The following is a 72,089-nucleotide window of genomic DNA, read 5'->3' as shown; positions in this document are numbered from 1 at the left end:
TCAAAGAAGACGATATTTTCGCAATGTGATATCAAAGTATTTTCGGGAAAATGTTTAATATTTTTAAACATGTATCACTTAAAGTAATTTTATTCTGTTTCATGACATTTAACAATCCATTTCTTTGGACCAGAATTTATTCAAATATAAGGCCAGCACGTAATTGAACACTTCGCCATAATAATTGTGTTTTAATGATTATTGAATTACTCGCATTATCGCGTTCCTTTGATGTTTTCGTTGCGATTCAACTGAACCGATAACTGATATGAATACAGTATAGAAATAGTTGTGATGATACTTAATACTACTCATTGAGCAAGTATGGTGATATGATAATATCGGTACAGTTTTTTTGTTATTGTATTGCTATCATATGAAATTTAGGGCTTCCATGCAGTGTGGAGCTCTTGTTTACGAAACATATATATAACCCCGGTTGAAAAGAAATATTGTTTCCATACGATAAAATAGTTAAAGGTCGTGCATTATCGTAAATATCACGACGTTGGGTGAAATCTAGGGAATAGTAATCTCAGTCAAAGAACTCGATTAATATCGGCATACGATAAAATATGGAGTGGAGTCTTGAGAGGGGTCTTGAGTGAGATTTTGGATTGACATTGGAGTGAAAAATTGGAGTGAGATTTGGGTGCCCGGCAAAATCATATGTTTTACTTTGCTTTTTATATCAGATTATATTGACTACATGATGAAAGTCATATAGAAAGAAAGTTGGAACGAGTTGGAAATAGCACAGTTACCGATAATGATGATGATGATGATGATGATGATGATGATGGTGATGATAGTTTTTGCAATGTTATTTGATGATGATGTTTATGCGAAATATGCTGATATCACCTTTGCCAATGTTTGTGTACTGCTGATGATGAAAATGTAGCTAAAAATGTTATTAGCACTGATGATGATGTTGTTTTGTGAAAGGGAGGGAAAAAAGACAAGTAGTTGATTTTTATTGCTGCTGCTGCTGCTGATGATGATGATGATGATAATGATGATTATTTTGAGGCCAGGATGTTTTTGATGATGGTGATAGCGATCGATGAAAATATTTTCAATCTAATGCTGACAATGAAATAAGAATGGAATATATATGATAATGATGATGCTCTATATTGTTACCAGTGGGAATTATTGATGCTTGTGGAGGTGAAATTGTTATAAAACTTTTTTTTTTTTTGAAGTGACGCTTCAATTAAATGTAATAACTGTACATCAGGTTTTGGCTGATTTTTAACCCTAACCCATCTTCACCACTAATATAATCATCAGATTTGAATTTCTCTACCAAAAACAAAAACAAAACAAAAAAAACAAAAAAAAAAAACATCTTGCCATTTTGGAGCATAATACAATAATTAATCTTGTTTATAACATGTATTGAACACACTGGGCGTATCAGTGCAAGTCATGGTATTATATGAAAGCTGCATATATGGGAACTTCTTCACCGATCTAACTACCATGTTTTTTCTAATCATAAAAATTCTTAATAATACATAAAAATTGCTCTTCCTTCGGGAAGAAAACCATTAGAAGGTTTTAAGGTCTTTTTTTCATTTCCCATATGCTTTAGTTGATACATCTGCAAACTGTTTAGCGTGTCTTATGTAATCATTTATGCTTTGACATCGAAGCGACACAGAGACATGAACGACATCATTTTAATCATCATTATCATCATCGTCATCATCACAAACACTACAACAATAATCATTATCTAAACGTTATCAAGATCATCACAACTATCATCATCATCCCCATCATCACCACCAAGAATAACACATAATAATGGTTATTATTACCATCATAATCATCATTTAAGTCATCAACACAATCACCACTGCCTGCATCAACATCATCATCATATGTCATTACATCATCACCATCATCTTAGATTTACTGGTGTTTTTGCTGATGAACAAGATGGAAACACTTTTGATCGGAAGACATGAACACTAATCAATAGTTTTATTGTAAACATAATTATGTAAAACAAATCAGTATTATTCCCATAATCAAAAGTATAACTACCAGTTTCACATTATATTAAATTTGATTTTTCATAACAACAATTACCACAGCAACTTCAACATATACTAATCATTATTGTATTTCGTCTTATGAAATAAATTTTAACAGTAATACAACTGCTCTTAATCTTAATAACTTGTAAACTTTAAATGAAAAACTGTTTAATTTCACTCCAAAATCTCACTCTAAAATAATACTCAAAGATCACTCCAACATCTCACTCCGGACTCCACTCCAATACTCAACTCCATATTTTGTCGTATGCCATGAACATCTACATAGGAAAACCTTGATTGCACCTGATATTAACTATTACTTGTATTGCTCGGCAGAAATCGCATTAAATCCTTAAGGCGTCAGGAGAATAATTTTCTTACTATGTATAGACCTTATGCGAGGTTTAAACATACATATTTGATAAATATGATTGAAAAACTGAAACTTATATTTATTCATTGTGTTGTTTGCATTTTATTGCATTGCTTTTGTATACTGGATTATAGTATTGTGTGTATGTTACTGTTTTCATGTATGTAAAGGAATAAACGGGGTTACCCATATGGGGCCTCAAAAAAAAAAAAAAATGGTTTAAACACGCCATATGATTCATACAGTGTCTCCTGTACAAGGTGAATAGTTACCTACCTTCGTACTTGGGAACTTCGTTGTGAGTTCATTAACAAAACGGTTCATCAAAATATCTACTGCTTTCATTATATCCTGTATTTCTTCATTCTCGAAATCAACACACACTTTCCTTTTTATTTCGCCGCATAGATACTCCATTATTGCTGTGTACGATTCATGAAAATATAAATATACTACATAACTATACTGACGGCATTAAAAACGTCTCATGTATTTATCGGCATGGTATTTTAATACGAAAACGAAATTATGGTCGTAATATTTCAGTGCAAGCTCGTATTAGCATCGGTTATCCTCGGACATACCGACGTAAACACAATAAATAGCTGACTTTCTTTATTATGAAAAACTTCCAAAAGCTACAGCAAAGACCAAGTCACGGCAAAATATTTGCATACATGTTGCAAAGCCATATAAAAATGCGTCGTATTTTATTTCCTTCAGTATATATATGCTTGCGTGCTCATTTCTCAATCAATAAACCACTCGGTTGTATGGCTGTTTGCATTTATTCGGATAATTCGTGTAACTCGATATAACATATTTACAACCACGTAACAGGTTACATACTACCAAATCACATTAAGGTCAGATAAAGCTAATATTTACTTTCTAAATAAACATGGTATGAACAAGCTCATATCAACACTAACTTAGCCATCTTATACGAGTATATACGAACTGCATGTACAGTAAAGCTTTATGTTTGAAAGTAAGTGTTATAAAATTAAACATTTTAAAAGGCGAGCCTTGACAAACCATTTTAGTCACAATCCTTCTAGCATAATGTTGCCGACATGAGTCATTTATCATAAACAGAACAGAGCATATACATTTCAGTCGTTTCTCAAATGCGTTTTATTTTCAGCCATTAAAAGACGAACTTTCTAATTGTCGCATAAAACTGAGACAGAAAAAATAAAAGTACCTTTAAGTGAAAATATTCTACGAAAATTATTGATATTAGATATTTGGTACTATAACAATGCTGTACGCTTCTTTACTTTTCTGACATGTTTTTTGACAGCTGGAATTTTTCCGTAACACAATTTAGAATACGCTGCCAGAAGCTTTTAACATTAAAACCCTGAGATAAGGTATGTATAGATATATGATATACTATATGATATTTTATAAAAGGCCTCACTTGGGGCGTTGAATTCTTCATGTGAGGAAGCCATCCAGCTGGCTTACGGAAGGTCGGTGGTTCTACCAAGATGCCTGCTCGTGATGAAATAATGCACGGAGGGGTACCTGTGGTCTTCCTCCACCATTAAAGCTGGAAAGTCGCCATATGACCTATCATGTGCTGGTGCGACGTTAAATCCAACAAAACATATTGTAAAAGAGACGACATTTGGATCATATTAAATTCATGCTGGACACGATTGAGTCTGCCTTTGCGACCAGTGTAGATCATGATCAGCCTGATCGCTTTTCAGTCAGTATTTTTTTGGTAAGCACCCCTTTTAACAGTTAATGGTACTGTCCAAATTGAAAGACGGATAAGTTCATTATAGAAATTTTCCAGGGTAAAGGACTTAAGCAAAAGACGGCATTGATTTATGACAGTTGATATTGATATAAGATGCTACATGGCTTGAATATTTTGAAAGTTTGGTGTCCATCTGGTGACACATATTAATGAAATGCAAAGCAAAATTCTTATGATTTCATGATTAATTTTGTTGTTCATATCATACGTGTTAATTTCTCTAATTCAGGAGGTAATGGTACAAACACGTTTCTTTCCTTTAAAACCTCTTTGGAACTGGCATCCCTTCTCTTCTTCAAAAAGTCATCATACAGTCTATCGTCTTGTGTCTTCCTAGAGCTCTTACACAGAATGCTAAGACTTTTTACATCATAATATAAATCCTCTAAAGAAACAATGAAAACAGACATTTACGAAAGACATGTATTGCCTTTTCTGGGTCTAAAATGTCTAAACAACTACCAATATCCATATGCACGATAGTAATAGCGAGTGGAGTAAATCTCCGTATCGCGCACATTCATAAATATCCTTGATCATATCTAAAAGGCATATATGCGCTCCTCTCTTTTGTGCTTTACACCTCTTAATATGATTTAGAACTACACACTTTGCCTCATATGATTTAAGATACTCTATGTTGCCGAAATATTGGAAGGCCTTCCTCACAAATTTCAGAATACAAAATGCCAGTTTGTGTTCCTTTGAGGATTCTTTTAAATGTTTTAGCTCTGAGTGACATGTTGAGATTCTCTAATCTAATTTTTTTTTTTTTTAAAAACGTGGAAAATAGGGGAAACGAAAATATATGACGCTTTCTTCAAGTGGCATTGCTGTTCCGTCGGCCTTCCGTTCTATCATTTCATATCCATAACAGGATAAAAGTCAACTTCAATTTGTAACTCATCTTCGGGTGATCTTTCTGGAAATATGAATGGTCTAAATGGATTACATACTTGTCTTTTGATACTTGACCACACGAAAGAAAGGACCGATTCCTGCTTGACATTTCCATATGGTATTGGTACGTCAGTAATCCTTAAATAACCAGTTTTCATATAAACTGTGCAGTACTGACAGCCGTGAAATGCCATCTCTGGAATATTGCATAACTGAAGTGTACATAAATTTCTTTCACACTTTGCTCTAGTACTATTTAATAAGTGTGTTCATAAACGATATCTTCATTGCTGTAAATGAGCCGCACCATGAGAAAACCAACATAGTGCGTTTGCGACCAGCATGGATCCAGACCAGCCTGCGCATCCACGCAGTCTTTTTAGGATCCATACTGTTCGCTAACGGTTCTCTAATTGCAATAGGCTTTGAAACTGAACAACATGGATCCTGACCAGACTGCGCGAATGGGGCAAGTTAGAAGTAGAAGATCGAAATTCTAATTTTTGAAAGGATGACATTGAATTTCGGTTACATTGAATTTCGCACAAACTTGGAAATCGAAATTAAAATTAAAAAAAACAAACATCGAAATTCGAGGCAGAATTGAAATAAGAGTCAACAGGAGGATCGAAATTCAAATATTTTGAGTTGAGCGGCGGTCTAGTGGATACTGTGTCGGCCGCTCAACCCAGGGGTCGTGAATTCGAGCCCCACATGGGTCACGGCCATGACTTCTCATATGATACCTGTACTTGTTTTTCCAGGAAGCGTACTCGAGAGTGGTCACAATAATTCACATAATTTGTGGGGCGATTTTGGTTAAAGTTATACGTTCCCCTTCATGGTTCTTTTATTGCTGCTACAAGTTCTGTAAAACGTTGCAGTTTATATTTCGAAACTTTCGAATTTCATAGGTTGATGTACTCACACCTCACAACGTACAGCACTATTACTATACCTGTCCATTATTAGCCTGTACCTGTCCATTCTTAAAGTATCCATTATTTTAAGAATGGACAGTTACAGGTTAACAATGAACGGGTATAGTGAAATAATCGTGTGTATAGAACGGTATCGGTACAATAACCTACTAACAAAGGTTTACATCACAACCGTGTTTTAAGACAGGTATAAAAGCGTCCGGTGACCGGGCGGCTTGAACGCAGGCTAGGCGCACAGTTACCGCACAGCTAGAGACTTCCTAAAGAAAAACAACATTTGACAGTGTATCTCTTTTATGACTTTTGGTAAATTCATACTTGAAATACATTTTCAGTCTGTAATAAGAGCGGCTCTTTTAATATTTGGGGATGGGGGTGCCCCTAGTGGGCTAAGAAATCACCTGTACATATCAGAGATGCACCTAACTATGCAAATGAAAAATATTTTTTCAAAATTAACAGTAAAAAAATCCAACATTTCATAGCTTTTCTTTACAATTTACCTTGGAGATACCTCTTAAACATCACCCTCTCCATACCCCCCCCCCCCTACCCCCTTTAAGAGGAGGGGTTACCCTCTCTCGTATCCCGCACCTCATAATTAAGTATGATGAGTACAGGGACTTACGACGACATGCAAAGGTTGGCTGTTGTTTATACATAATTTATTTTAGGTCGATTTTGAAGGAAGTTCTACAACTTATATTAATCACTCTCAACACCTCATTCCTGATTGAATCCATCGCCATGAGGGTATGAGAGAAGAGGTCAGTTTCACTTTTAATACTGAGCGCAAAGCAAGGGAGATACTGGTACCATTTTTCACGTCTTTGGCTATTGTTGATGTACCACATAAACAATACCAGCAGAAAAGGTAAACTTAGATACTACGATGGCAAAGAGATGAGATAGATGTTTTATACTAATTAGTGCGCACGTAATTATTAAGCTTCGGAATCCAGTCTGAAAATTTATAACTTTTTACTACCTGCAAATTGACAATATCAGAAACTCGATGCATGCCAATAAACACTTATTAGCGCAAATTAAGTGGGATCTTTAATGTGTAGATATTAAATATCATTTATCCTGACAAAGCACAAATATCATCAAGTCTTCCCAGGCTAGTAATTACTAATACGTGCGCACATATTAGCATGATTAACATAAAAACATCAGCGCACATATTAACTAGTAGGTATGCCCTTTGAACATAGAAAGTTAGGTTTCGCCTACCATTCGATATTTTTTTCTATTAACTGTTTGAAATATGGCTTTGAAACTTTTAACACTTGCTTACCAACATGGTCACACATTGCCATACAGTGCAAGACTTATCCAAATTTTCAAATGCATGTACATTGTTTGTCTTATCTGTTCCTTTTTTTGAGCCTATACTTCTATCAATACATCAAATTATCGAGCGTGCTATCAACAGACAGTTGTTTTTTTATTTGGTGGGTGAGTCGTAGAATATTGATTAATTTGCAATGGCTTCTATGGACTGGTTGGTACATAATAGTTTTTTTTGGCATCATTAATTTTTGATTATCATGCTCTTGGCAAATACCAGTTCTTTAGTCGGGGCCTCCGTGGCCTAGTGGTTAAGGTCGCTGACTTCGAAAAACTTGCCCCTCTTCGATGTGGGTTCAAGCCTCACTCGGGGCGTTAAATTCCTCATGTGTGGAAGCTATCCAGCTGGCTTATGGAAGGTCGGTGGTTCTACCCAGGTGCCCGCTCGTGATGAAATAGTGCACGGAGGGGCACCTGAGGCAATATAACCTATAACTGTGTCGGTACGACGTTCAACCTAACAAAATAAATAAATAAATGAGTTCTTCAGTCATTCTTAAAGAGTTTATTCAAACGTTGTATTTTACGATATTTTACAACCTTGTAATATTTATGTTAATAGAAATCTTAAGTGTAAGGCTTTTCTTTTTAATTAAGAACAATACTGGAGAAATGTTTTAAACCTGTTTTATCTAATGTAGTAACTCCCATTTATAAATTCACTTTAATATCAGTATTTTCGTCTTTTTAACTGATTAGCGATGATGTTTTCCTTGTATCTTTATTTTAAGACACTCATCTATGTTTGTCAATGTAAGTGAATTATGTCTGTGAAATCAGAATAATTATTGTCTCTTATAACTCTACTTAGAGTGACAATGTACTGTTGTATACATTTATATTTAAATTAAGTATGATGTTTTATGTCGTACCATATGTATGTACATTCATGAGACGTTAATAAACAATATATAAAGCATAAAAAGACATCTGCGCATGTATTAATTTAAACGGCACGAATGATTTAATTATCATCTACATGTATTCCTTTTCAAAAATGAAAGATTGCCATGAAAACATTGAAAACATATATAGTTTAAAAGTGTTTTTCATGGGAATATTTTCCATTTTTAAAGGGTTGGTCCTGCAAAACAATTTGGTAACTATGAAAAAAGTCTGCTTCTCCCCAGCGGTTCATACATATAATTATAAAGAAAGTTAATTCTTATATTCAATTGATACTTTGAACTAAATTTTCTCATTATTCAAATTTTAAATGTTACCAAAAGTTTGGAAAATTGTGCGTAAAATATAGACTTTGTTCATTTTCCATATTTAAGTTGCACATCTTTATATAGTGAGTTCTAACTGGGATCTTCCTAACTGCACTGTTAAATACTAACTGGGATCATACTAACTGCACTATTTAAATACTATTGTCATGCTGCATTTTACAGTTTTCGAACAGTATCTTTTCACCTAAAACATGAAGGTCGTTCAAATATGAACTTACGGAAGTACCTTAAATAGTGCAGACAGTGTGAAATAATTAGTATGGACAAATAAATACCAGACAAAAACGGTTTAAGTAGCGTTGTATGAACGTTTATTTATCTATCATGTTATACCGGTAAATATAAATTAAATTAAACATTCGGTACCTGTTGAAGTAAAAATAAAATAACGTTCCAGCGTGTTAGCTAACACGTTCGCACTTGAAGTAAAATAATCCCTATGTGAAGTTGATAGCTATCAAGTGCGCACATGATAAATAAAATATTTCCAATGTCCCCTCTATGCCACCGAGGAGACATGCTTCCAATTTATGTAAATTTGTTTAATTCTGTTTCGCTCTTTAAAAACGTAAAATATGATAGTTGATATTAATAGGAGATGCTACATGGTTGAGTACTTTGCAAGCTCGTCGTCCGTCTGGATGCACGCCTTTTTTAAATCACATTTAAGCTGTGAAATATATTATTGTATTTTTAAAAAAAAAAACTCTTATAATTCCATTTATTGTATTATTTCTTTTGTTGTTTATTTCATACGTATTAAGTTTTCTATCTCAGAATGAAAACTTACAATTATGTCTTCTTCTTCCTTTAAAACCTCTTTCGCACTGGCTTCCCTTCTCTTCTTCAAAAAGTCAGTATATAATTTATCGTCGTGTGTTCTCCCGAACTTTTCATACGGTTTGCCAAGACTCTTTATATCACAATATAAATCCTCTAACGAAAAACGATCCTGTTGATCAAACAAAGAGAAAATATATTTACAAACCTTTGTCTTTTGTTGTGGTTCACAAATATCTAAAACGCTAAGAATACCCGTATTGTAGACATTGCACGATGGTAATACCGGGTGGGGTAAATCTCTATATCGCACACATTCATATATATCCTTGGTCATATCTAAAAGGCATAAATGCGCTCCTCTGTTTGGTGTTTGACAGTTCTTGATATGATTTAGAACTATACACTTTGCCTCATATGATTTAATGTACTCTATGTGGCCGTAAGATTGCAAGGCTTTCCCAATAAACTTCAAAACACAAAATGCCAGTTTGTGTTCCTTTGATGTTTCTTTTAAAGGTTTTAGTTCTGAGTGACACGTTGAGATTCTCCAATCAAAAATATGTGGTAAATAGGGGAAAAGAAAATATGTCTCGCTTTCTTCAAGTGGTACTGCTGTCCCCTCCGCTTTCGGTTCTAGTAATTTCTTATTCAGTTCAATAACAGGATTAAAATCAACTTTAATTTGTAACATATCTACTGCTAATGAATCGGGTGATTCATTCTGTAATTTGAAAGTTCTTAACGGATTACATACTGATCTTTCGATACTTGACCACACGAAAGACAGAACCGATTCCTTCTTGACCTCTGCATTTGAAACTGGTACGTCAGCACTCCTTAAAATACCAGTTTTCGTATAAATTGTGCAGCACTGACAGCCGTGAACGGCAGAAATATTGCTCAACTGCCGAGTACATACATTTTTTTCACACTTTGCTCTTATGCAGTGTAGTAAGGTGTTCATAAACGATCGTTTCAACGCAGTGTTTAAGAAAATGTGTTTATCAGTTACTGATTGAGGATCCGTTACTTTATACATTATTTGCATTCTACCTTCTTCAAAGCTTGGAATGAATTTAAAGTCACCACATCCGGGCCAAGACTTTATGACTACTAAGTAATCAAACTCCAGGTCACATTCATTCATCGCCGATTCTGGTACCCATATTCCAGTATCTTCAGCCATGCTACCACAAAACTCTAGTCGATCGATCTATAAAAATGTACGAAAAAGCATTTTCAGTTTTCATTGCATAATCTTTTAATCCCATAATGAAATTAAAGTGTTACCTGAATACCTCAAATGCAAATAAAGTAATTATATTAATATTATTGCGTGATCATCATTTGAACAACCTTTACCAAACTAGACTACGGTTCATCCTTTCCAGAACGGTCCTCTCTTAAGCGAAAACCTCTCTATATCAAAATTATCAAAACTTTTCTCGGCTGAAATAAACTATCAAATTTACCTCTCCAGAACAACAACCTCTACATAACAGTCAATATTTGTATCTCCTAAAAGGTGTTTCTCTAAAGGACATAGTACAAAGTTACAAAGTATTTCAATGCACTAAAGGCAATGTTAACATACCTGTACAAACGCAAAATACAGCGTTTGATTCTTAAATAAATTGCTCGAGCCAGATTTGTACTAGATGTTGAATAAGTTTTTTTTAAAAGTTATTTTTAAAAAAGAAGACAAATTTAAGAAAAGTAGTATCATTTCTGAGAATTCCCTGTAGACAGTTTGTACACTAATAAGTTAACTTAATATAACAATATACAACAACCTTAGTAGAACCGATCTTCCCGGCGCAAACAAGCTGGACTGTGATTTTTAGTGTCCGAAACAAAAATCAATCTAGCAGATGAAAATATTACTCCTCACCTTTATCTCCGTGGTAAAATCATGCAGAGCTTCAACAAATCGTCTGACCATTATGTCAACAGCCTTTACAATGTCTTGTATCTCCTCATTTTCCAAATTAACACGAATCTTCTCGTCCACTTCTTTGCACAAAGTCTCCATGGTTGCCTAAAGTTACAATTCTTAAATCTGCTTTTAAAATATAACCCGGCGTTTTGTTTGTTATCTGGTGAAAACTTGATAAAACCACATTTGTACAGATAATTATTATTCAACTTTACAATATTACACACTGTATTAGATCAATTGCAAACATCATATGAAACAGACAGAGCTAATACAAAACATAACTGAGCCAATATGAGAAAAACAGGGCCAATACGAAAAAACAGGGCCAATACGGAATTCAAGCATTTTGATTGGTTCAAAAGAGAGGGCCAGTACGGAGAAGCCACTTCCGTTTGATTTTTAAATGACGCCATTTTGTTTTACAACAGAGTTATAGATTACATTTTTTTTCACATTTTGATAAAAAAAAGTCATCCAACATGTTCATTTAATAACCAAGTATGACTGAGCGGGATGTACGTCTTCGGAGATTACAACGGTACTTTCGCTTATTCGGTATTGTGTAAAATGCAAGTGTTTCCTGTCAGAAATTCTAGCAGTTGTCAAGGAAAATAATAAGAAAATATGGAAACTCAGATTAATTAAAAGGATGAGACTTATCTTTAACAGACATTTTGATAGTGTGGACTATTTGTGCAATGATAAATAGCGATTCAAGTGCTGGAAAGTGGATGAATAAATTGGCGAACAAGAGTGTCAGTTGTGAACTGCAAACAATTTCGGATAAGAATTAAACGAGGCATGGGACTATATAATATGTGCTTGATTGGTTGTATTATCTTGATCAACACATATGTGTATAATTTTGTGTCTCGTTGCTTGCAGCCTAAAAGGAAACGACTTTTAAAGCAGTTTTTATCACAGTTCAAATGATATGGTACTCGCTAAAGAAAATAAATAGGAATTCCAAAAAATAAGGTATGTTCTAGTTACTCTTGATTTTGTCGCATTAAAAGTATCTTTCAAAATTATTCTCAAGTACCTACATACAACTCATTCTGTTTTACTGGCGAAAATGATCATGATTTCTAAAATACGTCTAAACTGTAAACAACTTGTCAAAGAATGACACGATTTTTCACCTGAACGTGCATAGCTGTCATAAGGTAACTCACAGAGTTCTTATACTGTTACCGCCAACAGTTGAAAGTTGAATAATAATATTATCATTAATCAAGCGATTTCATATTGGCCTAGTTATTTGTCCTCGGGCAGTCGTATTGGCCCTCGGCCTACGGCCTCGGGCCAATACGACTACCCTTGGACAAATAACAAGGCCAATATGAAATTGCTTGATTAATAACATTATAGGATACAAGTACTTTACATGATAAATCGCAAACAACTTGCATTTTGTGTATGAAATAATTGTCCTGAACACGACCTAGTTTTGAGGTAGATAAAACTCAGAAACAAGGTGTTTTTTTATTATTTATTTTATTTATAATAATAATCAAAAAGAAAATGTAGCCTCTAGTCTACTAACTAAGATTTCTTCTAACCTAGTTCTTGTCAAAGTCCATTGTTTCTTTGTTTACCAACGATAAGAACGTTGTGACGTTCTCACATTGTGACGTTCTCCACTGTCACAAACATTTAAAATAAATGATGGAAAAGTACCGGTCAACATCAAAATGCTTCCGGTGAATTGAAAGAAAGGCAGAGAAATGAATTGTCGACTTATTTTGGGGATATTTTATAACCCTAAAGTACGTCACTTGTATAGTTCTTTGAAAACATGTCCCCAAAGGCAAAATTTGCAGCGTTCGAAGTTGAAATCATCTTCACAAATTTATGTGCTGGTGTAACCAAAAATAAACCCCAGATGTGCGTTTAAAGGTGCCGATTTGACTGTGATTTTTTTCCAAAAACAATTTTACTTACTGATATACTGATTAAAAGATGTGTAGATATATAAATTTACAGGCGATATATTGACTTATATGTGATCTGTTAGTTACTGTGTGTGCTCTACTTCCAGTAGTACTTGGTGAAGTTCTGTAAAACAGCTTCCCTTGAGTAATATCCGTACGCCCCTGTTAGCACTGGTATTACTATTAGCAGGCTTAGCATCATGAAAAATGGAATATATACATTGAAAAAGTAAAATGAGGTACAGTACCTACCGTTAAACTAGTAAAACCAACATGAATAATTCATATTTTCAAGAATTGATGACAACACCTTCGTTGACAGGAAATGGTGTAAAAATATTAAGGGGAAGTCACCACTGTTAGTCAATTTGATTGTAATTACATTGCGCGCTTGTATTAAAACTCTTTCAAATGCGCGAAATTATGAGAGATATACTGAAGTATATTTTACATTTGTGTTTATCATACTGTACATAGTGCTCAATAAAATCAAGCGTAACTATAGTTACATTTCAACACTTATTGGTGGAAGGCGAATCCAATTCTTGGCGATTTAGAATTTCAGTGTCGCCGCTTTGATATGCAGTGGAACTGCCGTCTTTTTATGACGTAGACAACATTGACGTCTACTAGATCCTGTCTACACTACTTTCCGGGTATACCGTTTACAAAAAATTCTTTAAGGAAATGATCAAAAAGTTTCAAATCAAAAATAAAATTTGAAAGAAATATCATCTTTCAAACTAGAATCGTAAGACGATAAATCCATGTACTTTTTAAAACGCTTATATCCATTGCACGCTGAGCATGCGCATTTAGCCCGCTCGGTTTTGCACGCTGGGCATGCGCATCTAACCTTCTCGGTTTGGCACGCTGGGCATGCGCAGGAGAACATTTATTTGAGCGGCAGCGCACGCTGCACGCTGAGCATGCACAATAACTAATTCTCGTTTATACACGCGTTTCTAACCGTGCAATACGTTTCACGTTTCGCCTTCAACACGCGTGTTGCTCGCGCATCACGCAAACTCGGGGAACAAACACGCAGGCGCCACTGTATAACGTGTGTCTCACTTTTGACACTGTTGCTAAAACAACGTAAAATCTGGCACAAACACTGTTATCTTTAAAGGTCCATTACTAAGGGAAAGTGAGTTGGCAATTTTTTTTATAGCCAGTGCATAGACTTCTGCAAGACACTAAATAATGAAGATTGGTAGGTCAAACTTTACAGAAGGTCTTTGGAACTCAAAGAAATGTATGTGTATTATGTTGAAATTTCAATGAATCGACAGAATGACCCCCCAGGTCTTTTTAACTTTCTTCATACTTCATAGAAAAATAATTGTACATATACTGCGATTTATTTCGAATTTCTACATACCAACTTTCATATTCCAATAAAATGAAATAGTTTCTGTGCTTTTTAAAAGAAATTAAAATGTTCACTTTCCTTAGTATTGGACCTTTAAGTATGTCCAAGAATACAGCAAGAAAACAAAACGCTTCACTGAGCAGTTAATTAAAAAATCGATAGCAACTGTCGTTCAACTACACTGAAATATACACAAAATTTAGTGCAAACCTACCTTATTTTCAGTTAGAATATTAGAATCTCCCCTCCTTTTCATGACTGATTATTCACTTCCACGTCACGGCTGAGATATTTTGGTGTTATTGCAATACACAATCGGTTTTAAAATTGTTTCCAAAGCATGTGCTCATAAGATAAATCCTCAATATCAGTGTGAAAATAAGGGATGTGTTTCGTATGATTGCAAAACTGGAGTTGATCTAATTAGTGACAAATGACTGAAACAATAGGAATTTTTACGTGATTTAGATAGGCAAACCTACAGTTAGGTAACAATATATTCTTTTATTGTTTTAATATATGAGTTATAAGCTACAATATAGAAGATCCAGATTTTAGGAAATCAAACTGAAAGGTAGAAATAACAAAATGTTTTAATTAGGTAATGAGTCATCATACACCTGTCAAAATATGTCATTTGTTTTCACGAGCTGTAAAATTATTCATATCTCTTTAGTCTGCATATGCATTGTCTTTTGTAAGTATCTTGGTAAGACATTGTAATGTGTAACTTACTTTACAGTCCATCAAATATTTTTGCTTGAAATTGCTTTGTTGAGCTCAGGCACTGAAGTCACGCAAGAATTTCTATAGAAATATATTTATTGTATGTAGGCCTAATAAAGGTACCAAACCAAATTTGGTTGAATAATAACACAACGAATTTTGGAATAAATGAATATTCTTTGCTTTTTGTCTACCTAATTCACCGGAAATTCAAAATTTGATACCACCTTAAACTAATCAATTATAGTACAACAAATAGTATCGCCTGTTCTCTGAATCTTACCGTTGTATATGATTAGCCTACATTAAGTTATGTCTGATACTTCCGATAGCTATTTCAATTAATTATCCACAAGTTATTAAAAATAAGTATTGTTTAAACCAAAACCTCCATTGCAAGTTGTTTTGACCGCTGATTTCGAATATATTTTTCCCCAATGCTAACATATTTGTCTTCGAGGGCTGTTCGGGTAGCTATGAGAGGAGGTCATCAAGCTTGCTTGTGGGAGGTGGTCATCAAGCTTGCTTGTGGATGACTTGTAATTTTAACCGGGGGTCCGTCCGTTCCTTAAATAATGCCTGAAGGGGCATTTACGGTCTTCCTCCATGTCTAAAGATGGTAACTTACCAAATGGCAGCCTTACATTAACGAATACTGATAAATATACAGCAAAATATATTCGCATAAAATAAAGATGGGCGTTTTGTTTTTTTATTTCTCTCAGTTTATTACACGCGTGCGCCGAATAAATACGTCTACCAACATTATTTACTTGACAATGTCTAAATGTCTGTACAATGTAAATATCCTTATCAGGAAAATCTTACAAAACCTATGTCGGATTGTTCGATTAATTTACAATGTAAGTGGAGAGGGCCCACGCAAACACTATCAAAGTAAAGCATTGCATGTACATATAGCTAAATAAAATCAGTTATCAAGGTAGGTGAATTGGGCAAGTTATTGCGACCCTTTGAGTGTCTTTGTGCGAGGCAGTTTTATATGCATTTCAGTCGTTTAAATACGCTTTTTCGGTCAAATAAAATTAAACTACCAAAATGTCGGATGAAATAATAATATTTAAAACATGCCACAAAAATTACCAAACAAATAAAATGTATATGGAATAAAGTTTCATTGCGAGTAATTATAAGGTACTAGTAAAACATTATCTGTAAAGTACAAATTCTTTTTCCATGGAAAGAAACGGTAAATTAATTATTAGGTTACTTAACATTGTACTGTACAATACGGAGATGTATTTGGAGGAGTACCCAGCTTGAAAAACCATATTTGAGAAGCCGCTAGGCGACTCCAGTATGGTTTTCACAGCTGGGTATGAGTCCAAATATATCTCGCATTGTGCAGTAAAATGTTAAATAACCTGTTTATTCTACATCTATTTTATTATAGTTTAGTTTGAATTAAAAATTATTCACTGAACTTTTCAGTATTTTCTCAGCTGTTTTTCAAGACTCATACTTTTATTACTGACATATTTTTTTGCGTTGTATTTTGTGTCCATATCATTCTGTGATATGTAGTTTGTACTACGCTTTTGAACGTTTATTTTTAGATGAAAAGAGCGCTATAAAAATCTGTTATAATATTAATAATAATAATAATACTATCATACATACATACATTCAGCGCCTACTTCACCCGACTTATATTCGGAACATTTTCAGTAATTTGGTTCCTTGTCCTATAATGGTTCCCATTCAAAATGGCTTCCAATTATTTCGAAGTTCGCAGGGGACCAGTCTACATTTTCAGGTGTTTCGTACTGTTAAACCGTCCAAATAGGAGACAAAATGCAGGACTCTTTTGTACGCACGTGCGTCCAATGCGTACGGTAATATAGTGTACGGTCACCGTCACGTGATGCAAGTAAACGTCACGATTGAATTAATAAAATAGATATTGAATAATATGGAACACATCGGGTTTCTAAATATTAATATGGAACCAATTTGGTATGCCCTGCTATGATATGTAAGGAAGACAATTCCATAGTGCTGCATCTTAGAATTGTAAATGTAATTTCCCTTATATATATATTTTAAAATGTCTGCATCTTCTTGTCTCGCAATTCCAACAAAAAGTTAAATACACATACATCATGACTTTTGTGTTGGTACGTTTCCTAATCTCCTGAAATTTGTTCATGATGAGCATGCATCGTCCCGCAACACCATGTTTATACTTGTTTGGTTTGACTATTCGAAAAATAAGGTGGGCTATTGTAATCGCGCTTGGTATTAGCGTGGGCACTGGCATCAGCATTGTTGCATTCAGGCAGGCTTCTTAACTTCACTTCATCTTCTTAATTAACTACAGCCCTTATATCACCAAACTATTCGTAAGGACTGATCTTAGTAATTTAGGCAGTCATCTTTTGGTTTAGGGTCAAGTATCCTAAAAGTCAAGGTCACCCGGGTCAGAAGTTAAAATGGTGCTGGTAAAGTTTTATACATGTAGTAAGCTTCTTAAGTAATATAGTAATTATATTCTTATCTACTACGCCTATAGCCTTCACACCTGACATAAGGAAAGGGGTAGACATCTTTTGATTAAGGGTCAGATACTTCAAGGATCAAAATCACTGAGGTCAGGTTTTGTAATGGTATCATATCTACGACACGCTTCTTAATACCACATATGTATTTCATATTTTCCTTTTACCCCCTCTGATAACGTACCCTAACCAACACTTCAAGCTCTCCCCCATTACATCCGTTACGGTAGGTCTCCATCCCAAAATATTATTACACTTACGTTTATCCCATGTTGTACATATTGTGTCTTAGATTCTCATATGATGTCTATCTAAAAAGATCTTAACCCAGGGCTTTTTCACTAAGAGTTGGGAGGGGTACATTTTACTCTACTCTTTTTGCGGGGTTGGGGAGCGGGCTGTGGTGAAGAGTGGAGGGTGAAAGGGGAGGGGGTATTGGTCCGATATGAAAGGGAACAAAAATACTGATGTGGTCAGTTTTAGGGGACATCTGCACGATTTAAAAGAAATAATTCTCATGGCCTCTGATAAGATAAGAGAAAACAACCGGATTAGCTAGTGCTTAACATTTTCTTTCATAGGTACATAGAACAGTTCTTGATCTCCGGTTTATTACTTAATGGGTTTAATATAAACTAAAATATCACCAAGATCATTTGAGACACTGTAAATTATGTTTAGTTTGCAATCATTTATAACGATTTTATTTCCATTTTTATGGTGAAATTATTTACTACTGTTTGCAGATCAAATTGCCCCTTCAACTTTTCTTTAATCGATAGAGCTGCACGTAAAAACGGCGAAGCTAAAGCTATTTTTGGAGTAATCCTGACAGGTTAACTCCGCCTCATCCGCAATAAATTATGTGAAACATTTTTTCTTTATTTTGACGTCACACAAAGCGCGCGCTCTGACACTATCTTTGAAGTATCGCCGTACTACTTGCGTACATGTAGAGGGCAATAAGGTGATAATGGATTGTTCTAAAAGTAGAATGTAGAATATTTCAACTACGTTCGAATGAAAACAGCGTTTTTTTGTGTGTTATGACAATTATTAACGACGAAATTTCTTACCACGCAAGGTATACAAGGTTTATTAGAAAGGTATCACTAAACTTCAAGCTACGCAACTCTTGGAGATCTAATTGTCATATCCATAAAAACTGATTCATTTGATATTCAACTTCTGCAGAGAGTCTTCCGTAGCTTACCGTAGCAAAACCAACTCCATTATAGATCTTCGGCGACATATGACCTTTTTGTGTCGATTCGCCGTAAAACCCATTCATTCATTCCTTTATAGATCTAGATCTAGTTTTTTATATTTTATTTTTTTGGTGGGATTTACGTTTGTTTGAATTTACCTACTATTATTTGAAGTCGTTTAAACACTATTTCAGTTATTTAAATTCAGGCAGCTGATAAGCCTTGTCTTCGTTCATGAAAAGAACCAGTTATAGACTCACACAAGTCAAAATAATTCGACGTTTAGTTTGTTTTATATTTGTGACGGTCAATCTAAAAGGACCGGAATAAATGAGGATAAATCACAGTACACCGTCATATAAAGTTATTGGTTTTATCGCTATGCGTAACGTTGTGTTAAGGGGAATTATGATAATTATAACATAGATTAATGAGAAATTGAATCCCCTTTTGATTAGTCTAAATAATGAGACCTCGGGTAGATCGATTCGCAACAAAATCCGCATTTAAACCAAAATCTAGCGTTGACAATTTCTTTTGAGAAAATAACCCGTAAGTTAACTGTTTCCTAGGATCGCGTAAAGAAGTTGCTGACTTTTTTCAACTAAAGAGGCATGGTCGGTTCCGGGAATCGAACTTATGACCTTCAATCAGTGATGAGCTAATCCAACAACTCGACCACGAGTCAGTCGCGTTTTATAATCATTGTGAAAAACTAAACACGAGATCCATTATTTAAAAGAAAAGTCTGCAGCAAGTACTGAAATTTAGGCAGAAAAAGGCCTGTAATGTATGAAATGCTGTCTTTTTTTCACACCCACGCTACCTAAATGTAGTGTACATTGTGGCAAGATTTATTTAAATTTTAAATGAAGGTTAGATGTAGTGCATCTGTTACATTCCGGCTAAACACCCGTTCCAACAGTATTTAAATCAGCATTTATACAATGTAAACCAGTTCATTCAGTGTATTTTTACTCGTATCGGAAAGGCGGAGTTACCTGTAAAGACAAGATCCAAAAATAGCTTCAGCATCGCTGCTTTTGTGACGTAAAGGTAAAAGTATGTCGATTTAAAAAAAGGCGAAAGGGCAATTTGATCTGCAAACAGTAGTAATTTCGTACAATTTTTGTGATTTCAGTCAGAACTGCTACTCATAGGGATTTGAACTTGTGGATCTCAAAGTTTGAACATTTAGCGCATGGGAAATTTGCTTGTTTGTCAAGATTTTATCTTTCATGGACTGACTTAACCAGGAAATTTTATAATTTTAAAAAGTTTCCCCCCCCCCCCACACTCCCCCTCCCACCACCCTCAACATATATCATTTTTGAGTATTTACGAGCAGTGTAACTTGCAAATCCAAACTCTGCATTGTGTTCTATCATGCAACAACTAAAAAAAATGCAATTTGCGAACAAAGGGAAACATTACTGATGCAAAATCATGCCAGTTTATGCTAAGTTGTGTAATTTACACAGGGGTATAGGGTGTAATTGCAGAATGTCCATGTACAAATCTACCTTTATTGCATTTATCCTGTCCTATAAAACAACAGCAGTAACTAATTTGGGTATAATTTATTCCCCTTTAGCATTCCGACCGTATGGTTTGGAAAAAAACCCCAAAAAAAACAGCAATATAACTATTAATAAAATATGACATATAAAGTGAATGTACTATGTACAGATGGCACTGTGACGTTAAATGCCACGTATTTTATTTACACACAGTATGGCAATGGATAATCAGAGAAAAAAACATTGTTCAAGTGTCAGCTGAGTAACTTAAAAGAAATAAGATTCATCAGATATCGGTGTAATGCTTAAATCAAAGGTGTTCACATATAATGCTCCAATCACAAATGTTCACATGAAATGCTCCAATCACAAATGTATACATGTAATGCTCCAATCAAAAATATTCAAATCACAAATGTTCACATATAATGCTCCAATAAAATTGCTCAAATTACAAATGTTCACATGTAATGCTCCAATCAAAAAATGCTCAAATTACAAATGTTCACACGTAATGCTCCAATCACAAAGTGCTCCAATCACAAATGTTCACATGCTATGCTCCAGTCAAAAATGTTAGTATGTAATTCCCCAGTCACATATGTTTACATGTAATGCTCAAATTAAAAACATTAGGGAGCGGTGGTCTAGTGGATAAGGTGTCGGCCTCTCAATCCAGGGGTCGTGGGTTCGAGCCCCACTGGGGCCACAACCATGACCTCCTATGACACCAGTATTGGGTTTTCCAGGAAGCGGACTCGAGAGTGGTTCCAATTAGCTTGAAGCTTTCATCACAGTCGAGCTAAAACAAATAAGTATAAACTAATTTTAAAATCAAAAATTTTCACATTTAATACTCCAGTCAAAGGTGTCCATATGTAATGCTCCAATGACAGGTGTTCATATGTAATGCTCCAATGACAAGTGTTTAAATGTAACAACTATTTCTATGATTTGCTGTTAATGTTCTCCCATCACCTAGTACTACTTACATAATGCTAGTCTATTATGTAATGCTGTTATACTAGATTTTGTTATCTCGCCATACTAATAAATAAAAGCAGGGAAAAACAGAATGTGAGTTCTTAAATGAATATGATTCTATTGTCTTAAAAGGTTGTTTTGATCAAAATGACTATTTAGTAAGGACATGAATTTGTTGATTACTTGACTGATAGGCATTTTATGTGTTTGTTGAGATTTAACATTATGTATTGGCAAAATCGTAAAAGAATGTAGTCTCCTCTAATAACTTTGATTTCACAGAACTGTGCTAATTGTAAACATGCAACATTTCATTACAATTTGCATAATGTCACCCTTGAAAAGAAGATCGAATTCTACTTTGCAAGATATTTCTTATTCCTCAATGTAACACTCTTATAAAACAATTATATTGCTGTAGTTTAACACTGAGAATCTGTTGAAGATATGAAGTTCCAATTATCTTGCACTATTGGTAGTCATTGATTTGTTCATTAGACTTGTGCAGTATTTGTGCTGGTGTAATGAAGAACATCCACAATATGATCCAACTGGTCTGACTTGGATAAGGAGATTGCTGGCGACATTGGGCTTGTACATGCGATCTGAAGTATAAAACACTTCTTCAGTAAGCTTGCTCAGAAACAAATTTTCATAAACTATTACCATGTGAATTTTCATTGAATATTCTTATGAAGATGACAAAGAAATTATTCCAACTCCAATGAAATATATAAGAATGTGATTTATATTTCTTAACATTGCCATATCTTAACAGCTCCCTAACTTATGTTTGCTATATCTTAACCTTGCCATACCTTAACCTTGCTATATATACTTATAATTTCATAACCTTGCCATCTATACTTGCCATACATTAATGTAGCCATACCTTGAAATTGCCATATATTAACCTTGCCATATGTAATTGCAATTCCTTAAACTTACCATATATACTTGCCATACCTTACCATGCCTTAACCTTGCCATACATTAACCTTGCCATATACACTTGCCATACCTTAACCTTGCCATATATAATTGCCATACACATTACGGTTAGCTGTGGCAAGGTTAAGGTCTGGCAAATTTAAGGTATGGCATGGTTAACATATGGCAAGTATATATGGTATTTTACAGTAACTTATCGCTACGAATTTTCTTACCCTTGTAAGCAGACGCATTGCTTCTGTGTGTACTATTGTTGCTGACACTAGTAAATTGTTTATTGACTCTCTGTCCATGGTGAAATGCTGTCCAAAACCCACTACCACTTCTACAGAGGGTTTCGGCCCTCTCTGGTGTATGTATCTCTCCAGTGCATTTTTGTAATAACCGTGTAAGTCAAACACAAGTGTCTCTGCATCCCGCTGCAGCTTTATTATCTCACAGCCGTTGTCCAATGTTGACTTCGAAATGTATACCCTACATCTAAAATAGGAAAACAGTAGTATTCACATTATGACAAGATACATACAATACGGTTATACGATCTAGGATGCTTATTTGGTTCAACGGATTTTGCCAGATTGGATCACATGAGTACCAAATACAAAATTCCAGATGGATCTACTGTTGCACTGATACCCTTTTACTATATACCTACGTAGTACGTCTTTGTTTTTGTTGTTTTGTTATCGAACGAAATCTTTATTGTTTGTTGATGTTAAAATATAGAAATGAGTGCAGTTCTGAAGTGTTTTTTGTGCGCTATTCACAGAACTGTGTCAGGTAATGAATATTAAATGAAAACTGTCCAGCAACATACAATTTAAAAAGTACAGAGTGGACTTTTTTTCTGCCTGTTCATATTTACTTGTGAAATACAAGAAGTGTTTCGACAAAATTTACATAGGTATATAATGAAAATTGATTCTATCAACACAGTCAGGATAATACAATATCTCATACAAAAGTTACTAAGATATTACTTGCAAATGTTAACTCTGTAAAAAATTTGGAAAATTTACATGTATATATTATAAACTATGCTCCACATAATCCAAATGGGTCTCTAGAATCCCAGTCAGCAACTTTAAAATTAGGTGTATACTAATTATTTTCCAGCAAACTGATTTTCTGGACTTTTGCAAGTGCCCCAACTCACACGCACTCTTCTGCATCCACTTTTCCTTTTTCTCTAAATCAGCTGTTTGATAAAAATATATTTTAATCCTAGGTAACTCACCTGCACTTTCTTGTAGCATAGATACTACCGTCCTTCACCTGCACTACAAGACCTCTGTCTGTGGCATTTAATAGATCAAGCGTGAGACGTTGCTGTTGACTGTTAGGTACGTTGCATTGTGGGAGCGTAATCTGTAACGCGTCCCTTGGCCCAAATATCTGTAAAGAGATAAATCATAAACAGGTTGGTATCTAGAACAAAAATAAATAACAAGAGGGCCATGATGGCCCTATATCGCTCACCTGGTTAAATGGTTGCTAGAAAGATTTGCATTTAAGCTTGACCCCAGGGTCATGATTTGAACAAACTTGGTAGAGATCCACTAGGCAATGCTACACAACAAATATCTAAGCTCTAGGCCTTCTAGTTTATTTCTAGACATTTCTGGAAGTTTTTCCTATATATCAAGTAACCCCTGGGGCGGGGCCAATATGACGCCGGGGGTCATGATTTGAACAAATTTTGTAGAGGTCCTCTAGGCAATGCTACATGTCAAATATCTAAGCTCTAGGCCTTCTGGTTTATTTTTAGAAATTACTTTTGAAGATTTTCTGATGTACAATTAAGTTACCGCTGGGGCGGGGTCAATTTTGCCCCTGGGCTCATGATTTGAACAAATTTTGTAGAAGTCAACTAGGCAATGTTATATTTCAAATATCTAAGATCTAGGCCTTCTGGTTTATTTTTAGCAAATTTATGAAGATTTCCCTATGTTCAATCAAGTAACCCCTGGGGCTGGGTCAACTTGACCCTGGGGGTCAAGATTTGAACACATTTTGTAGAGGTCCACTAGGCAATGCAACATGTCAAATATCTAAACTCTGGGCCTTCTGGTTTATTTTTAGAAAATTTTGAAGATTTTTCTATGTACAATCAAGTAACCCCATGGGGCTGGGTCAATTTGACCCCGGGGGTCATGATTTTAACAAATTTTGTAGAAGTGTATTAGGCAATGCTACATGTCAAAATGTCAAATATCTAAGATCTAGGCCTTCTGGTTTATTTTTAGAAAAGTTTTGAAGATTTTCCTATGTACAATAAAGTAACCCCTGGGGCTGGGTCAATTTGACCCGTGGGGGGGGGGCGGGGTCAAGATTTGAACAAATTTTGTAGAGGTCCACTAGGCAATGCTACATGTCAAATATCTAAGCTCTAGGATTCTGGTTTATTTTTAGAAAATTTTGAAAGTTTTTTTTTTATGTTCAATCAAGTAACCCCATGGGGTGGGGTCAATTTGACCCCAGGGGTCATGATTTTAACAAAGTTTGTAGAAGTGTATTAGGCAATGCTATATGCCAAAATGTCAAATATCTAAAATCTAGGCCTTCTGGTTTATTTTTAGAAAAGTTTTGAAGATTTTCCTATGTAAAATCAAGTGACCCCTGGGGCGGGGTCAATTTTGACCTCGGGGAGTCATGATTTGAAAAAATTTTGTAGAGGTCCACTAGGCAATGCTACATGTTAAATATCTAAGCTCTAGGCCTTCTGGTTTATTTCTGGAAAGTTTTTGAAGATTTTCCTATTTAAAATCAAGTGACCCCTGGGGCGGGGTCAATTTTGACCCAGGGGCCATGACTGAACAAATTTTGTAGAGGTCTACTAGGCAATGCTACATGTTAAATATCCAAGCTCTAGGCCTTCTGGTTTATTTTTAAAACATTTTGAAGATTTTCCTATAGAAGTCTATGTAAAATCAAGTGACCCCTGGGGCGGGGTCAATTTTGACCCCGGGGTCATGATTTGAACAACTTTAGTAGTGGTCCACTAGGCAATGCTACATGTCAAATATCTAAGCTCTAGAGCTTCTGGTTTTTGAGAAGAAGATTTTTTAAGATTTTTCCTATGTAAAATCATATGACCCCTCGGGCGGGGTCAATTTTGACCCTGGGGTCATGGTTTGAACAAACTTGGTAGAGGTCCACTAGGCAATACTTCACATCAAATATCTAAGTTCTTTGGCTTCTGGTTTTTAAGAAGAAGATTTTTAATTTTTTCCTTTCGGTTGCCATGGCAACCAGAGTTCTGATGGAATTCAATTCTTTGACCATTTTTGTAGAGCTTCACCCAAGAAACATTCCTGTGAAGTTTGGATAAAATTGGCCTAGTGGTTTATGAGGAGATGTCGTTTAAACTAAAAGTTTACGGACGGACAACGGACGACGGACGCTGGACGAAGTGCGATCACAAAAACTCACCTTGTCACTCCGTCACAGGTGAGCTAAAAAGTAAGTCATTTACCATGTTTTATTCATAACAAAACATCTGAAGATTGTTTTTCAAAACAAAAAACACAGATTTTTCGTATTTCGCCCTGTTAATGCAGAAAGGTACCACAATCTTCTTTAATTATCAGCACTTGATATCATTTTGCATTAATGGGGCAATTTGTTACATTCGTGCACTGTGATGATTCTTGGAGATATTCCTTACAAATCAGGTTCATTCTGCTGTTGGAAATATAAAAGAAGGTAAGATAATTTTGATTTTGATAAGAAATAAACGTTAAAGTTACAGTGCAACCTCTGTAGGGCAACACCCTTTGGGAATTACAAATATTGACTGTTATGTAAAGGTTGTTGTTCCGTAGAGGTAAATTTGATAGTATATTTCAGCTTAGGGAAATTTTGATGATGATGTTATAGAGAGGGTTTTGCTTATGAGAGGGCCGCTCTTGAGAGGTTGTACTGTACTTAGAATCTGCCCCTCTTTATTTTGTGGCCCTACTACAATTTTGAGAGAATGTTTTAAAGTGTCTATATTTAGGTCACAACTGTAATTGTCTCAAATTCATTACTGTACATTTTTATTCATAAAGTTCTTTCGGTTTGTTTATCGCACAAAATTTGAATGTTATAACCCTTGAGGAAAATGTCATTCTGGTGTAACAGAATTATTTTCAATTAAAGATAAACAAAAAATTTTACACAGTACATATTCTTGCTTAAGGTTGCAGTCCTGTAAAGATACTCAACAAGTTCCCTTTAATAACATACTCTAAATTGTTGTGCATTTCAGCTGTGCCATGAGAAAATCAACATAGTGCATTTGTGACCAGCATGACTCCAGACCATCCTACTCATCCATGCTGTTCGCTAACAGTTTCTCTAATTGTGAACAGCATGGATCCAGACCAGACTGTGCAGATGTGCAGGCTGCTCTGGATCCTATGCTGGTCGCAAATGCACTATGTTGGTTTTCTCATAGCGCGGCTCATTTCGGCATTCATCTGAGAGTGTGGAAATAGCTTTTTAAAAATACATGATTTGCCACTTGTCATTAAAGATCTGTAACCTTGATCATAATTGACAACAGTCATAGAATACAGTTAAGTTTGTCTTTAAAGACCATGCACAAATATGTCAAACATTGTCTTTATTTGAGACTGATCTGTTTTCAAGGGTAAAAACAAACGTGTTATGATTACATTAGAAATGAAAGTAATAGTCTTACTTGATCAACGTTTTAAGTCTGAAACCTATACTTTGACTTTGAAATACTAAAAGTACTTTTTTCCCTATATCATGTAAGTATTGCATGGACCTTAATGAAATTTGGCATGTTTACGATATATACAACAACAAAAAGCTATGCAACATTACAACAAAATTAATTCATTAATTTATTATAAACGAAGATACAGCAATTTGAAGTTTTAAAGATTTAAAGTCTAAGTTTAAATTTCAGACTCAAAGATTTGAAATAATGGACCTAGTAGTCTGACTCTTAACCCTTAGCATGCTGGATGAGACTGATTCTGCCTTTGCAACCAGTATAGACCATAACCAGCCGGCACATCTATGAAGTCTGATCATGATCTGCACTGTTAACCATTCAGTCAGTATCTTTTTGGTAAACACTCATTTTACCAATTAATGGTACTGTCCAAATTGAAAGTTGGACAATTTCATTATAGAAATTTAGCAGGATAAGGGTTAAGTCATGTGATTCCTGTTTGTGGGCAGTCTTTAGCATAGGTGTTACTGTGCCAAAGTGTAACTGTACTGAAGTGCGGTTGTATAAAGTATGACTGTATTGAAGTTTCAGTGATATAAAAACATACCTGTTCGTATTCCTCTTGATTTGGTATTACAACTTGTTTGTCGTAGAAAATATGGAATCCATTCGGTTCAGAACAAAGACTCTCATACACCGATGACGTTAAATATTTTATGGTAACATACAGTTTACAATCTGAAAAGTACAACAGTACTTTTATAAACTCCAGGGTATTTTTCTGGCTAATTTGGGAACATAGTTTATACCCCTAATATTGGGAATATTGCAAATGTTTTAAATTGGGAAACATTTAGTCCCATAGGATATAGAAAGGATATGTTTAAGCACTTTTTTCTCATACACTTGTTTTACATTGTACAACCTCTTTAACATACTTCCATTACAAAATTGTCCATAATTTGTTCAATGTTTGTGCAATTTTGATGAAATTTTCTTCATAATGTAGATTGGGAATTTGTGGACTCATTTGGGGGAACATAAATATTTTTTAGCATTGGGAATATAGCCGAAAAATGGCTATAAAAATGGCCAAAAAAACCCTGAACTACTCATAATTTATTCTATTAATCTAATTAACAGTAACTGTTACAATGTCACTGCCATAAATACCACAGGTTATTATGTTGCCATTTTGATAATAATTTCTTTTAACTTTCAGTAATATTCGCATTAGAAGAATGCCTTCAAAAACTGAAAATAAAGTACGAAATATATCTGTTTTGTTTCATAATTCATTAGAAGATTGTAACTTCTACAGAATCATTCTTTATTTACATGTTCAATTTTCAATGCTACCTCTATCTTTAGATTTTCTAACAGCTTTAAGAAAGAGTTTAAGGTGAAGCCCTAGCTGAGCTGAAATTGTTGAACATACAGAATTTGCAACAGCCTCCTTAAAATCAAATGCATGTTTGAACGCTGAATCTCGGAATCTCAAATTCGAAGGGTTCAAGCATTTTACTTCGGGAAAACCGAATTTCAACTCAAAATGATTCCACATGATTTTGAGATTGGACTAGAAGATGTCTTCGAGACTGCCAAAATTTGTAGATAAGGGAATTCAAGATATTGAATTTCGGATGAACTTACTAGTAGATGCTACATAAAAGTGGTTCATATATGTTTGACAATAGAAATCAATTTGACTCATCATCTTAATATGAATACAGTCTAGGCAGCCTATTGATTTTGTTCTGTCCCCGGTCGCATCATGATAAAGACATTGAAAGCATGTTCAGCATTATCAGGGAAACTGGCCATGTTTCTCATACCCTCTTGACAATAGATCCATTCAGGAACGAGGTACCAAGAAATATAAATATATATAGTAGAACATACATGTTTCACAATCAAAGTATGAATATATACTGACATCATAAATTATATCCGGGCTACTTTTTATACATATTCTGTCTCCTCTTACTCTAAGCAATACACTTACCATTAGGATCTAGGGTCCATGTGTTTGGTGGCATGATTAAAGATTTCTGGTTAGGGTAGGACTTTCTACTCTTTGTTATAATTTCTGGATGTGCATCAACTAAAATGTAAAAGAAGTACACACTGAAAATGTGCCATCAATTTACAATGATAACATTATGTGCAAAATATATGATCCTTACAAATGTATGACTCCAACAGAAAATATGTATGTACAGAAAATATCTATATGTAAAGTCTCAGAATGTACATAGTATAATTGTGTATGCTCGATAAAGCTTGGACACAATATGAATATATGTACCATAAAATGTTTAAGGAACCAGTTTATTTATATGCAGAAAATATGTGCACCCAGTTTTATGTATATAGCCTCAGAATGTACACAGTATAAATAATATGTAAGGAAAATGTATACAGAATCAGTTTTCCCACAGAAAATATTGTAAATGCATATTAAATAAAATATATAATTAATATATATTCCCATAACAACAGTATTGAGCATATATGAAATTATTATATTCAAAACATATCTAACCTACTTTTATGCAAAATAAAGGGTAAAATTGAAGGGTAAAATAAATTTTGCTGTTTTTGATCAGTGGCGGAATAAAATACTCAGTACAAAAAGGCAGGCAATTGTTCAAGGTGTTCTAGATCTTGTTTGAAAGTTTTAAAATATGTCAAAACTTCAGTACAACAAGAGAAGAGATAAAAAATATCATAAAATCTACATTTGTAGTCTTTCCCATTAGCTACACAAAAGACATGTTTGGATCTGATTACACGCAATACAATTATCCTTTGCCACAGTTTGTTTTGCTAAATAATAAACATTTGTTACATTTTTGATTCATTCAATCAGAGGATGTCTACGCTTTGTTAATTTCACTTATTCCAAACTGACAAATCTCAATATTAACTTTACTGAAGGGCAATAACTATGTACTAAAGATGTATTGCTCATTTTCCTCTCCTCTGATAGCCTAATTATTATTGTACCAACTGAATTTTCTTTTGTAGAGTCAAAATCACACATTAATTGTCCTTAATGTTTTATTAATTGTCCTTAATGTTTTGGTACAGGACAGACTGAATGGACAAACTGATTGTAATATAGCCAACCTACTGTAATATGCAAGATAGCTGTCAAAAAAATTCAAACCTGTTTCTAGTTCTGGTATATCCATTGGTTCATTAAAATCTTCATGAGGCACCTTTCTTATTTCACTACTGTCAAGTTTCATTAAATCCCCAGATTCCATAGTTAGGTCAGAGGGAAGTCTGCCTTCTTGAAGGGCTGAAAACAGAAACAGTCTGATATGTTAATCTAGCGTGAAAGACATACAAGTTTGTTTTTTTCAAAAATTAAACCTTACCCTGCTAAATTTCTATAAAGAATTTGTCCGTCTTTCAGTTTGGATAGTACCATTAACTGTTAAAAGGGATGTTTATCAAAAAGACACTCAGTACGGATCTTGGTCAGACTGTATAGATGTACAGGATGATCATGATCTACACTTGTCCGAAAGGCAGAATCCATTTTGTCCAGCATGAGAAGGATTATACATCATGTTTCAACTTTTGTGAACTATCTAACTACAGGGTGTAGTCAAAAGTACTTACACAGTCACTGTGCGTTTTCATACTGGTATCAGTTATCTACCTACAGGATATTTACAAAACTACTTACAGATGGTTTCGAACTGGTATAAATCAATAACTGATAATGTGTAATACAAAAATACTTACACATCATGGTTTCTGACTGGTTTGAAATGACTGTCGTTGGTATAGTCGGTTCCTGTATAATAATAAACAAGAAATATCTTTAAAAATGATGGTCGGCGAATTGTAATAAGGAAAGAAGTTTATGAATTTTTCATCTAACATTCATCTTTCATCTAACAATTACAAATTGCAAAACTAAACACCGCACTTTAACAATTTAAATGGTTCTCTTTTAATTTTTCGCAAAGGTTTCGTAGGGTTGCAATTTTGTTTCGTTTATCCTTAGACGAATAATTACAGCAGTAGTTTGATGAAGATTCATGAAGCGGTTCATGAGAAGAGGTCATTAAACGTGTTTATATTTTTAGCTAAATTGGTCCCTATCCTCATTTGTAACAAAATAGCAGGAGACCTTACGATATTGTTACACATCGAGTTTGATAAAAATCCATTACATTTTAGTGGTTAATGCGAAAAAAGGCATATCTACTTTTAGCTATAGTGGTCCCTAATAGGGCCCAAGTTCCTATATACATAAATTTGGAAGAGGACCTTATAATGATGCTCCTGACCAAGTATGACAAAGATCCACCAAGCTGTTCATGAGACGCTGTATAAAGGCATTTCTAGTTTTAGCTCTAGCAGCCCCTAAAAGGGATCAAATGTCCCAGCTGAACAGAGTTGGCTGCGGACCTAATAAAGATGCTACAAATCAAGTTTGATTAGAATACATGAGAAAAAATCAATTAAAGGATTTTTTTTTATTTATTATTTTTATTTATTTCTAAAATAGGCCAACTGATCCCGCTTTAACAAATGCATATTCGCTATTCATAAATCTTTGGACAATGACGTCACACCTATAAAAAAGTGAAGGTCAAGCAAAACATACAATTGTAATTATTTCAATATTTCTGTTTCATAAGCAAAGTTTGACCGTAGTCATATCACATAGATAAAATGTATGCAGTGTACCTTCATTTCAGTGTAATGAGATTCAGTCATTATATAGCATATATATAATAAAACAGATTTCAAATGAGTTCAATATTTGCATACCATACTAAAGAAAAATATTCATATATAATAAATCAGTTAAATAATTTATAACAAATATATCAAAGCAAACAAGTACTCATTTTAATATGCAATCTGAATAAGTCACAAAAGCAAGAAACCTTTTCATATACAGACGACAATTGTAACAAGCCAAATCTTTTAAAAAGCACTTCTCTACATAAAAGACTTTTATCACATCCTTATTCATGTGATATGCAGACCGTATTCAGCTCTTTCTTTAATTTGATATATGTTGGTATTTGAACAGGTTTTTATCATATTTATTAAACTTACTTATCATTTTGAGATATATCAATATGCTTGTTAAATATACTGAGCCAAAGTTAGCTTTAAAACTGTGAACAGCGTCGTTTAGGATAAACGCTTTGCCTACATTTCACTCAGCGTAACACAATCAACAGAGTCAAAGAAATTGACACTCTCGTCCAATCAGGCAGAGTGTTGCATAAATCTTCCATTTTGATAAATTATCTATAATGCGTTATAAAGTAGTTTGATTTGCAAACTGAAGTCACGTGGCATAGGTAACGAAGACGAATTTAGACGGCGTTCGCCGAAAAAAAAACAATATAATCATATACCTATAACATGATACTGTCAAAAAGTTTCCACTTGTAATAAAAAATATCCACTACAATTTGTCTATGCATTTTTGTTGGAAAATTGTAAGCAAATCATGAAAATATATATGCTATTTTAAAGGCTCCGAAAAACAATGTATTTACAACAGATGTAAATAATAAAGAATGATCAAGAATGTAGGACCATACTCTCGCATACACTTTTACCAAAAATGTCTTGAATAAAATGAACACTTTGCTGCATATTCTATGAAAAATTATGTATAAGACTGTGATATTCTTGTATACAAAAAAAATATGCATTTATGTCTCCATACACGACTTACCCCTGTAAATTCTATCTCACTTCCAGGCGAGCTATTTTCAGATTGTCTGTATGCAAGACGTGATCCTAGGCCGTCTCCTATAAATAAAAACAAAACAAAAATACCTTCTTAATCGTTTTGATTCCTATTAGTTAGTCTAGACCTTTTCATTAATTTTAAAGGCTACCCAGTGAATGACCGCGCAAACCAAAATCAAAATATTACGGCCTGCTGAAATTGAAAGCATTATATCCAAATAACAGAAATAATAACTTTTAAATAAAAAATCAGGAGGCACATCCTTTGCCTACCTATGCAATGCAATGTATGCGGTGAAATTTATGGATGCAGTGTTTTATATAAAACAGATTAAATTTCCTTGAACACACCACAGAGAAACCAGGATCTCGTAAAGGACACTGCGGTTATCTGAACACGGATTATGAAAAAAATGCAATCAATGACAATTCGAATCTTGGACCGTCGGTAAACTTCACGACTGGAAACGATACACTTAAAAGTGGAAAATATTGCTTCAGCAACTCAGTTTTTGAATAATCAAGTTACCGTTGTGCAGCTTAATGATTATGTGAATCAATTCATTTTCAAAGTGCATATTTTATACTAAGTCTTTACTACTATACCGAGGATGCGGTTACCACGTTGAAAGCGAGAGTGAATATTTACAAGTTTCTACAATATGATAGACATGGCGACATTCCTGGAAAGAACACTGGCGCCACTCTCATCCGGGCATTAGCTATGTTTCAAGCGTGGACATACATGTAGAAAGAACAACACCTTTGCGTAAATAAATCCTATATCCAACTTGAACGGGGTTTCGGACTGATATAGAACGTGATTCAGAAAAGACGTCCTTGACCACTTGGCCGCGAAAGCCCTCAGAAATATAAAAAGTGCATACTATTCTTAGGTACGAACTGGTAGACCCTGTACGGTTCTTCCGTATTTCCGTCCAGGCGGTTGTACTGTTTCAATTCTTTGATGTCCGGTAATTTGGTGAGTGCACATCGGAACCGCGTTTTCCATGTAGGCCAATCAGCCTGGTCCACACCCTCACGGTACCGTCCCGTGTTGACCGCCCATTCCTTGAAAAACAAGATTGTGTTATGTTATTAAATATTGTTTATTATAAAGCATGGCAGTAGCTTTGACACAACACAGCTAACGTCAAACTGAATGATAATCAAACTCGGGTCACGGTATGTTTTAACTAAAGTTCCATGATACTTTTAATTGTATGTTAAAAATAGATAAAGCAGCTGTCCATTTACATGTCATGCATAATCATATTGTTAGAAAAAGCACTTTTACTAACATTGCACGATCTTATACAGACACGGCCATAAAGGGAGGTAATCTTAAACAACGGATTCAATAATATCTTATTCTATGATAATTATTAATCAGTCCTTTGAGAAATATTTGCGAAAGTAATAACTGAAAAAGGATTTCACAAGACACTGACACAACTATATTCATAGCAGTATTATGGCAGTCACATTATAAGTTAAGGTATTACGAGACTTTAAATTCAACCTACACAATCTAATTAACATATTTCTAACATTTAGACGCTTTATGCCTGTAACAATAAGAAGGCCTGGTGTAACTTTGTGAATGACGGAAGAACAAACACATACCTTAAAAATGATTCCATCATCTTCAGACCATTCTCTATTGCCAACGTTTTTCCATGGTACCTTGAACATTTTCTGCTGCTCGTCTACCCACTCGAGACCCTTTATTTGACCACTGTTTATCTGTGACTCCAACCAAGGGCGCATGCGCTGTCGAGTTTCCGGGGTGTAATTTTTACTCATTTCGAAAGCGTATCTTCCTTGAAACCTTTTAAATAGAAATCCATATGTATAAAGTAAGTAGGCTACAACAAAAGAAAATGAGCCGCACCATGAGAAAACCAACACAGTGCATTTGCGACCAACATGGATTCAGACCAGCCTGCGCATCCGCGCAGTCTGGTCAGGATCCATGTTTTTCGCTTTCAAAGCCTATTGCAATTAGAGAGAAACCATCAGCGAACAGCATAAACGCTGACCAGATTGCGCGGATGCGCTGGCTGGTCTGGATCCATGCTTGTTTTCTCACGGTGCGGCTCAAATGTAAATCTCCAGAACAGATTCTTAATAAACTTGAAAACAAATGCATGCATGTTAGTCACGTGCCAGCATTACGCACATTTTGTTGTCACAACGAACTGCGGAATTGCGGCCTTTTAAATGATATACCAACCTATAGAACCAAGCTAAAATAACAGTTAATAAATTTGCAAACGAAACAAAACTTACAGATCTTAATAAAATCAAAAAATAATCAAGAAAACAAACCTTTCACCTAACTGCACAACAATTAGAATCACGTTAGGTCGTGTGCACTTGAAACAGATTTTACACTTGTTTTGCACAAAACTTGCAAGGTTAACACGGAAGATAAGGGTCTGAATGGGCCTTTACAAACAAACTTGAAAAATCAATAATTGTTTCCTTATATTCCTTACAAGCTGATGCCTATTGGCTCAGAGAAGGAGGAAGCTTGGTAAACTGCAAGTCTTCCAATTTTATACCAGTATAAAATATGCTTTTATGATTTTAATGCAGAACTTAAACGAGGCATAATTGTACATATTTGAAAACATCGTCTTCTGATTTTGTATACTACTGCTAGGACGAACCGAAACTGCTCTTTTTCTGTAGTATGCGCTATTCATTTATGTTATTCAATACTTCTAAATGTCTTAAGAACCTGTCATATATATAAATTTAAAGCAAATTCACTTTGGCTTGAAAATCAAGTATTCAAGTATTCTATATTAGAAATAAAATTGTAAATCTATCTGGAATGCCAGAAGATAATGCACAAGTATTGAACAATTTTATCATAAATTAAATTTATCAAGAAAGAGGAATGCCAGTATTATTTCAACAAATAAATGAAAATGCATGAAACTAAGTAAATTCTTTTCAAAAGACAAAAATTTATAAAATGATAAAAAATGTTACCAATATATCCTACTAATATACCGTATTCCAAGACAATCGTTTTTTATATACTATGACATTTTAATGTAAACCTTTTGGGAATATTTAAGGGTTTCTAAACAAGGCATTTCATGAAATAAAATTTAGTATTAAAATTCCCAAAACCGTAGATTAAGGGTGGGCGGCGTTTATAAGGAATTATTTGAGTCAGTTCATCACACGGTGTGAGAATTCGTCACATTCTGAAATTTAAAATTTCAATGAAAGAAACAGAATACGTTTTTTCCTCGAAATACTGGTTTGTAATGTGAAACTTTTAAAAGCGGTAAATGATTCTTGCGGAAGGATATTAATTTTTAAGGCACTTTTAAACGTAGAAAAGTGTAAAAAGATCTTTAAAAAGAAGAACTCTAAATTTCAACTTTACAAGCCATGAAAGCTGCAGTCTTCCCTCTGTTTAGCACTACAAGTTTCAAGAAGCTGTGTTTTCGTGTTCATTTTACAATGTAAGCCTATAGGAGAGATCGCCCTGACGTCACGCATCAACACCTGTTTATCTGGTGTTGGGCAAAAAAAATAGTTTTACATCGTTTGTGTATGGGATCGGAATTTTAATTTCTAATAACTTTTTCGTTCATATATGGATTTCAAAAATTCAGAAAGTTTTAAAATGCTTACGATTTTCGTATTTTTATATTCAAATAACTTTTGAAAAATGAAAAACCGTTTTGAATGACATATGGTTTTAATACCGGCGTAGCGATGCTCCAAACTTTTAGAAAAAAACACTGTAAGTTAAGCGTTCATAATTAATCGATTTTATTTCGAAATAAAAGTTAAAAGTTAGCAATAAATTGCTGGTTTTATATCCTTCCCATTGATCAAAAAAATTATTAATATCATTTGTGTTTTACGAAAGTTTAAGCCGTTAGAAAAACATCAATGTTCAGAAAAAACATGGACGCTCGGCGTCTGCCCACCCGGTCTTTTGCCTATCAGTTCTAAAAATAGAATGTACAACGGATTTGTATACAAACACGATAATACATCACTCTGTAGTGATTTGTTGGAGTTCATATTAACATTTAGCCTGCTGGCGACAAATAAGCCTGTGTAGCCTGTTGTTGACAAATTAGCTTGTCTTTGCGACCAGCACCGTGCAGGCTGATGATTATGGCATGCAGTGTTCGCTACTCAGTAGGTAAATTTTCAGTGAATACCAATTTAAAAAGAAAGTGGCACTGCCCAACTTGAATTATGGGCCAGTTCATTTTAGAAATTTGGCAGGGTAAAGGTTAAAGAAATTGAAGTATCGCCGACTCGAAATAAATGCTTATGTAGTTCCAGTAATGTTAGTGGAAAGCCTTCAGACACAGTCGATACTCAAATGTCATACGTTCTCAGTTTTTTGTTGTTGTTTTATTTTTCAGGCCAATTTGGGGCCGAAATGGGCCCCAATCCCAATGGTAAAAATATGTTTTTCCCAAATTGAAAGTGAAAATTCCCAAAGTTAAAAAGAAAAGTTTTTTTTTTCTTTTTCTTTTTTTTTTTTACTTTTTCAACCCCAACACTGTACCTATGAAACCTTAAACATTTGAAAAAACAACAGTATGCAAAATAAATGCATTTATAGCCATTTTGTTTTTAAATGTAACATTATATTACAAAAATTATGACTTTAAACAATTCCCGATTTAGAAGTTTTATGCGCATTTTTCCCTATTTGAAAGACCTCGGCCCCATTCCCAAATCAGTGGAAAAAAACAACACAGGACTTCTCAGAATCTTGTGTATGCAAGGTGTAAGCGACACTTACTGAACGAATGTTACTTACTACAGGAGGAGCGGAGGCTTGAACCTCCGATCCATGGTTTAATACCCAAAATGTGTTACTTTCAAGTAGACTCAAATTATGAAACCTTGCATGAGGTCCATTTTCTCTGTATCAATCGAGTGAAAAGGTTAAGGCTTAAAACCTGCCTTTTTGTTGGTAGAATTTTCTTGAGTATTGATGATCATAATACTGTAACATTCAAATTCTACCCGGTAGAAAAGAGTTTGACAAGAAAAAGAAAAAATATCAAGTTTAAATATGTCAAACTGAGACACCATATACTTTTGATTTAAAGGACACAAAGCACTGCAGTTTTATAATGTTTGTTTGTTTGTCTGTCTGTTTGTTTGTTTACGTGTCGTTTTTCAACAGTATTCCAGGTATATAACGGCGGGCAAGAGTCAGTTTAGAACATCCCAGCAGTATGAAGTTCCTGTTGCGTCAGGATGTCCCACAAGTTGGAGTCTTATCCCCTACACTCTTCTTGCTTTTCATCAATGATCTGGTGTCTGAACTACCGAAAGGAGTTAAGGCTGCTCTCTACGCTGACGATCTGGTGTTATGGTGCAAGGAAAAACATGCCACTACAGCCGCATACAGAATGCAAGAAGCCATCAACAAGATTTCGGCTTGGGCTAAAGATTGGTGTGTATCGGTCAATACAGAGAAATCGTCCACCACACTATTCTTCCTGTCGTCAAAGCAGAGGGCGGGTAAAATCAAGATGGGAAATACTTCGCTGATTGAAGCAGACGAGGCGAAAAAAATTGGAGTGACCTTTGACAAACGGCTAACCTGAAAGCCCCACATTAGCCAAGCAGAAGGGAAGGCCCGTAGGAAGCTTTCCATGATGCGCAAACATACTGGAACAACATGGGGAGCAAATGAGCAAATACTCAAGACAGTATATCAGGGAACAGTGAGACCCCATTTAGAGTATAGCTCAACTGCCTGGTCCACTACTGCCAAAACTAACCAACAGGCTTTAGACAAGGTTCAGAACTAAGCATTGCGGATCAAGACAGGTGCTACAAAGTCTACACCAATCTCCTTTATGGAGAAGCTAACAGGCACACGTACAACCGTTATAAGACAGAAGACATGCAAAGGTTCTGCTTCAAGCAGAGAAATTCAGGTCTTTTCAAGACCATCCCATGAAAGCCAAGGCAAAGAAACTCAACCGAGAGTTCAAAACTGAGCTGAACATACCAACGACTCCCCTAGGTAGTGAAGACATTATAAACCCACTAGCGAATGATCTGTCCTCAGTGACTATGAGACTTGCTGTTCCTCGTCTTGACCGCGGGAAGCAAGAGGATGAAGGCCTTCGGAAGAGCCTCACACTTGCTATGATCAATGAAGACTATCCTCCGGAATCATGGACGCATGTCTATACAGACGGATCAGCCACATGCGCCGTCAAAGATGGAGGAGCAGGAGTTTTCATTCAATACCCATCTGGCAAGAGAGAAACACTACATGCAGCCACAGGAAAACACTGCAGCAATTACAAGGCAGAGACTGAAGCACTCATGAAGGCCGTCTCAATGGTTGAAGACTCGGCAGAAGAAAGCTTCTCAGTCGTCTTTCTCACAGATGCACTGTCTGTCATGGAGGCTCTGATCAACAATAAAGCTCCGCAGCTAGCCAGGACAATGCAGAGCCTGAGTATAACCTGCAAAGTAGCACTTCAGTGGATTCCATCCCATTGTGGACTTGCAGCCAATGAAGAGGCAGAGACAAACTGGCTAAGCTAGGAGCTCAGTCAGAGCAACCAACAGAACCTGTGAGTTACAAGGAGAAAGCCACCATCATCAAGGCACTAACGAGACCAAGGATGGAGGAAGATGCTTTTCATCTCCTTGATCGGTCTGAACAAGTGATGATGGTCAGGCTCCGACAACAACAAGCTCAATGCTCACAGGTACAAGAAATACAGATTGGCCCCATCGCCAACTTGTCCATGTGGTGAAGAAGATCAGACTGCGGATCATATACTTCAGAGATGTAAAAGGCATTACCAGGAGCGAGCTGCGACTTGGCCGGCCGATAAATACCTCAATCCACCAGAAACTGTATGCATTGAGGATCTGCGGCAAACTACAAGTTTCATCGAGGCTACTGGTCTGACAGTGTAGTTGCGAACGACAAGAAGAAGAAGAACGGCGAGCAGTTAACCTAACCAGTGTTCCTGGATTCTGTACCAGTACAAACCTGTTCTCCGCAAATAACCGCAATTTCCCCACCTAATTAAATAGATCGACTTTCAAAGCTGAAAAGAACAACAACATATGCGATGTTGTGTGAAGGGAGAATAACTGACATTGCCAACATTTTCGTTGCAACTGAACTAAAGTAAGAAAATTGGGAAACGTTGCAATACAGTTATAGTGAGATGCGAGAAAACTGGGATATATTGCAACAGAGTTATAGTGAGAAAACTGGGAAATATTGCAACAGAGTTATAGTGAGACAACTGGGAAACGTTGAAATAGAGTTATAGTGAGAAAGCTGGGAATTATTGCAACAGAGTCATAGTGAGAAAACTTGGAAACGTTGCAATAGAGTTATAGTGAGAAAACTTGGAAACGTTGCAGTAGAGTTATAGTGAGAAAGCTGGGAAACGTTGCAAAAGAGTTAAAGTGAGAAAACTTGGAAACGTTGCAGTAGAGTTATAGTGAAAAAGCTAGGAAACGTTGCAATAGAGTTATAGTGAGAAAACTGGGAATCATTGCAATAGAGTTATGGTGAGAAAACCTGGAAACGTTGCAATAGAGTTATAGTGAGAAAGCTGGGAAACGTTGCAAAAGAATTATATTAAGAAAGCTGGGAAACTTTGCAGTAGAATTATCGTAAGAAAGCTGGGAATCATTGCAATAGTGTTATGGTGAGAAAACCTGGAAACGTTGCAACAGAGTTATAGTGAGAAAGCTGTGAAACTTTGCAACAGAGTTATAGTGAGAAAACTTGGAACGTTGCAATAGAGTTATAGTGAGAAAACTTGGAAACGTAGGCAATAGAGTTATAGTGAGAAAGCTGGGAAACGTTGCAATAGAATTATAGTGAGAAAACTGGGAAACGTTGCAACAGAGTTATAGTGAGAAAACTGGGAAACGTTGCAATAGAGTTATAGAGAGAAAACTGGGAAAAAATGCAAACAGAGTTATAGTGAGAAAACTGGGAAACCTTGGAACAGAGTTATAGTGAGAAAACTGGGAAAACGTTTTAAGTTAGTGTGAAAAAAATCGACTAACGTTACAAATGAGTTATATTTGGTGAGAAAATTGGAAACTGTGTACTGGTATGAAATACACCTTGAGAGATAAAAATACGTCCTTACAAGTTTATCGTTATATTACGAACCTGAGAAGGACTTGGTTCGAGATACAAGGATGTTATTATAGCAACGGCACCTCCCTAGTAGACAAATAGATTAGCTTATATAAATAATTCTTGTTAACTTTTCTCATAGACACCATTTCGTCTAGGCTTTTCAACTTTTGATATATAGATCTATAGTGTTCAAATTTGCCTATCAGCTAGATCTATGAGACCGTAGGAAAAAAAAGTATCTTACCTCCGCTGATTTTCGTTTGACATGTGATTATTATAACCTATTACTAATATATGCTACACATAAATCAAGTACATGTAGGATCTTTACACTATCTATAGTTATTACTATGATTACATATGTATAAAATAAGATATATACACGTTACAAACGTATTATAAATACACGCTTTTTCTTGGGACAGTCCAGTTCCTTGATATATTTGCTGCGCTTCTAAGTTTAATAGGCCTATAACTAGTCACTGCCATGTAAAAGACTGCTTAAAGTGTGTTTATATATAATACAGCTCTACAAAATGAGTTCGCGCTTGCACGCATGTAGTGTAAATATTCGGGAAACCTGGCATGTGTTATTATGTAACTAACGTGTTCAATACTACTTTCGATTTCACATTTTAACATATTTTGTTGTGTCCGAACTGCTCAGTTAAAACGTTATCAGAAATCAAATACTTTAAATAGGGCAAAATAAAATGCATTCGATATTTGAGATTATTACATACCTAAAATTATTTTCCATTGGGTTTCAATGGACAACAGTCGTGCAATATTTTCCATATCATGGGAACGCTTTCATATCGGACGTGGAATGCATTCTTAACGTTGTAATGGATAGAATCGCGTGACGTCCATGGCGTCCACGAGCACGTTGCGACAAGTTGACGTCATGTTCGCGGAAAATATTCCCGCGCGTCAGTTTCATTTGTTTATTACATTTTCGGAGAAACTCTTTTCATATTTTCCTGTCTTTCGTTATAGAACGATAATTTAGACATAAAAAATAATTATTTGATAGTGGGTAGGAAATAAAAAGGTTATCAACTTTTATGTAAATATATGCACTCGTTCCTTCGCGGATAATATTGCGCTCCTAAAGTCGCGCAATATTACCGCTGCAGAACTCGTGCATATATCCACATACAAAGTTAATAACCTATATTAAATAAACATGTAAACAAAATAAGTCACTGATAATACACTAATGTAGTTACGTTTACTTACTAAGTTACTCACGGCAGGTGATAAATCCTTCCCTTAAAATCAAGTTAATATCTCATGTACGTGCAATTGCAAGTCCATAATGCAAAATATATGAAGAACTGTTGCCTTTAAATTCAAGAAATCATGATTAAAATCAAGACTTTGCAGAATTTGAAGGAGTGTTTGTCTTTACAATTGAATTGTTTGACCGTGAACTACATCCTGTTCGTAGAATACAGTACATATAAACCGAAACCAACTGAGTGGGGATTTCCGATTTCTCACGAAAATGGCTATTTTTAGAAATATGTACGTTATTACAATATTCCCCTAACATACCCATCTCTACTAGCAAATACTAAAACCATATTCACTTAATATCATTTATTAATTAATAAATTGCGAGCAAGCTTTGGACACTGCTGTGTGCACAATTATTACATATCATATCATACATATCATCGATATCCTCATCAAACATCCTGACAAAATATTTTATTCAATACTATCCGAACAAACATTTTACTTCTAAATTGAAATATAATACTGTGTACTCAATCACAAGTATTAATGCTCATAATAATGATAACCATCCTAAATGATCTGGTAAAAATGAACAAATTAAAAAATAATGTCTGTCCTACAGCACACATGTAATGCCCACCGCTGAATGACAATTATTCTAGCGTGGTCACCTATCTAACCTGCACTAGTCACATGACTAACAAAACAAGTAGAGACTGACCAATCGGGGGAAATTATTTTCCAACTAATTCATTGCATTCAAATGTTGGAAAATTCATTTCCCTTAACCTACCCATCTCTACTAGTAAATACTAAAACCATATTCACTTAATATCATTTATTAATTAATAAATTGGACACTGCTGAATATAAAGAACGGGATAATCTAGGAATTTGTACATTTAAACCAGACCACTGAACATCAAAATGTCTGTCATACTAAGATAAATTAAAGACCCAAGGATTTTGACACAAGAAGCCTTTCATTAATAGAGTCCTTAATGTAACCATCTTTGGCATTTTCACTTCTCCATCTACCAAGTCTTTTGAACAATCTATCTTTAACTCCATTATCGGCGGCAGAAGTTGCACCTCTAGAACGCAAGGAGTGAAAACCATACTTTGAAATATCCTCAACATGAGGCGAAAAAGCTTCTATAAATAATTCCCTCAATGTTGTATAAGATAAATGTGAATCAAAATTTCTTAAATGATACAAATTGTCCTTAAATACAACTCTGCAAAAAATAAAATGGTCAGTATCTCCAGGAATGTTAATCCATGACAAATATTTTTCTAAATTAACAACTGGACATAATTCAGTACCTGTCCTGGCTATAACATCCCAAGCCCCATTTCTATATTGATCAGTTTTGCTAGATTCTATGAAAATACTTAGATGTGAACTGTCATCACAATGTCAGACTTTTTAATACTTAATAACTCTGAACTTCTTAAAAATCCTGCATAAGCTATTAGACATGCTATAATAGTTCTCTGATTCTTAAGATTACCAAACTGAAATAAACGTTTATACATATCATGTAGCATCTTAATAGTTACTGGTTCTTTTTTCACAGTAGATTTAGACAATTTCCTCTTTGCTGCTTCTAGCACATTTTTCACCAAAGTTGAATCTGTTGGTGACTTTAAACCATATAATTCATGTACATATATTTAGCACTATAAAATGTTTTTAAAACTGGACTTGGTGAATTAGCACTTTGCACAATAGAACACAAATATAATGAAAACACAAAAGTTTTTGCCGGCAAGATGTCATCTTCTCCTACGGAATTACTTGACGCCCAAAGTCTCCATCTCTGAAAAGCGTTTATGTAAGATTTTGTGGTAGAGTTCCCTCGGGCTGAAGCCAGTAGTTCCGGGATCAAGGGCACCTTCTCGGACAACACTTGAGGCAGTTCATCAATCTCATCTGAGAAGCACTGAAAAAACATATGTAAAAAAAATATAACTAATTAATATAACAATCAATGAAATAAAAAGCATGATTTTTAAACCAATCTCTAATCTTATAATAATTATATTCTATTGACTTATCAGCCAAGACAAGCATCATGCAATCTTTGTCAGCAATTTTAATGGCAGCCATGCCATATCAAGACTTTTTATGTTATAGCACAGTTATTATTAATTATTATTATTATTTTTTTTAAAGCAATTTCTCTAAATCTCACATATTCTAATGGCTTGTCAGCCATGACGAGCATCATGCAACATTCGTCAGCAATTATAACGGCAACCACGCCATATCAAGACTGTATACATAACACAGTTTAATCTTTCATTTACTATCAGTAAATCTGACATTAGTCTAATACAAATACAACTTCTAAAATACAACAACAAGAGGCCAGTAAGGTGCTGATTTCCACAATGGTACTACTAAAATTCCACTTGCTTTATCATGTGACATTTTACAAAAAAACCTAGAAATCAAATTTACTGGCGGAACAAATAACCCAAATTTGCCTTTCCAATTTTTTACATCTCCCCGTGATTGTAATGGAGTGCCCTGATCGCTAATAGCAAGAGGCCCGCCAGGTGTAACTGGAGAACGTTTAACCTTAGCTTCCTTCTGTGACGCCGCCTGTTTTCTCTTTCGGAAAGCTCGATTTTCCGCTTTATTGATTCGAGACTCATCTTCGCTGTCACTTGCGGTTGGGTTCGCTTCATATAACTTAACAGTATTCCAACCTCCTTCCGAGGTGTCAGCTATACGAATCAGTTTATTCCTCTTTTTCAGTTTATCGCAACACTCTTTGGTAAGTTCTTCAGCATAAGTTAACTTATTGTTAGAAATTGCCCATGCAACTTGTGTACAATCCTGCTCAATATCGGAATTAAAATTGTACTGCGCCTTATTTCCTTCACGCTTCCAAGAAAGTTCTTTCTCTTTCAACTTGTTAACTTCCGATTTCACTGAATTATTATTATGAACGACCCCCCCCCCCCCCCCCCCCCCCCCACGCCCCGGTCATTATTCTATAGAAAATGCGACTCCTTTCCTGTAAAATATTGACTCCCCTAATAAAAAACTGACTCCCTTTGAAAACTCTATAGAATAACGACCTCCCGGTCATTATTCTATAGAAAAACTGACCCCTCCAAGTAAAATACTGACTCCCTAAAGATGACTCCCTTCGAATCTCATAGAATAACGACCCCGGTTATTATTCTATAGAAAAGGTGACTCCTTCCATGTAAAATACTCACTGCCGAAATTACTACATTCGAACTCTCATACAATATCGATTCCCGGACATTATTCTTTTTAAAAATGTTACTCTTTCCGTGTAAAACACCGGCTTCTAAAAAGACTTTCGACGATAATATCTATTAAAATGTGATCCCCACCAAACCTAACGGACAATTTTACTAGATCTGCCAATAGTTAACATTTTGATTGTACTACTACTACTGGTGCCGCTACTTCTATTGCTATTACTACATGTACTTCTTCTTCTACTACTACTACTACTACTTCTACTACTACTACTACTACAACTGCTACTACTGATACTACTATACCTGCTTTGACTAATACGTCTTGTACATCTACCTCTTCTTCTCCTGCTGCTGTTGTTGCTGTCACTTATTCCTCTGCTGCTGCTGCTGCAACTGCCACTACCAATGCCACTACTACTACTACTACTACTACTACTACTTTCTGTTGTTGCCGCTACCGTACTTTACTGCCACTGCTAAGTATTGCAACTTCTATTAATACTAAGTTCTATGCTAGCAGTTTCTTGTGCAGTTTTCTTCTGAAGAATTACTTCATACCGAAGTTTGCAGGGATTATTGACACTTGTGTGTTTTGTGAACGTATTGTGAATTGTTATTTTCCTGAAAAAAAATGTATACACCAAGATACAGCGTCTAGAAATAGAATCCCTTTTTCCGTTGCGGAATGCTCTGATTTCTGTGTCAAGTGAGACGGACGGACGGACGGACAAGGGCAAATCTATATGCCCCCCTCTCCCGAGTGGGGGCATAAAATGCAGCAATTAGGCCTTAGATACACGAGTTATCACTAAATCTGACAAAAAGACCGGGGGTCGTTTTTTTTATGGGAGTCAATATTCTTCGTGAGGTTCAGTTTACTTCACGTGGGGGAGTCATAGTACTATGATCTGGAGGTCATAATACTATGACCGGGGGATCACTTTTTCTATAGAATAATGACCGGGGGTCATTATTCTATGGGGGTCGAAATACTTAATTACACCTGCGTTGTTATATAACAAGTAGGCGGAACTTTTGATAAAACCACATTTGTACGGATAAAGATAAAACTGCTCTTCATGATAAATCGTGAATAGATTACATTTTGTGTATAAAACTTAGCATTTTATAAAATCTCAATGGCCAAATGATCATGATCGCTGACTTCGATTATCTATTCCCTCATCCCTAACATATATGGGTTTGAACCCTGCTTAGATAGTCATGGCAGGCAGTCATCAAGCTGACTTGATGGCTAGAAATTCGTAGCGGAAATCGGTCCGTGCAAAAAAAAATAATGCCTTGATGGGCACCTGAGGTCTTCGCCCATTTAGCAGGTTAGTCATCATATGACCTACATTGTGTTAGTGTTACTACAAAAAAAGAAGACAATATACTTCACTTTAAACAAGAATATTGCATTGAATATATATGCACCTTTTTACTAAACCCAATCTTACTAAAGTACATCTCCAATTCATGCCCAAGTACTTTAGTCAGATTGGTACTAAACCTAACGATAGAAGTGTGAGTCAAAGTATCAAATCAAAACCATAAACACATTAAGAAGGTATTTTATGTCACAAAGACATATGTCCCCCACCCCCTATGTATACAATTAGTTCTGACGGACATTGTGTGCAGCGGAACGTTTCGGCGATATGCACATAAAGGTTTGGCACTGACCACTCCTTTGAAGTTTCGTTGAAATCTGTCCAGCAGTTTAATCTGTGAAAGCCGGGCAAGATTTTTTTCTATTTTTAGCTCTGGTAGCAGTTTGGTGCAGCGAAGCAGAACGTGTCGGCAATATGCACTATTAGGCTTAATACTGATCACATGAAGATTCGTTGAAATCCGGAAGGTAGTTTGACCCGAGAAAGCCGGGCAAGATTTTTCTATTTTTAGCTCTTGTGGCCCTTCTGTGCAGCAAAGCAGAATGTGCCGACAATTTGCACAACTATGCTTGGCACTGATCACTTATGTAAAGTTTCGTTGAAATCCGGCCAGCAGCTTGACCTGTGAAAGCCGGACAAGCTTAATGCGGACAGATACACAAACGGCGAAGCAAAAACAGTATGTCTACCCCACCTATGAGGGATACATAATTCTAAGGCACATTAAATACTTCAACACGAAAACAATAACATTTATATTCGTTATCATTAACTTACCGAAAAGATTTTTTCAGGGAAAAGACAACGGAAAATACGTACAAGTAAAGTTGTTGTTCAAACACAATAACCTCAGAATATGGGGTGGGGGCTGGAGGTTAACCGGTCGCGAAACATTAACGAATAACGATCAGTTTTCTAATTCAAATGTATAAGAATAACAGGAACCTTATAGCCTATAGGTGAATAAATCATCGGTGTGAAGTAACGTTGGCAGTACAGTACTAGAAGCAGTTAACTGTACTCTCAAATTCACATCGGTGAATAAATCAGGGTTGTAGGCGAATGCGACAAGCTATGATGATTTTATCCATTTATGTATGACAAAGTAAAACCGGAACTCAATCGCATATATCCTCAATTGTGTACAGTATAAATGTCAGGACAATATTCGGCAAAAAAAATTTGGGGCGCATTCCACCTTAATTAAGTACACTTTTTTGGACAAATAAAGTCAAACTACCAAAATGTCGAATGAAATGAAGACATTAGAAGTGTGCAGCAAAATCTTTTTAAAACCAAACAAATGCAAGGCAAAATTATGTGAAATTAAGTTTCATTGTGAGAAAGGTTCAAAGTCTTCCAAAACCAAAGTGCTAGTAAAATACAAACACTTTGTCCATGGAAATAAAAAGGTAATGCATGCACCTCACCCCCCGCCCCCCCCCCCCCCCCACAAACTCCCCACCTACACACACCGCCCATTCATGTTTATAAAGTAACCTTATTCTCCTAATTTTCAATAAATACTTTTCAAAGCATCTGTAAATGTTGCCTAAATTTAGAAACTTAATGGTAAAATATAGACTTTGTTTATTATCCATATTTCATTTGCACATCGTTATACAGTCACTTTTCATTGGGATCTTGCAAATTGCACGGCTTTGATGCTATTAGCCTGTTGCATATAGTTTTCGAACAGTATCATTTCACCTAAGATATGATGGTCATACAATTTCAAGATTACGGAAGTACCTTTAATAGGGCAGATAATGTGAAATAACTAGTCTGAACAAATAATACAAGACAATTTAACTGTTAAATAGTGTTGTGTGAACGTTTATGCCTTTATCATGTTTTAAATATAAAAATGGTGATTTTTGTTGACGTGTAAAATAGAATAATATCTATGTTTCAAAGAGACATGCTTCCAAATTTATGTAAATTTGATTTGTTTCACTTTTTAAAAAATTTAAGTATGAGTTCATATTTTAGTACTTGTAATTGTAAATATTCTTTTTAATATGAAAACGCTGTAGTAAGTAAAATCAAATCTATAGAATCACTTACTAGTATTCAGTGTTAGTAGCTCAATATGATATTTGGAAAACAGGTGACATTTAGATCATATTTAATCCGTAGCATGCTGTACACGATTGAGTCTGTCTTTGCGACCTGTGTAGATCATGCTGTGCAGTCAGTATCTTTTTGGTAAGCACCCCTTTTAACAGTTAATGGTATGTCCAATTTGAAAAACGGATAAGTTCGATAGAAAATTTAGCAAGGTAAGGTTTAAAAGACATAAGCCAACGCGGCATTGATTTATGACAGTTGATTTTGATATAAGATGCTACATTGGTTTCAATATTTTGCATGTTTGGTGTCTATCTGGTGACAAAGAAGTTTGTATGATTTCATGATTGATTTTGTTGTTCATGGCAGACGTTTTAATTTTTCTAATGCAGAATGTAATGGTGCAAGACCGCTTTCATCCTCTAAAACCTTTTTGGCACTGGCCTCCCTTCTCTTCTTCAAAAAGTCATCATACAATTTATCGTCTTTTGTCCTCCTATAGTTGTTACACACATTGTTAAGACTCGTTATATCATAATATAAATCCTCTACCGAAACATGTTCCTGCTGCTCAAATAATGAAAACAGACATTTACACAATATTACTTTTTGTTGTTCTGAAGTGTCTAAATAGCTTCTACGAAAACTCATATGGTAGACATTGCACGATGGCAATACCGGGTGGGGTAAATCTCCGTTTCGCGCACATTCATATATATCCTTGATCACATCTAAAAGGCATATATGCGCTCCTCTGTTTGGTGCTTGACACCTCTTATATGATTTAGAACTACACACTTTGCCTCATATGATTTAACGTACTCTATGTTGCCGTAAACCTGGAAGGCTTTCCCAATAAATTTCAAAACACAAAATGCCAGTTTATGTTCCTTTGAGGTATCTTTTAAATGTTTTAGTTCTGAGTGACACGTTGAGATTCTCCAATCTAAATTATTTAAACGTGGAAAATAGGGGAAAAGAAAATATTTGTTGTTTTCTTCAAGTACTACTGCTTTCCCGTCGGCCTTCCGTTCTACTATCATTTTATTGTTCACTTCAAGAACAGGATTAAAATCAACTTTAATTTGTAACATATCTTCTGCGTATTGATCATGTGATCTATTTGGTAGTTTGATAGGTCTAAATGGATTACATACTGATCTTTCGATACTTGACCACACGAAAAAAAGGACCGTTTCCTGCTTGACATTTCCAGTTGAAATTGGTACGTCAGTAATCCTTAAATTACCAGTTTTCATATAAATTGTGCAGCACTGACAGCCGTGATCTGTACGCAAATTGCTTAATTGGCGAGTACACATATTTCTTTCACACTTTGCTCGTATGCCTTTTAGTACGGTGTTCATAAACGACAGTTTCATAGCGGTGTTCAAGTTCATGTATTTACCAGTTACTGACTGAGGATCAGTTACTTCATACATTATCTTCATTTTACCTTCTTCATCGCTTGGCACGAATATAAAATCGCCACATCCGGGCCATGACTTTATGACTACTAAGTAATCAAACTCGAGGTCCCATTCACACGACGCCAGTTCTGGTACCCATATTCTAGTATCTTCAGCCATGCTACCAATAAACTCCAGGCGATCGATCTATGAAAAAAGTACCAAATCATTATCAATAAATTGCATCAAGAAATTGTATGTTTTTTAAGCCCGTAATGAAATGCACATGAAAGTGTTGCGTCAAAATGCGATTCAAGTAACTATATTCATTGCTTGTTTTAGAGTTTCTAATCATTATATGAACGAACTTAAACCAAACTGGACTACTTACAAAGACTTGCTGAGACAGTTCCAAAGTATCTCAATGCACAAAATGCGATATATTTGGATAGTTTCTAAAAGTGTGCACTACCAGACTAACCAAAACTTTGTGAAGACTTCTACATAATCATTTAAAATGGAGTAAAGAATAAATTGTAGTGCAGAAATATCACCTGGGAATATTTTCATTTACTATGTATTATGTATGGAACGAGAAAAAGCATTACATTCGTACAAAAATTATTCAATAATGGCCTTTTTCATGATATTTCATGCTCACTCTGTCACCATTCACGAAAGAGAAAACACGTACAAAATGGCGTAGTTCGAACAATTCTTTCAGAAATGGGCACTCAAATTATAAAAAAGCACAATTATTCAGCGTTAACTAATATTTCTGACGGTAAAGATCAAAACTGAATCAAAACAACTGAATGATTTTTCACTGGATTTAAAATATTTTGAATAAAAACCAAGAACTGTATTTTCATCGGTAGGCATTTTACAGCTGAACGTGGAAGAGTATTTTTAGCTGTTCATTTCAGGTGTTCAAAAGATCGATATTCTGATTTTTATTTTTATAATTTTGATACTCTTGGAAAACAAACCATTTATTTTGTAGCAATGTACTGTAAAATATAAGCGCGATTCATTGATTTGAAACACGTCTCAATGTGTTTTATACCCGTATAAGCGCACGAAAAATAGCATTTATAAATGCAGTTCTTAAATAAATAGCTTAATGTAAATCTTAATGTCTTAATGAAAACAATGTACGTGTTCTTTAAGTTATTTAAAAAGACAAGATGATGAAAAGTAGCATTATTTCTGAGAAATAGAGATTTCAGGATTGTTTCATTACAACTGAAAGGGAATCTTATTAAAAGTATACGTACCGCTCTGAATCTTGTGAGGAATTCTTAGTGGTATAATTTAACACCTACTTCCCAGTAGTCGCTGATGGCTACCTTGGTAGAAACACCGATCTTCCCGGCGCAAGTAAGCTTGATTGTGATTTTGAGTGTCAGAAAAATATCTAGCAGTTGTAAATCCTGTACTTCTTACCTTTATCTCTGTATTGATACCATGCAGGGCTTCAACAAATCGTTGTCTGACCATTACATCAACAGCCTTTGCAATGTCTTGTATTTCCTCATTCTCCAAATTGACATGAATTTTCTCGTCCACTTCTTTACATAAATTCTCCATGGCTGCCTAAATTACAATGCTTAAATAAGTCTGTTTAAAATATAACTGCGTTATCACCGGCGTTTTGTTTGTTATCTGGTAAAAATACATAACATCAACTTCTTGACAAAACCATATTTGTACAGATAAAGATAAAACTTTTACATGATAAATCGTGAATAGATTGCATTTTGTGTATCAAAAAGGGGGCGTTTATAGGAAACTCCATGGCAAGTGGTTATGACCGCTGATTTCGAATATCTTTTCCCCCACCACTAACATTTTTTGACTTCGAGTGCTGTTCGGGTAGTCATGAGAGGTTGCGATCAAACCGGCTTGTGGATTGCTAGTGAGTCTAAAGTCTGTTCGTGCTTTAAATAATGTCTGAAGGTCACCTTGGGTCTTCACTCACCTCTAAAGCTGGTAAGTCACCATACGACTGCCTAACATTAACGAATATTGATGAATATACAGCAAAATATATTTGCATTAAATTTATTACACGCGTGCGCAATATAAATACGTCGGTTTACCTATTAAGGCGTAAAAATTGTTTGTTTCCGGTATCCCGACCTACCCTAATGTTTGGCCCGATCATAAATGCTTTTATGCCCTTGGAGAATACTTTTTCAATTTTTGAACAAAATGTTGAAAAAAACTTCACTTTTTATGCTTTAAACATGGTCAGGGATATTAGAAATCAACTTACTGATGCTCTAAAGGCGTAACCCCCTTATTTGTATTCATTTTTTTTTTACATAAAAGTAATTTCCGAAAAGTCTCAATTAATAAAAAAAGTCTATAAAAAATCCGACTTACCTACCTTAATTTTTTTTGAGCATGTTACCGGAAACAGATTTTTTTTAGGCCTAATCGATATACCAATTTAATTTTAGTATCATTTTGATACTTAAGGTCTGCACCATGTAAAAATCCTTATCAGGAAAACCATAGAAAAACGGTTTGTCGCATTGTTCGATCAATGTTTGTGGAGAGAGCCCATGTCAACACTTAATCAGTCATCTAATTCAAATGTACAAGAATTACATGTACCTTATAACTGAATAAATTAGGTTTGTAGGCGAATTTGTCAAGCTATGGCGAGCCTTTAAGTGCCCTTCTAGTGTTAAAGTCATTTATTGTATGCTTTTCAGTCGTTACAATACGTTTTTTTTTCGGCCAAATAAAGTTAAACTACCGTAATGTCGAATGAAATAATGATATTTGAAATATGCCACAAAAATATCTTTAAACCGCCTACCTAACAAGTGCAACGCAAATGTATATGAAATAGGGTTTCATTGTGAGAAAGGTTGTCCAAAAGCAACAAAATCTTTATCAATGGAAAGAAAATGTTAAACAATATAGAAAGCATGGAGTTTCTAAATAATAAGCGAACACTAAATATGGAGCCGATTTGGTATGGCCGCTATATGTAAGGGAGATAATTCCATAGTGCTACATCTTAGAATTGTAGGTGTAGTTTCCCTTATATATTTATTTAAACCGTGTCCATCTTCCAAAAAAATCGCAATTCAAAAAAAAAAATAAACAACAAAAAAACATACAAAAAAACAACAACAACAAAAAAAAAACTCTAGCTTGTCCATGCGCGTTTCTTAACTACAGTCCTTATATCATCAAACTATTCATAAGGATTGATCTTAGTAATAGGCAGTCATCTTTTAGTTTAAGGTCAGGTATCCTAAAAATAAAGGCCACCCGGGTCAAAAGTTGTAATGGTGCTGGTAACGCTTGATAGCAAGCTCCTTAATCTCACAATAATTATATTCTTAACTACTACCCCTTAACTATCACACCTGACATAAGGATTGACCTTAGAAAGGGGCAGACATTTTTTGGTGTAGGGCCAGATACTTCATGGACCAAAGTCACAGAGGTCAGGTTTTGTAATGGTATCAGATCCACGGAACGCTTCGCAATACCACATATGTATTTCATATCTTCCTTTTTACCCCCACTGATAACCTTAACCCACACTTAATTCTAACTCTCCCCATCACATCCGTTACCCTAGTTCTCCATCCCTTCAAAAAGTATTATTACACTTACGTCTATCGTTTCTTAGATTCTCTCATATGTTTATCTAAAAGCTCTTAACTAAAGGCCTTTTCACGAAGAGTTGGGAGTCACGGGTGAACTGTACTCTACTCTTTTATTGCGGGGCGGGGAGGGAGGCTTGGGCGGAGAGGGGAGAGTGCGAAGGGGGAGGGCGTATTGGTTCGATATGAAAGGGATCAAAAATACTGATGTGGTCAGTTTTAGGTGAAATCTGCACGATTTAAAAGAAATGTTCTCATAGGAAGATACTAAATGGTCTCTAATATAGAGAGAGAAGAAAAAAACTGATTAGCTAGTGCTTAACATTTCCTTTCTTAGATACAAAGAACAGTTCTTGATCTCCTGTATATATTACTTAATTGGTTCGATTCAAACTAAAATTCGTCACCAAGATCATTTGACACACTGCGTATTATGTTTAGTTTGCAATGGTTTCATTTCCACATATGCGGTGAAATTGTTTAATAATATTTTGTGATTTTAGTCAATACTGCTATTCATAGGGATTTGAATTTTTAGGTCAATAAGTTTGAACATTTAGCGCATGGGAAATTTGCTTGTTTGTCAAGATTTTATCTTTCATGGATTGACAAAACCAGGAAATCGACAAAAGTTACCCCCCCCCTCCCCCCCAATATATATCATTTTCGAGTATTTAGGAGCAGAGTAACTTGCAAATCCAAACTCAGCATTGTGTTCTATCATGCAGCAAGTTACAAACATTTCAATTTGCGAACAAAGGGAAACATTAGTGATACAAAAAATAAGTGCAAAATCATGCCAGTTTATGCTAAGTTTTGTAATTTACACAGGCGGATTGGATGTAATTGCAGAACGTGTTGTCCATGTACAAATCTACCTTTATTGCATTTATCCTGTCCTATAAAACAACAGCAGTAACACATTTGGGTATATTTTATTTCCCTTTATCATTCTGACCCTATGGTTTGGAAAAATCCAACAAAAACAGCAATATAACTATTAATAAAATATGACATACAAAATGAATGTACTATGTACAGATGGCATTATGACGTTTAATGCAATGTATTAATATACGCACAGCATGGCAATGGACAATCAGAGGAAAAAACATTATTCGAATGTCAGCTGAGTAACTTAAAAGAAATCAGATTCATCAGATATCAGTGTAATGCTCAAATCAAAGGTGTTCACATGAAATGCTCCAATCACAAATGTATACATGCAATGCTCCGATCAAAAATGCTCAAATCACAAATGTTCACATATAATACTCCAATCAAAAATTGCTCAAATTACAAATGTTCACATGTAATGGTCCGATCAAAAATTGCTCAAATTACAAATGTTCACATGTAACGTTCCAATCAGAAATGTTCGCATGATATGCTCCAGTCAAAAATGTCAATATATAATGTTCCAGTCACATATGTTCACATGTAATGCTCCAATCACAAATTGCTCCAGTCACAAATTTTCACAGGTAATGCTCAAATCACAAATGTTCACATTTAATACTCCAGTCACATGTGTTCATATGTAATGCTCCAATGACAGGTGTTCATGTGTAATGGTCAAATGAAAAGTGTTTAAATGTAACAACTATTCCTATGATTTGCTATTAATGTTCTCCCATCACCTAGTACCAATTACATACTTCCAGCCTATTATGTAATGCTGTTGAACTAGGTTTTTTTTATCTCGCCATACCATTAAATAAAACCAGGTAAAAAACATAATGTGAGTTTTTAAGTGAATATAATGCTATAAAATCATTCTCGTAAAAGTTTGTTTTGATCAAAATGACTGTTTAGTAGGGGCATGAATTTGTTGACCTATTGAAAGATAGGAATTTCATGCGTTTGTTGAGATTCAACATTATGGATTGGCAAAATTATAAAAGAAACTAGTCTCCTCCAATAACTATGATTTCAAAGAACTATGCTAATTGTAAACATGCAACATTTTATTAAAATCTGCATAATGTCATCCTTGGTAAGTAGATCTGAATTCTACTTTGTAAGACATTTCTTATTCCTCAATGTAACACTCTTATAAAACAATTATATTGCTGTAGTTTAACACTGAGAATCTGTTGAAGATATGAAGTTCCAATTATCTTGCACTATTGGTAGTCATTGATTTGTTCACTAGACTTGTGCAGTATTTGTGCTGGTGTAATGAAGAACATCCACAATATGATCCAATTGGTCTGACTTGGATAAGGAGATTGCTGGTGACATTGGGCTTGTACATGCAATCTGAAATATAAAACATTTCTTCAGTAAACTCTCTCAGGAACAAATTTTCATAAACTATTACCATGAGAATTTTCGCTGATATTCTTAAGTAATATGAAGATTACAAAAACCATATTTTCACTCCAATGAAATATGTAAGAATGGGATTTATATTTCTTAACATTGCCATATCTTAACCGTTCCATAACTTAACATGGCTTCTCTTAACCTTGCCTTACCTTAACCTTGATATATATACTTATAATTCCATAACCTTGCCATCTCTACTTGCCATACATTAACGTTGCCTTACCTTGAAATTGCCATACCTTAACCTTGCCATATATACGTGCAATTCCTTAAACTTGCCATATATACTTGCCATACCTTAATCTTACCATGCCTTAACCTTGCCATACATTAACCTTGCCATATATAATTGCCATAAACATTTAGGTTAGTTTTAGCAAGGTTAAGGTCTGGCAAGTTTAAGGTATGGCAAGGCTAACATATGGCAAGTATATATGGTGTTTTACAGTAACTTATAGCTAAGGATTTTCTTACCCTTGTAAGTAGACCCATTGCCTCTGTGTGTACTATTGTTGCTGACACTAGTAAATTGTTTATTGACTCTCTGTCCATAGTGAAATGTTGTCCGAAACCCACTACCACTTCTACAGAGGGTTTCGGCCCTCTCTGGTGTATGTATCTCTCCAGTGCATTTTTGAAATAACCGTGTAAGTCAAACACAAGTGTCTCTACATCCCGCTGCAGTTTTATTATCTCACAGCCATTGTCCAATGTTGGCTTCGAAATGTACATCCTGCATCTAAAACAGGAAAAATTGATTCTATCAACACAGGCTAATACCATATCTCATACAAAAGTTACTTAGACATTACCTGCAAACACTGACTTTTCAGAACTTAGAAAATTCATAAAATTATGTATATATTATAAACCGTACTTCTCATAATCCAAAAGGGTCTCTAGAATCCCAATCAGCAACTTTAAGATTAGTTTTATACTAATAATTTTTCATTTTGCATGTGCCCCAACCCACACACTCATCCGCATCCACCTCCCCTTTTTCTCTTAATCAACTGTTTGATAGAAATATATTTGAATCCTAGGTAACTCACCTGCATTTTCTTGTAGCGTAGATACTACCGTCCTTCACCTGGACAACAAGACCTCTGTCTGTGGCATTTAATAGATCAAGTGTGAGACGTTGCTGCTGACTGTTAGGCAAGTTGCATTGTGGGAGGGCAATCTGTAACGCATCCCTTGGCCCAAATATCTGTAAATAGTTAAAGCATAAACAGGTTAGTATCTAGAACAAAAAAAGAATAAAAAGTAAGTCATTTACCATGTTTTATTAATATCAAAACATCTGAAGATTGTTTGTCAAAACAAATATCACACAGGTTTCTTGCATTTTGCCCCACTAATGCAGAAAATCACCATAACTTTCTTTAATTATCAGCACTTGATACCTTTTAGCATTAATGTGGGGGGGGGGGATTTGTTACATTCCTGCACATGCTTACATGGAGATATTATTCACTATTCAGATTCATTCTGCTAGTGGAAATATAAAATAAGATAAATGTTTAAAATTTAATAAGAAATGCTTACATTAGAAATGAAACTAATAGCCTAACTTCATCAACGTTTTCAGTCTGAAACTTATACTCTGACTTTGAAATACTAAAATTACTTATATGTAAGTCTTATATAGGCTTTACTGAAATTTGGTATGCTTAATAAATTATGATACAACAAAAATCTGTGCAAAATTTCAGCAAAATTAATTCATTAATTTATTACAAAAGAAGTAACGGCAATTTGAATTTTTAGAGGTTTAAAGCCTAAGTATAAATCTCAGACTCAAAGTGGTGATATAAACAGGCCTAGTAGTCTGACTGTAAGTCAGGTGACCTCTGTTTGTGGGGGTCTTCACTATAGGTGTAACTGTACCAAAGTGCAATTGTATAAAATGTAACTGTACCGAGGTGCGAATGTATCAAAGTTTTACTGATATAAAAACATACCTGTTCGTATTCCTCTTGATTTGGTATTACAACTTGTTTGTCATAGAAAATATGGAATCCATTCGGTTCGGAACAAAGATTCTCGTACACTGACGACATTAAATATTTTATGGTAACATACAGTTTACAATCTGAAAAGGACATCAGTAGATTTAGAAACTAGTATTTTTTCCATTAATTTAATTAAAAGTAACTGTTACAATGTCACTACCATAAATAGCGCAGTTTATCGTGTTGCTGTTTTTTATTATCATTTCTTTTAACATTTCAGTAATATTCAAATTAAAAAAAATGACTTCAAAAACTGGAAATAAAGTACTGCATAATCTGTTTTATTTCATAATTCATCAGTAGATTGTAAACGTATACAGAATCCTTCTTTATTTACATGTTCAATTCTAAATGCTATTTCTATCTTTAATTTCTAACAGCTTTTAAGAAGAGCTATGTGGAAGATATTAGGTTCTGTCCCAAGCCGCATCATGTTCAGCATTATCAGGAAAACTAGCCAGTTTTCTCATACCCTCTTGGCATTAGATTCGAAAAGGAACGAGGTACCGAAACATTTAAATATACAATGAATATTGTAGAACGTACTGCTTCACAATCAAAGTATGAATATATACTGACATCATACATTATACTCGGCTAATTTTTATACATATTCTGTCTCCTCTTACTCTAAGCAATACACTTACCATTAGGATCTAGTGTCCATGTGTTTGGTGGCATGATTAAAGATTTCTGGTTAGGGTAGGACTTTCTACTCTTTGTTATAATTTCTGGATGTGCCTCAACTGAAATATAAAATATGTACACACTGAAAATGTGCCATCAGTTTACAATATTAACATTATGTGCAAAATATATGAACTATATAAAAGTATGTACAAAAAATATGTATGTACAGAAAATACTAATATGTGCATATGTAAGGTCTCAGAATGTACACAGTATAAATAATATGTAAGGAAAATGTATACTTAATCACACAGAAAATATTGTACATGTATATAAAATAAAATATATACAATGTAATAATCATATATATTCCCATAACAACAGTATTGAGCATAGTTACATGCAATTATAATATTAAAAAACATATTTTTCCTATTTTGAAATTCATGCAATATAAATGGTAAAATTGAGGGGTAAAATAAATTTTGATCTAATAAAAGTGGTGAAATAAAATACTCAGTACAAAAAAGCAGGCAATTGTTCAAGGTGATCTGGTTCTTATCCGAAAGTTTAAAGATATGTCAAAACTTAAGTACAAAAAGGGAAGAGATAAACCATATTATTAAAAATACATTTTGCAGTATTTCTTTCCCATTAGTCTAAACACAGCTACAAATGTTTGGATCAGATTACACTCTATTCAAGTACCCTTTAAGTTGTTGGATTAGATAATAAAACATTTGTTACTTTTTAGGTTTGTTAAATAAGTATGAGGATTTAACTTCCCAAGTTCCAAGTTGATAATTCACCGTATTGGCTTTACTGAAGGGCAATATCTGTGTAATGAAGTGTTTCTCCTCTGCTAGCATTTTCTTGATTATTGTAACAACTGAATTTCCTTTTGTGGAGTCAAAATTGCAAATTAATTGTCTTTTTGGGACAGGGCAGACTGAATGGACAGAATGATCATGATGTAGCCAACCTACTGTAATATGCAAGATTAGAGCCAAAAATTCAAACCTGTTTCTAATTCCGGTATATCCATAGGTTCATTAAAATCTTCATGAGGCACTTTTCTTATTTCACTACTGTCAAGTTTCATTAAATCCCCAGACTCCATAGTTAGGTCAGAGGGAAGTCTGCCTTCTTGAATGGCTGAAAACAGAAACAGTCTGATATGTAAATCTAGCATGAAAGATATACAAGGTTTTGGAAAATTAACCCTTACCCTGCTAAATTTCTATAATGAACTTGTCAAATTTTCAATTTGTATAGTACCATTAACTGTTAAAATGGATGCATACCAAATACTGACTGAATGCCAAACAGTGCAGATCATCATCAGACTGCACAAGGTTGGGGCTGATCATGATCTATCAAGCTACAGGGCATTTGCAAAACTATACTTACACATGGTTTCACACTGGTATAAATTATCTACTGATAATGTGTAATACAAAAATACTTACACATCATGGTTTCTGACTGGTTAGAAATGACTGTCGTTGGTATAGTAGGTTCCTGTATAATTAAAAAAACAAATTGATTTTTCATGTAAAATTATATACCTATAAAATGGTACTGTCAAAAAACTTCAGCTTATAATATAAAATATCCAGTAAACCATTTTCACTGTGTCAGTATACAATTTGTCTATGTATTTTTGTCGGAAAGTTGTGAGCAAGTCATGAAAATATATATGCTACTTTAAAGGTTCTGAAATACAATGTATTTCTAAAAGATGTAAATATAAATCAAGAAAATTCAAGAATATGGCCACATACTCTCCTGTACACTTTTACCCGTAAATGTCTTGGATAAAATGAACTCTTCGATCGCTACATATTCTCTAAAAAGTATGTTCTCGATTGTGACATTCTTGCATACAGCAAATACGTATTTATGAATGCGCATACACGACTTACCCCTGTGAATTCTATCTCACTTCCAGGCGAGCTATTTTCAGATTGCCTGAAAGCAAAACGTGATCCTGTGCCGTCTCCTGTAAATAAAAACAAAAATACCTTCTTAATTGTTTCAATTTTTTAGTTACCCTCGACCTATTCATCAAGACCGAAGAGCCACGAAAACCAAAATATCTACACTTTACGGCCTGCTGAAACTGAATACATTACATCCAAATAACAGGCTTAAAAAACAGGAGGCACATCCTTTGCCTACCTGTGCAATGAAAAGTATGCGATGAAATTTACGGATGCGGTCTTTTATATAAAACAGATTAAATTTCCCTGAACATACCACATAAAGAAACCAGGATCTCGTATAGGACACTGCGGTTACATGAACACGGATTATGGTAAAAATTCAATTCATGACAGTTCGTATCTAGGACCGTCGGTAAGCTTCACGACTGGACACGATTCACTTAAAAGCGGAAAATACTGCTTCTGTAACTTAGTATTTGAATAATCAAGTTTCCGTATTATGTGAAACAAATCATTTTCAAAGTGCATATTTTAAACTTTACTACTTTTCCGAGGACGCGGTTACCACGTTGTAAGCTACAGTATGATACCACGGATATTTACAAGCTTCTACAATATGACATACATGGCGACCTTCCAAAAAGAACACAAGCGCCGCTCTGATCCGGGCATTACCTCTATTTCAAACATGTACAGACATCGGAAACCCTTGCGTAAATGAATCCTACATCCAAAACGGGGTTTCAGTGGGGAAGTGATTCAGAATAGACGTGCTTGACCACTTGGTTGCGAAAGCCCTGAGAAATATAGAAAGTGCATACCATTCTTAGGTACGAACTGGTAGACCCTGTACGGTTCTTCCGTATTTCCGTCCAGGCGGTTGTACTGTTTCAATTCTTTGATGTCCGGTAATTTGGTGAGTGCACATCGGAACCGCGTTTTCCATGTAGGCCAATCAGCCTGGTCCACACCCTCACGGTACCGTCCCGTGTGGACCGCCCACTCCTTGAAAAACAAGATCGATGGTTTTGTGTCATTAACTGCTGTTTATTCTACAGCATGTTTTAACTAAATTAAGTTCCATAAGACTTTTATGTTAAAAATAGATTAAGCAGTTGTCCATCTACATGTCATGCATAATTACATAGCTAGAAAAGCACTACTGTTAATGCTGCATATGACTTGAAACAGGTTACAGCTATAAAGGGAGGTAATCATAAAAAATGGATTCAATTATATTCCCATCTGTGAACCTTTGGGAAATATTTGATAAAGTAATTCATTATTGAAAATAGGATTTCACAAGAAACAGACACTTCTATGTTCATAGCATGATTATGGGAACCACATTAAAAACAAAGGCGTTACGAGACTATAAAGTCACCCTACACAATCTAATTACCATATCACTAACATTTAGACGCTTTATGCCTGCAACAACAAGAAGGCCTGAGGTAACTTCGTGAATGGCGATACAACAAACTCATACCTTAAAAATAATTCCATCATCTTCTGACCATTCTCTGTTACCAACGTGTTTCCATGGTACCTTGAACATCTTCTGTTGCTCGTCTACCCATTCGAGACCCCTTATTTGACCATTGTTTATCTGGGACTCCAACCAAGGGCGCATGCGCTGTCGAGTTTCCGGGGTGTAATTTCTACTCATTTCGAAAGGGTATCTTCCTTGAAATCTGTTAAACAGGAATTCATACATATAAAGTGAGTCGGCTACAACAAAAGAAAATGTAAATATCCAGAACAGATCTTTTATTAACTTAAAATTGTCTTTTTTAAGTTGAACTTGCAGTACAGCTGTTATAGCAAAAAACAAACGCATGCATGTAAGTCACGTGCCAGCATTGCGCACTTTCTTTGATGTCACAACAAACCGATGAATTGCGAACTTTTAAATAATATACCAACCGTTAACAATCTCCATTTGTAAAACCAAGCTAAAATAACAGTTTTTAAAAAAAATGCAAACGATACAAAATTCATAAATCTTGAAAAAGCGAAAAAAAAAATCAAGAAAACAAACCTGGACAACAGTTAGAATCACGTTAAGTCGTGTGCACTTGAAACAGATTTTACACCTGTTTTGCACAAAACTTGCAAGGTTAACAAGGAAAATAAGGGTCTGAATGGGGCTTACAAAGAAACTTGAAAAATCAATAATTATTTCCTTATATTCCTTACAAGCTGATGCCTATTGGCTCAGAGCAGGAAGCTTCGAAAACCGCAAGTCTTCCAATTTTATACCAGTGTAAAATATGCTTAAGTTTTATGATTTATTGTAATACTTAGAAGAGGCATAATTGTCCATATTTTAAAATGGCACTTTCTTATTTAAAATAAGACTTGGACGAACCTAAACTGCTCTTTCTTTTTACACCAGTATACGTTATTTATTCATGATATTTTAATACGTGTCAATGTCTTAAAAACCTGACTTTATATTTAAAAAAAAACAAACAAATTCACCTTGACTTGCTTGACTCGCAAGTCAAGTATTCTATATTTGAAATAACATTGTAAATCTATCTGGAATTCTGAAGAAAACGCGAAAGTACTGAACAATCTTATAATAAATTGGATTTATCAAGAAAACGGAATGCTATCATTACTTCAACAAATAAATGAAAATGAATGAAAGTAAGTAAATACATTTCAAAAAGACAATATAAAATGATAAAAATCTATTACCGATATATCCTACAAATTTTTGCAATATGCCGTATTTCTCCGCAAGCATTTCTTTTATACACTATGACATTTTAAGGTAAACTTTTTGGGAATATTTAAGGGTAAACTGAGGGATATTTCTAAATAAGGCATTTCATGTTTTTTAAAATTTAGTATTAAAATTCCCAAAACCGTAGATTAAGAGTGGGCGGCGTTTATAAGGAATTACTGATATGAATCAGTTCACCACTAGGCGTGGAATTTGTCACGCTCTGACATTCAGAATTTCAAAATTTCAATGAAAGTAACAGAATACGTTTTCCACGAACTGTGTCTGTAATGGGAAACTCTGAAAAGCGTTTAATGATTCTTGCGGAAGGTTATGTATCCATAAGGCGCTTTTAAACATAGAAGTGTTTAGATCGTTAAAAAGAAGGACACTCAATTTCAACTTTACAAGCCACAAAAGCTGCAGTGTTTCCTCTGTTTATTACTACAATTTTCAAGAAGCTGCATTTTGGTGGTCATATTACAATGTATGTTAATCGTGTTACATTTGTTAGAAGTCGTAAGAGACTGTACCGCCGGCTCAAAACAAATGATTGTGCAGATCTTTTCCTCCCGTTTTGTAACAGACTGAAAATACTTCAGTCCTGACCAGAATCGAACCGGGACCTCTCACACCTAAGGCGAACACTCTATCACGTCGCTATAAAAGCCGGCTTAAGAGCAAGGAAGTATAGGTGCACCTTTATATTCTACCATACTACATGCTACCCTCTCCATTTTAGAATCTGTCCTCGAATTCCAGGTGACTGAACCTTTGTGGGACATTCCAAGGTATCCATTCAAATATACTCGTGACTCGCTTACGTTGGGCGCTAATGTAACAGATTGAAAATACTTTAGCCCTGACCGGGAATCGAACCGGGGACCTCTCACACATAAGGAGAACACTCTACCACGTCGCTATATTAGCTAGCTCAATAGCAAGAAAATGTAAGTGCACCCTAATCTCTACTCTTCCACAAAATGATGGTAATAAATAACCTGAAAGCGTCAGATTCAGACTCTACTCAAATGCCAGACGTTCTCTTGAATCCTGTGTATGTTAGGTGCAAAGCACCGATGCACGGGACTTTTAATGAAAGAATGTTGTTAACTACTGGTATAGCTGGAGCAGCGGAGGCTTAAGCTCACGACCCCTGGTTTGATACCGAATACTTTCACGTAAACCTTGCATCAGGTTCAATTCTTCCATCAATCGAGTGAAAAAATAAATTTGTCGGCAGAATTCCTTTTGGCATATCATAATACTTTGACCGATAGAAAAGAGTTTGACAATTAAAGAGAACAAGAGCTGTCCGTAACACAGCGCGCTCCACTATTCGGCGATTTGACAGTAAATTGAATTTATGTCTCAATAAGAGACCTCTACTTTAAAAGGAAGATAAACCAAGATATAAAAAGACCCTACTACTCAGAGGGGTTAAAGATCAACTATGGAAGGGGTACTGACATTCTTTATTTTGACAGGATTATATCATATCATTATTTTAAGTCACTACCTTATATTGTCCTAAAGTTATATCCAGAAAGCGAAGATTGTCAAAAAACTTTCAGCATGAAAGGGGCATAATTCTGTCAAAATCCCATTAGAGTTATGGATATTGTAACTACACATGCAGATGATGATTATAATAAAGAAATATTCTTAATTTCAAGTAATTATATTTTCAAAATACCAAATATATGTGTATAATCAAAGCTTTCGAAAAGAAATTAACATGAAAATAATTCAAAGTATAACAACTTAGTGACCTTGACCTTGGGTATAATTTGCCCAGCCCCTGCACATACTTTATTTGCATGCTAAACAATGTTAATGTTAATTTACAGTAAGAAAAGCAATAGTAACAAAGAAAAACAAAGGTTGCCGACAAACTTCAACCAAGAAAGCTCACGCCGACGCCGGGGCGAGTAGAATAGCAACCCTATTCTCCGAATAGTGGAGATAAAAAATACCAAGTTCAAATCTGCCAAACTAAAGCATCATGTGCTTTCGATTTAAAGGACACAAAGCACCGCAGTTTTATTTGTTTGTTTGTTTGTTTGTTTTGGGTTTAACGCCGTTTATCAACAGCATTTCAGGTATGTAACGAAAGTACTCCGCAAGTAACTGCCAATTTCACCACATAAGTAAAACAGATCGAGTTTCAAAAGTGAAAAAAAGAACAACAGCATTTGCGATAAGACTGGGAAATGTTGCAAATATGATATGGTGAAAAGACTGGGAAACGTTGCAAGGATGATATGGTGAGACAATAGGGAAAAGTTGCAATAGAGATAATAATGAGAAGAGACGGAAACGATGCAATAGAGATATAGTGAGATGACTGGGAAACGTTGTAACAGAGATATACTGAGAAGACTGGGACATGTTGCAATAGAGATATAGTGAAAAAAAACTGGGTAACGTTGCAATAGAGTTATTGTGAGAAGACTGGGAAACGTTGCAATAGAGATATAGTGAGATGACTGGGACACGTTGCAATAGAGATATAGTGAGATGACCGGGAAACGTTGCAATAGAGATATAATGAGAAGACTGGGACACGTTGCAATAGAGATATAGTGAAAAAAAAACAGGGAAACGTTGCAATAGAGCTATTGTGAGAAGACTGGGAAACGTTGCAATAGAGATATAGTGAAAACACTGGGAAATGTTGCAATAGAGATATACTGAGAAGACTGGGAAACGATGCAATGGAGATATACTGAGAAGACTGGGAAACGTTGCAATAGAGATATAGTGAGATGACTGGGAAACCTTGCAATAGAATATACTGAGAAGACTGGGAAACGTTGCAATACTGGAAACGTTGCAATAGAGATATAGTGAGATGACTGGGACACGTTGCAATAGAGTTATTGTGAGAAGACTGGGAAACGTTGCAATAGAGATATAGTGAAAAAAAAACTGGGAAACATTGCAATAGAGATATACTGAGATGACTGGGAAACGTTGCAATAGAGATATACTGAGATGACTGGGAAACGTTGCAATAGAGATATAGTGAGAAGACTGGGAAACGTTGCAATAGAGATATACTGAGATGACTGGGACACGTTGCAACAGAGTTATTGTGAGATGACTGGGAAACGTTGCAACAGAGATATAGTGAGAAGACTGGGAAACGTTGCAATAGAGATATACTGAGATGACTGGGACACGTTGCAATAGAGTTATTGTGAGATGACTGGGAAACTTTGCAACAGAGTTATTGTGAGAAGACTGGGAAACGTTGCAATAGAGATATAGTGAAAAAACAGGGAAACGTTGCAATAGAGATATAGTGAGAAGACTTGGACACGTCGCAATAGAGTTATTGTGAGATGACTGGGACACGTTGCAATAGAGTTATTGTGAGATGACTGGGAAACGTTGCAATGGAGATATAGTGAGATGACTGTGAAACGTTGCAATAGAGTTATTGTGAGATGACTGGGAAACGTTGCAACAGAGTTATTGTGAGATGACTGGGAAACGTTGCAATGGAGATATACTGAGAAGACATGGAAACATTGCAATGGAGATATAGTGAGAAGACTGAGAAACATTGCAATGGAGATATACTGAGAAGACTGGGAAACGTTGCAATGGAGATATACTGAGAAGACTGGGAAACATTGCAATTGAGGTATACTGAGATGACTGGGAAACGTTGCAATGGAGATATACTGAGAAGACTGGGAAACATTGCGATAGAGATATAGTGAGAAGACTGGGAAACGTTGCAATACTGGAAACGTTGCAATAGAGTTATAGTGAAAAACAGTGAAAATGCAATTAGGATCGACCAACGTTACATATGAGCTAAATTTAGTGAGAAAACCGGAAACTGTGTTCTGGAAACCCCTACACTTACAATTTTATCGTTATATTACGAAAATAAACCGAACAGCCTGAGAAGACTTAGCCCGAGATTCACGGTTGTTATAGCAACGGGACCTCCTTAGTAGACAAGTAGATCTTATACAAATAGTTCTTGTTAACTTTTCGCATAAACAGTAGACACCATTCCGCCCAGGCTTTTCAACTTTTGATAGTTTATGTATAGTGTTAAAATTTTCCTGTCAGCTAGACCTATGAGACTGTAGGAAAAAAGAATCTTACCTCTGACATGTGATTATTATAACCTATTACTAATATATGTTACACATAAATCTAGTACATGTAGTACCTTGACACTATATATATAGTTATTACTATGATTACAGTACATGTATAAAATTAGATATCAAGATCTACAAACGTATTATAAATACATGCTATTTCTTGAGACAGTCCAATTCCACGATATATTTGCTGCGCTTCAACGTTTAATTGAGCTAGCCACTGCCGTATGAAAGACTGCTTTAAATGTCTTCATATATATATAATATTTACACTGAATTCACGCTCGTACGCATGTATGAAAATTCGGGAACCCTGACATGCGTAATTATGTAACTTACTTGTAATAGCACTATATCTACTTTCGATTTCACATTTAACATATTTTGTTGTGTCCGAATTGCTCAGTGAAAATGTTATCAGAAATCAAATATTTTAAATAGGACAAAATAAAATGCATTCGATATTTCAGATAACTAAACAAGTAATCAAACTAACACACTGATAATACACTGATACAGTTAACTTACTTTAAGTTACTCACGTCAGGTGATAAATCCTTCCCCTAAATCAAGTTAATATCTCATGCAGTTGCAAGAGCATAATGCATAATATATGACGAACGATATCCTTTAAATTCAAGAAATCATGATTAAAATCAAGATTTTGCTGAATTTGAAGGAGCGTACTGCGTATACAATTGAAATGTTTGACCGTGACCTACATTCTATTCGTAGAATACATGTAAACCGAAACCAACTTAATGGGGATTTCCGATTTCTCACGAAAATGGCTATTTTTAGAAATATGTACGTTATTATATTATTCGCGGTATGTGTACAGAAAAAAATAGAAAAAGTAAGAACTGATGAGCTGAATTTAGTTGCTTGTCCCTGCTTATTAAGACGCTTAAAATAAGTTTAGGCCTACACAAAGGCCCGATTCGGAGGTTGTTTTTTTTTACTAGAGTCACAAAATGAGGGCGAATGTAGATCTAGTCCTAAATAGGACGTTTCGGGACAGCGTGATAACTTTTGACTGTAGAGGGATGACAACTATAAAATATACGATCATGAAATAAGTCATCCCGATAAGCCAAATGGATAAGGCTAATGGAGATCTAGGCCTATCACCTGGGTGACTTAGTCTACTGGGTGACTGTATCGCCGAGCTGGGGTATGGACTACACTGCCTGATGTACCCACTGGAAACTTTAAAAGTGTAGGTATGAAATGGTGGTTTCCTGTTCATTTTGGGGTCTGAATTCCGAGTACCTAAGCATCATTAATCTTAAACAAGTAGACTCATTTGGCTTGATAGCGGCAGTCATAATTATCATGCTGTCCTAAAACGTCCTATTTTTTTGGACTACATTAATTAAAGCTGGACGCCGGGAGATATGGTGCCCTCTGCATGGTGCATTTTGGACCTTAACTTTGGCAGATCACTTCTCAGACCACTGACTATAGGATATTGGTTTGGGCCTTCTATCAGGGCCTGAATCGGCCCAACATTCATCTGGACCGGGTTAGTAATACCATTAAATTTTATCTCCACAGTTCGGTGCGTAATTCTTTAGGACAGCAGTACGGTCTTATATTAAAAAAAACAACGAGTGTCTATATTGAGTACTTTAAACATCGTAATGTATTAGGTATCATTCTCTTTCCCCGCCTGGTTTCTTTTTCTTTTACAGGGCCAAACAGACGAGAACTGAGAAGATACGTCGCGAACCCAGTAAAGGCCCAACTGACGCATCAACCAACCGACCACCTACCCAGCCACCCACCATCCTACCGTGGGCTTTCATAACTAATCTCTATATATTTAATATACCAGTTGGACAAACGCAAGATGAAATAAGGTGCCCTTCCTTAAATTATTAAGAATACACATTTCGATCAATGAATGTATTAATAAGCACCTACCTTTGATATTGCTCCATATCTGCTGAAACTTTGCACACTGTTTTACCATCCAGTTTTTCCACGTGAAGTTCTGAACTGACGAGAGGAGAATTCCTGCCTTCACTTTTAGAGGTCCTCTTCTGGAAATTTTGTGTCCAAGTATCTTTTGTAATATCTTTATTAATCATTTTTAATTTTTTGTAGATAGACATTGGAAATTAGCTTGCGAAACGCGTACATGTGATACAAAAAAAAATCGGTAGTTCTTCTTAAAACTCCCTACATATGAAACTTGTGATTTTTTGTCTTTAATTTCCTTGATTACAAAAGAAGAACAATAGCCGGCATGAACGTTAGTATGTTTAAGAGTATTAACTTCCTGTTTTCATGTCTTAATCTGCGATCGAATCAGAACACATGTAGGTCAATATATATACTTAAATCAGTATTTTTAAATACTCGTTAATGGTTATAACACGCTATGATGTACATTTTCGTATCATGTGAGCGACAGTAAGTGAAAAGAAGTCAACTTGCTTAAAGTGAAAGTAACCAATGTAATGAAATCTGATCTGGCCAATGAGATGTTAGATCCGCTAGAATGTCCACGATGGTTTTCGTGATAGGTTGTCAGGAGACTTGCGATTAAATAGTTTCAGAAGCAGCTGTAGACTTGCAAAGTCTGTTGTGATCAAATAATCTGCAAAAATGTTATTTTCTTCTTCAAACTGACACTGATATTTTCTCAGAAAACAATTTTTCTCTTTCGGCTCATCTCAACAGACGTTAGAGTTCCGAGGTTTTATTTTTTTTTCAAGAAAGTGGTATCAGAGGATTTTTATAGTAGAGATTTTTGTTTTGAAGGACTCTTACGACTGATGTCAGTCTAAAGCAGCTGTTGCTGTGGGTCCGATAACAAAATACACGATATGTCTGATAGTGGACAAGGGATATGATCAAATAGCTGAACATCGTGACAAAGGATCCGATCATAGATATGTGGCATCCTGACAAGAGATGACATATATCCTGACAAAGGATAGGCCCATATAATTGACTTCCTGATAAGGAATCTGACTAATGACATACATGCTATGGTGCTATATAGATTCCCAACGTAACAAGAGTTCTGACCATAAATAGACTTATCATATTGGCAAGGGCCTGACCATGAACTTTCCATTCTGACAACGGATCTGCTGGTGAATAGACAGAACATTCCTAAATAGATCTGACAATAAATAGACATATCATTCGGACTAGGGAACCAATCTGCTGGTTACAGATAGAACATTCTGAAAATGGATCCCATGACAAAAACAAGAGCTGTCACAGGAAACAGTGTGCTCGACAATTTTGATGCTGGATAGTGAAATTTGGCACAACTGAGGAAGCTGGTGCTGTCACTGGAGTGTTTAATGACTCCTGTGTGGATGGGGATATTGGACAATAGTTTAAGTCTGTCTCACATGTATTAAGTAATAACAGATATAAAGTGTATCAAACATTAAAGGAGTATAAAAGGTACATATTCATGGAAAATTTCTGCAAGAGAACCATATGTCATAATGTGAAATAACTATTTTAAGTTTGAATCAAATCTGTTTAGTAATAACTGAGACAGAACAAAAAGTGCATCACAACTTGGATCTGAAATAAATTCTATGTAAATACAGGGCACTTCTCATAACATATTGACGCCAGCATTATAGACCTTGTGCAACATGTGGGTGATCGATTTGGAGCAACCAAATTAAGTTTGAATCAAATTCATTCAGTAAAAACAGAGATATGGTGAAAAAAAGCATAAAAATTAAACTAAAATTCAAAGTAAGAAAGGGTGCATAATTCATGAAATATTGGTGCAGGAGTTAATTTTGACCTTCGTGTCAAATGATGCGCTTGATGACGTGGAATATCTATTTTAAGTTTGAATCAAATCCCTTACGTAAGTAGAGAGATATAGTGAAAATGCATCAAAATTAACCTAAACTTCTGAGTAAAAAATACAAGGCTGCCTTCCCTCTCCAGTGATCTTCTCGATAGTTATCGACAGGGTAATGAAGAAGACACTGGATAGACCAAGAGGGATACAGTGGGCCCTACAAAGACAGCTGGAAGACCTCGATTATGCTGATGACATTGGTCTCCTGTCCCATACTTGTGCCCATATACAGCAGAAAACCGAAAAACTGCAAGAAGTAGCCAGATAAACAGGGCTAGAGGTCAACGTCAACAAAACTAAATGC

General features: G+C 35.2%; 3 protein-coding genes across 7 annotated transcripts; all 3 read right to left on the bottom strand.

Moving 5' to 3' along the window:
- Positions 1-20,791: 20,791 nt before the first annotated feature.
- LOC123549696 (interferon regulatory factor 5-like) lies at positions 20,792-35,426 on the bottom strand. The gene is made up of 11 exons (XM_045337990.2): positions 35,333-35,426; positions 34,628-34,832; positions 33,889-34,072; positions 32,985-33,061; positions 31,019-31,070; positions 30,432-30,566; positions 29,265-29,363; positions 27,867-27,997; positions 23,807-23,964; positions 22,785-23,049; positions 20,792-22,223 (listed from the first exon to the last, which is right to left on the bottom strand). Exons 2-11 carry the CDS (start codon positions 34,805-34,807, stop codon positions 22,113-22,115), a joined length of 1,392 nt encoding a protein of 463 aa, XP_045193925.2. The 5' UTR covers positions 34,808-34,832; positions 35,333-35,426; the 3' UTR covers positions 20,792-22,112.
- A 13,387-nt stretch (positions 35,427-48,813) lies between these two features.
- LOC128557571 (uncharacterized) lies at positions 48,814-52,151 on the bottom strand. The gene is made up of 2 exons (XM_053545058.1): positions 51,964-52,151; positions 48,814-50,724 (listed from the first exon to the last, which is right to left on the bottom strand). The coding sequence occupies exons 1-2, from the start codon at positions 52,105-52,107 to the stop codon at positions 49,840-49,842; spliced, it is 1,029 nt and encodes a 342-aa protein (XP_053401033.1). The 5' UTR covers positions 52,108-52,151; the 3' UTR covers positions 48,814-49,839.
- A 2,917-nt stretch (positions 52,152-55,068) lies between these two features.
- On the bottom strand, positions 55,069-70,337 carry LOC123549695 (interferon regulatory factor 5-like). 5 transcript variants are annotated; one of them, XM_045337986.2, is made up of 11 exons: positions 69,862-70,337; positions 62,561-62,765; positions 61,893-62,076; positions 61,051-61,127; positions 60,595-60,646; positions 60,146-60,280; positions 59,143-59,241; positions 58,445-58,575; positions 57,533-57,690; positions 56,955-57,219; positions 55,069-56,411 (listed from the first exon to the last, which is right to left on the bottom strand). In XM_045337986.2, the coding sequence occupies exons 1-11, from the start codon at positions 70,050-70,052 to the stop codon at positions 56,301-56,303; spliced, it is 1,608 nt and encodes a 535-aa protein (XP_045193921.2). In that variant the 5' UTR covers positions 70,053-70,337; the 3' UTR covers positions 55,069-56,300. The 5 variants fall into 5 exon arrangements, with proteins under 5 accessions (XP_045193921.2, XP_053401030.1, XP_053401031.1 ...); XM_053545055.1 differs by lacking the exon at positions 69,862-70,337 and adding an exon at positions 68,464-68,656; XM_053545056.1 differs by lacking the exon at positions 69,862-70,337 and adding an exon at positions 68,478-68,656.
- Positions 70,338-72,089: the final 1,752 nt, after the last annotated feature.

This window comes from Mercenaria mercenaria, chromosome 6, assembly GCF_021730395.1.
Source record: "Mercenaria mercenaria strain notata chromosome 6, MADL_Memer_1, whole genome shotgun sequence".
Classification (NCBI taxonomy): Eukaryota; Metazoa; Mollusca; class Bivalvia; order Venerida; family Veneridae; genus Mercenaria; species Mercenaria mercenaria.
Note: the sequence above shows the minus strand (reverse complement) of the source record. Positions and strands in the feature narration are given on the sequence as shown.

Excerpts from the sequence above, each read along its gene's own strand:
- LOC123549696 (XM_045337990.2), bottom strand. The coding sequence starts at position 34,807 with ATGAGTAAAAATTACACCCCGGAAACTCGACAGCGCATGCGCCCTTGG. Across the intron at positions 34,073-34,627 it reads ATGATGGAATCATTTTTAAG|GAATGGGCGGTCAACACGGG; the intron begins GTATGTGTTTGT and ends TTGTTTTTCAAG. Across the intron at positions 27,998-29,264 it reads ATGGACCCTAGATCCTAATG|ATTGTAAACTGTATGTTACC; the intron begins GTAAGTGTATTG and ends TGTACTTTTCAG.
- LOC128557571 (XM_053545058.1), bottom strand. The coding sequence starts at position 52,107 with ATGGAGAATTTATGTAAAGAAGTGGACGAGAAAATTCATGTCAATTTG. Across the intron at positions 50,725-51,963 it reads GTATCAATACAGAGATAAAG|ATCGATCGCCTGGAGTTTAT; the intron begins GTAAGAAGTACA and ends CTTTTTTCATAG.
- LOC123549695 (XM_045337986.2), bottom strand. The coding sequence starts at position 70,052 with ATGTCTATCTACAAAAAATTAAAAATGATTAATAAAGATATTACAAAA. Across the intron at positions 62,766-69,861 it reads GATATGGAGCAATATCAAAG|ATTTCAAGGAAGATACCCTT; the intron begins GTAGGTGCTTAT and ends CCTGTTTAACAG. Across the intron at positions 57,691-58,444 it reads ATCAAGAGGAATACGAACAG|ATATTTGGGCCAAGGGATGC; the intron begins GTATGTTTTTAT and ends AACTATTTACAG.